At 43.4% G+C, this 72,089-nt stretch overlaps 3 protein-coding genes across 3 annotated transcripts in view; 2 read left to right on the top strand and 1 right to left on the bottom strand.

Annotated features, from left to right (window-relative positions):
• The window catches only part of LOC127581074 (pepsin A-like), a 12,508-nt gene extending 10,136 nt beyond the window's left edge, over positions 1-2,372 (bottom strand). Inside the window, exons 1-3 of the mRNA XM_052035144.1 lie at positions 2,349-2,372; positions 2,066-2,263; positions 369-486 (exon numbers count right to left, since the gene is read on the bottom strand). Of these exons, the coding sequence (XP_051891104.1) occupies positions 369-486; positions 2,066-2,263; positions 2,349-2,372 (340 nt within the window). The remainder of the gene's footprint in view (positions 1-368; positions 487-2,065; positions 2,264-2,348) is intronic.
• Positions 2,373-21,050: 18,678 nt separating this feature from the next.
• LOC127581069 (pepsin A-like) lies at positions 21,051-45,497 on the top strand. The gene is made up of 9 exons (XM_052035138.1): positions 21,051-21,106; positions 27,720-27,882; positions 31,637-31,754; positions 34,952-35,070; positions 37,796-37,995; positions 40,106-40,225; positions 41,485-41,629; positions 42,611-42,709; positions 45,339-45,497. The coding sequence occupies exons 1-9, from the start codon at positions 21,051-21,053 to the stop codon at positions 45,495-45,497; spliced, it is 1,179 nt and encodes a 392-aa protein (XP_051891098.1).
• An 11,298-nt stretch (positions 45,498-56,795) lies between these two features.
• LOC127581071 (gastricsin-like) lies at positions 56,796-69,333 on the top strand. Its single transcript, XM_052035140.1, has 8 exons — positions 56,796-57,131; positions 57,392-57,557; positions 58,999-59,116; positions 59,220-59,338; positions 60,468-60,669; positions 61,478-61,600; positions 68,598-68,742; positions 69,235-69,333. Exons 1-7 carry the CDS (start codon positions 57,076-57,078, stop codon positions 68,648-68,650), a joined length of 837 nt encoding a protein of 278 aa, XP_051891100.1. The 5' UTR covers positions 56,796-57,075; the 3' UTR covers positions 68,651-68,742; positions 69,235-69,333.
• Positions 69,334-72,089: the final 2,756 nt, after the last annotated feature.

Genomic DNA, 72,089 nt, shown 5'->3' with positions numbered 1-72,089 from the left:
GCCAAAAGCTTTCTTCACCACCCTGTCTGCCTGCGATGCCACTTTCAGGGAACCATGTACTTGTCTTTCTAGGTCCTTCTGTTTTACAACACTCCACAGGGCCCTACCATTCACAGTGAAAACAGGTGTATAGATTGATATCATCGTTTGATCTCATAGGATGACAGAAGAGATGAAGGGACTAAGTAACATCTTCTTGGTTCTTATCTCCTAAGGTAAAAGCAAATCTAGAATGTCATTCAATCTTCCAATCTCACTGTAACTCTTCTATAAATAACATTCTCTTCTAATGCTAGGTGCCGATCAGAATCTAACAAGAGACAATTGAGAGTCCAAGCGGACTTAACAGCAGGAGAATATTTACGTACTGCATGGCTTCTGGCTACAATAGATGGAGGGGACCCAGAGGTTGGATGAGCCGGTGTCAAAGATGACGGTGAAGCTCTGTGGAGGGTTGCCAAGGCTGATCGCTCCAAAGTATGACAGCTGTCAGCAAAAACAAATAGTCCTTGGTCAGTCCAGGGGAAATAAACCAATCCAACAAAAGCTCCAGCATTATTATCCTCTAAACCCAACATAAAAAGTAATCCTCCCTCTTGAAATGCCTTGATATTGAAGCAGAAATCCGCAACGTGATTACATGAAACAGTGGTACTGAGTCCCAACAAAAGACTGCTCTGCTCTGCCATGTTAATCCCCCTCCCCATTCCCACATGAACCTGTCTGTCCTCGGCCTCCTCCACTGTGAGGGTGAGGCTCAATGTGAACCAGAGGAACAGCACCCTTTTGTCCCTTTTCTCGCTCCTTCTGATCTCCCCAGTTCCTCCTACGCCCACCCCAGTCCCCATCACCCTGTTTGTTTCCCCATTTCCACCTAATCCATCGGCCCATCACCCCCACACTCCTTCCACCAAGTCCCCTCCCCCCACCGTTCCCATCCGCCCTCCCCACTCTCTTATTTGGCTCCACGCTCCACCTTCCCCTCCTATCAGACTCCATCATTTGCTGCCCATTGTTGCCTCCACCCGTCACCTCCCGGCCCCTGTCGCTGTCTCCACTCTCCCCTCCTCCATTTGCCTGTCACGCCTCCTCACCTGGATCCACCTATCACCTGCCAGCTCTTGCTCCGCTCTTTCCCCTCACCTCTTCACACTGGCTGTCCCCCCTCTATCCTTCAGCCCAGATGAAGGGTCTCGACCCAAAACATTGACTGTCCATTTCCCTCCACAGAATCTGCCTGATCCGCAGAGTCCCTCCATCTGTTTGTTATTTACTTCTCTGCTTCTAGGAAGAATAGAATTTAGGATTTTGAGATTTTTGTCCATTAGGTATCTGGATTTCAGATGTCATCTTAACTCCAGCTGTTGCTAATATCACTGCCAGAAATGTTGAAGGCCCATTCAACACCTGGTGTTGTAACGTAAAGCTATCGAGAAATGCCATCAGCCATGGTTAGGCCAACAACAGCAGGACATTGGGTTAAACCTGTTAACACCACCAACTTCGCAGTTCAAGCTGAAATGTTAACCCTGATTCTCTCTCCACAGATGCTGCCTGACCTGCTGAGTGCTTCCAGCATTTTCTATTTTTGTTTTATATTTATTAATAGCTTCTCAACCTGATCCAGACCTTCTACTTCCTGATGAAGAGTTTACCAGCCTTTGAGCAAATCATCAGCGTGGGTTACTGCAGTTCAATCTCATCTCTTGTGCTCTGCAAGCTGTATTGCAGTGGGTAATAGATATATAACCCTATTTTTGTAGCAATGTCCAGCTGCTCCTGAATTATCTGCTGCAGGAATTCAGCAAGTCGAGCAGCATCTGTGGGGGGGGAAAGGAATTCGGTACACTTTCCCCCCAACAGATGCTGCTCAACCCACTGATTTCCTCCAGCAGATTGTTTGTTGCTCCAGATTCCAATATCTGCAATCTCCTGTGTGTTCCTGAATTATTACTTTCAAATAAGAACTAGCTCAAAAAAAGAGATCAATTTCACTCTATCTTTATTAAGAATGTTAAGTATGTCTTTATGTCACACTTTAGTTTATAAAAGCCTGATTACTTACATCCAAGTAGTTGATCATTGGTTCTGTGGATTCCAGGGATCCAATCTGACAAGCTCCTTCAAACTTCATGCAGGGATCATATGGATGATCCTTCAGGAATTTTTCCAACAATCCCTTCTCCTGAAGAATGTCACGGGCAGATTTTCCATGAAACAAAGGAACCCTGTGAAGTGAGAAGCAGGTTAGAAATGACATCAACTTCGAGAAAAAATATTTGTTTCATCTCTTATTTTTGGTTAAGATGGTCCTACCTGATCAGGGCATCAGAGAGCTGAACACACACGAGAGCAAGGAGTAACCACTTCATGTTGAAATGATTCGACTCTGTTCAGAATCTGACATCTGGCTTCTGAGCCACAATATTTATACTCAAGGAATCGTTGTCACATGGGCACAGTTACAAATATTCAACATGAGAAGTAAATATTAAAGTACTCGTGATTAGTTTATCTCCAATATAACCCCTTCTATTAAGGACACTCTTCAACTTAAAAGTTAGTTTATAATAAAGTTGGTTAAGTGCTGTGGAATTAAAGATAAGCCTTATCACAGATAACACAATCAGAAATTAGATTAAAAACTGTTTTATCAAACAATTAAATGGATTTATTATATATGCATCAACAGATAAGTGAACGGCAATATTTTTGGATGTAATGGCCATTGTGGATGTTGAAATCTTTTCTTTAGAAGGTGACAGACCTAATGCAGGGAATTGGTAAATGGGATTAGTGTAGGTGATCCCAGGCCTGAAATGGTGGCCACAAGAGGGTACAGGTTTAAAGTATTGGGGAGTAGGTACAGAGGAGATGTCAGGGTTAAGTTTTTTACTCAGAGAGTGGTGAGTGCGTGGACTGGGCTGCCGGCAACGGTGGTGTAGGCGGATATGATAGGGTCTTCTAAGAGACTTTTGGATAGGTACATGGAGCTTAGGGCTATGGCTAAGCCTAGTAATTTCTAAGGTAGGGACATGTTTGGCACAACTTTGTGGACTGAAGGGCCTGTATTGTGCTGTAAGCTTTCTATGTTTCTATGTTTCTAGACAGGTAAAATAGGCAAGATGGACATGGCCATTTCTGAGCTGTAGGACTCTATGACTCTTCTCAATTTCCAGGGCTTTGCTGTATGATTGTACTAATTGAGGGTCTTCTATCATTGGGGACATTTAAAGAGGATTAATTCTTGAAAGATCAGGAAATTGAGGGTGATGGGGAACTGGCACAGAACAAGAGGCGAGGCCTGGGACAGAGCAGCCGTGATCATATTGAATGGTAGAACAGGTTTGACGGCTGAGTAGCTCTGTTCTCTTACGTTCTAATGTTCGATTGGATTTGGTACCGGTTTATTGTTACTGTCACATGTACCATGATACAGTGAAAAGCCTTTGTTTTGCATGCCATCCAGACAGATCATGCCAGACGTAATGACATACATGCCACTGAACAGCTCAGCCCCAAATGCATTGCCCTGTTCATTGGACCACAAGAGAATGACTTGTGGACCTGAAATCTGAAATAAAGCTTGGATTATTATTTGAAGTAAAAGTAAAGTCGTGACTTTAAATCCACCCCTAGCATTATACTCTCTCAGTGTCATGCCCTAACCTGGTTATGATGAAGGATCCCAGACTTGAAATGCTAACTGTTTCTGTCTTCACAGATGCTGCCTGACCTGTTGAGTGCATCCAGCAATTTCTGGTTTTGTTGTATTTCATATTCCTGGTAACTGCAGTTTTTTTTTCATTGGTCAATAAACTGTTCTGTTCTCCTCTGGTCTAGTTTCCTTTTTAGATCAGTTTCATTATAAAATTGTAACAAAGAAAAACAAGGTAACATGCCTCAATGATCGGTTTGTAAGACAAGCTTTTCACTGTACCTCGGTACAAGTGACAATAATAAACCAATACCAAGACCAATACCAATACCTACCAGTTCAATCAAAGTGGCAAATTCCTCAAAAAGTTCAATTAAATGAACCGAGCCCTTTGGAAATACAGGCTAAACCTCAGAAAAAATACAGGATATTTAAACCATTTTTTATAATAGTTTCAAGGATATTCAGGCCTGTGGAATTACTTAATCAAGTGGATGGATATCAAGTTTGTGAATGTAGGAATGCACAATCAGTCAACAAAAGAGAATCAGTAATCAGTGCATATTATCGACTATTTGACCTTCTCCGCTAACAAAAGTAAATCTTTCCTGTTTACCTCTACTCTTGCACCTGATCTGGCAATGGAAAAAAACAATTGCCAGCAAAAAGGACCTCAGTTCAGTTACACTTCTTGTTGCTTTCTGCATATTTTGCATCAACAAATTTACAAGAAAGAATTTGCATTTACTCATCACTTTCTAGTTAATTAAATTTTTCCTATAATTCTTCAGAATCATTGGCATCTTCTGAACTGCATTTAAATTAGTTTATTGGTTTATTATTGTCACATGTACCGAGGTGCAGTGAAAAACTTTGTTTTGCATTCCATCCATACAGATCGTTTTATCACACGTTGAGGTAGTCCAAAGGAAAAGCAATAACAGAATGCAGAATAAAGTGTTACAGTTACAGAGAATGTGCAGTGCAGGCAGACAATAAGGTGCAAGGCCATGACAAGGTAGATTGTGAGGTCAAAAGTCCACCTTATCGTACAAGAGTCTTATAACAGCGGGATAGAAGCTGTCCTTGAGCCTGGTAGTACGTGCTTTCAGGCTTTTGTATCTTCTGGCTGATGTGAGGGGGGAGAAGAGAGAATGTCCGGGGTGTTATAGTTCCTCTGTGTGTTATTTTCCTTGATTTAACAGTTCTGCGTGAAATCATGTGACATTCATGTTTTCTGGCAAAGATCTCAGTAATTATGCAAAATTCATCTAGTGGAACTGCTATTGGTGGCTGGTGGTTTGGAATTCTCCTGTCCATCTGACCCAAAGCTTGGAAAGATCCAATCAATGGTCTCCCTCTCCTTTTTGACCTACACGTTAATGGCTTGTCCATACCCAGCCCCCGTACATCTACTTCTGCTGAAGACACTACCCATGACTTTTCACATGTGGAACTCACACTTGATAGAGTCGTGAGGTTAAAGTCAGAGAACTGCCTAAAATGGACTCTAAAACCAAACATCTCAGAAAGGGTCTCAAGAGTTTCCTATTACATAATGTCATTGGTACTTTTGAACTCATTCTTTACTCAAGTGAACAGCCTATGAAACTCAAAACCCAATTACAATTATGATAAAGGGTCAACATCCCAGAATGTTAACTCTGGTTCTCTCTCTATCTCCACAGATGCTGCCTGATGTGTTGAGTATCTCCAGCATTCTCTGTGCATACATTGAATGATCATAGATGCACTCTTGATTGGACTTTAACTAATTACTGCTTAATGATCAATAAAAGATTACCTCAGATCTAAGCTTGCTAGCTCCACCTGGGATGCCAGTGTCCCAAAGCAGCACAATCTGCTTTCACACTTATTCAGCGGCAGAGCACCTTGGACCTGTCCATTGATCGATGAGCTCACGCACCACTGCATGCAGATTGCACCTCACTCTGCCAGCCCGCAATAACACTGTCGTCCCTCAAATCCTCCTCACAATTCCAGAAACAGACTGATAAACCAGACTCTGATCGCTTTGTGGTGCCAATGGTTTGGAATTATAATCCACACACCGACAGTTCAGCCCTTCTCAGGAGATCCAAACCCCATTGAAGCCCACTGAGTTTTCTTTCCCTTCGTCAATGGAACAAAGAAGGAGCACCACATCACCTCTGACCTTGCACTTAAGTTAATCAGGATTTAACTGGCCACACCATTAATGGGTATGTCCCAACCACTTTTGAACTGGACAGTAGTTATCCCTCAAACTTGAACAAAAGTGACTTTTACAATACCTTTGTCAACTTGTGTCAGGTGAAGATGCTGACTTAAAGTTTCCAGCTCTTCATACTTTGATGATATCACCCATAGGTGGATAAAGCAATATAGCAAAATGGCACACACTAAAGAAACAAACAAACTACTCTTAAACATGGAATGATGAGGAACACTGAGATAATCTACTTCAGTTACGTTAGCTCTGGTGTGAAGTTGGGCTAAGACTTTGGGAGATCTCAGAACAGGACAGGAACAGGCAATGTTTATGCTGACCTTGATGCCAAATGAAATCAATTCCATCTGCCTGCAAATGATCCATATCCCTCCAGTCACCTGTCTAAATGCCTCTTAACTGGGACTATTGTATCTCCTTTCATCACCACCCATTGCAGGGCATTCCAGGCACCCATCGCTCTCTGTGTAAAAAACTTGCCCCGCACATTTCCCTCAAACTTGCCCCTCCCCCTTTACCGACTTGTCTTCAGAATCTCCCAAAGAATAGTCTTTAAAAGAGGGGAAAGGCTAGCATTTATAGAGTGCCTTTTACACCAGAAAGTAGCTACAGAGCCCTAGTCTTGGGGAAGTGCACAACAGAAATGTGGAGGTTGTTCAGGGAGCACTTGCATGGTGTTCTGGATAGATAAGATCTTTATTAGTCACATGTACATCGAAACACAGTGAAATGTATCTTTTGCGTAGAGTGTTGTGGGGGCAGCCCGCAAGTGTCGCCACGCTTCCGGCGCAAGCATAACATGCCCACAACTTCGTAATCCGTACATCTTTAGTGCGTGGAACGCACTGCCGGCAGAGGTTGTGGGGGCAGATACATTAGGGACATTTAAGAGACTCTTAGATAGACACATGAATGATCGAGAAATGGGGGGCTATGTGGGAGGGAAGGGTTAGATAGATCTTAGAGCAGGATGAAATGTCGGCACAACATTGTGAGCCGAAGGGCCTGTACCGTTCTGTAATGTTCTATGTTCTACGTTATACGTTCTAGTGTAGTACCTTTAGAACAAATGTCAATCCAGGAAACAGAGCATCCAATTTTCACGTCCAAAAAGGATCGGATAAACTGGTTTATTCATGAATTCCCTCTCCACTTAGGAATTGGAGCGTGCAAGGAACTGTTTCTTCCTTTTACCCACGTTTACCTCACCGCTCACTTTTGGACCTCGGATGCATTCAAGCTGTGTCTCCGCTTGTGACCTTTTTGCCTGTGGATCGAGAGACCGAGTTCCAGAGGCCTGGGCATCAACAATTAAGCTGATACTTGGTGGAGTGCTGAAGGAATTCTAAACTATCTGCTGTCTTTCAGGTGAGACCTTCACTTGGGACACTGGCTATGACTTCCTGCACTGCTCATGGTTTGATTTTGAAGAACAGGAGAGATACCGCCAGTGTCCTGGACAATACTTATTCCCCAGTCAACATAGCTGCATTGCTCATGGTGGGAGCTTACTGTTCAGATAGCTTGCTGTATTCCCTCTGCTACACAGCAGTTACCTTGTCAGTTGCAAGTCACTTTGCATGAGATGACTTGAAGCTGTGAAAGGCTCTATGTAAACACAAGTTGATCTCCTTTCAGGTGAACAGTCTACATAGCAAAGAACAAGTTGAACACACACCTTCATTGCCTCAGACCTTCTCTGTCTTTGTTGAATGGTGAGGGAGTCCTTTATCTCTATTTATCGTCATCCCAAGAGATTGGAATTGCATTATTATTATCAAATGTACTGAGATACTTAGTTTTGCAAGCTATCCAGACAGGTCATTTCAAAACATAAGTATTTTGAGGTACTACAAGGCAAAAAGCAATAATAGAATGCAGATGAAAGTGCAGTGTAGGCAGACAATAAGGTGCAAGACCATGATGACATAGATTGTGAGGTCAGGAGTTCATCTTTATCATGCAAGAGGTCCATTCAAGAGTCTTATAACAGCGGGATAGAAGCTGTCCTTGACCTTGTTGGTATGTGTTTTCAAGCTTTTGTACCTTCTGCTTTATGGAAGGGAGGAGACAAGAGAATAACTGGGGTAGGTGGGATCTCTGACTGTGCTGGCCACTTTTCTGAAGCAGCAAGAAGTGTAGACAGAGTCCGTGGAGGGGAGCCTAGTGTCCGTGATGTGCTGGGCTGTGTCCACAACCCTCTGCAGTTTCTTGCGGTCCCGGGCAGAGCAGTTGCCGTACCAAGCCGTGATGCATCCGGATAGGATGCTTTCTATGACGTACCTATCAAAATTGATGAGGGTCTACAGGAACATGCCAAATTTCCTTCGCCTTCTGAAGAAGTAGAGGCACTCCACCATCAACATGTTGATAATTGGGTTCGATCACTTATATGTAAAGATACGTAAAGATCTGCCCAAAACACCACACTTGGGATCAACACCACCCTGTACTGGTTTGTGAACTGCTCAAGATGGCAAACGGAGCCCTTCTGTTAACAACACAACTGCTGTGAACAGAAGCACTGATATTCTGAAGATATACCGATGGTGTTGAGGGATTAAGTCAAAGGTGGGCGTGGGGAATCAGGTCACTGATCGCATGAGGTCATTGAGTGGTGAAACAACATGAAGGTGCAGAATCTTCCAGCTATCTACTTCCCTCTGTCCTTCACGCACCCATTTCCATTCCAGTACCACCTGTTATTGGCTAGGCCATTGAATAGAATTTGCCATCATAGACAACTACTACTCTTTGGGCTCACTGAGTCTCCCATTTGTGCTTCAGTTGACCATTAAGCAGGTTTGCACCCCAAACAAAATCTAGGATTTGGCCACGTCCATCTCTAGCTTCCAGGCTCTTTGGGCTGAAAGCTCGAAATAACTCAAATGAAAGATTCCATCAGGGAGCAATCAGTCACATGCTTCACTTATAGTTGACCAACTGTGTGCAAGTTCAGACCGCAATTAAATGTTTTATCTTGTTTTACAAATATGGTTTTCATATCAGTGCTGAGTGTGCAGTCTTTAAAACTGATATTTAATGTTTTTGGCTGTCAGAATCGTCAGCTGTCTATGGTTAAATAACATCGTTTGTCTGCGCCCTTCCACAAGGGCAGTCAAAACATGATAACCTTCATGATGTGACATTTCTGACAATGCAAGAAGCTTGTGTTGACCACTATAAAAGGAGCCAATTATAAGATAAGATTAGATAAGATAAGATATCTTTATTAGTTCACATGTACATTGAAACACACTGTGAAATGGAAACCGGAGCACCTGGAGGAAACCCACACGCACACATGGGGAGAACGTACAAACTCTTTACAGACAGTGGCCGGAATTGAACCTGGGTCGCTGGCGCTGTAAAACATTATGCTAACCGTTACACTACCGTGCCTGCCCTTTAGTAGGGTAACCAAATCTGTACGCAATACTCCAAGTGCAGCCTCACCAATGTCTTGTCCAACTGCTACATAACTTCCCACTCATATACTCAATGCCCTGACTGATGAAGACCAGCGTGCTAAATGCCTTCTTCACCACCTTGTCTACCTGTGCCACCAGTTACGTGGAACTATGTACTTGTACTCTGAGGTCACTCTGTTCTACAACACCCCCCAGGCCCCCACCATTGACTGTGAATGTCCTACCCTGATTCGACTGACCAAAATACAACACCTCGTACTTATCTGAATTGAAAGCCATTTGCCATTCAGTGTGTTTCTTTTGTTGCTGGTTCGTGACAAAATTGGGGGCTCATTTGTTGCTGGTTTGTGACAAAATTGGGGGCTCGTCCGGGATTTGAACCCAGAACCCGGGACCACTTACACAGCTGATTAAGATCCGCCTGTAATTTTTGATAAACCTCTTCACTGTCTAAAGTACCACCTATCTTAGTGTCATTTGCAAACTTACTAACCATGCCTTGTATATTCTTATCTAAATTGCTTATATAAATGATGAACAAAAAGATGTATAAAATCATGAGGGGCATAGGTAAGGTGAATGCACTCAGTCTTTTTCCCAGCACTGATCGCTGTGGTACGCCACTAGTCACAGGCCTCCAGTCCAAAAGACAACCTTCTAACGTCACTCTCTGCTGCTTACCATTACGCACCCATCTATCCGTGTGTAATCAGCAAATTTAGCAACAATAGTGAGGGATCTTTCATGAAAATCATTTATATAAATTGTAAAATGTTGAGGCCCTGTTAATGTCTGTGGAACACTACTTAATAAATCTTGCCAAATTTGAAAAGACCCGTTTTTACCTTCTAGAAAATAGAACTAGAACACCACAGCACAGTACAGACCCTTCAGCCCACAATGTTATGCCGTTATTTTATCCTGCTCTAAGATCTATCTAACCCTTCCCTCCCACATAGCCCTCCATTTCTCCATCATTCGTGTGTCTATCTAAGAGTCTCTTAAACGTCCCTAATGTATCTGCCCTCACAACCTCTGCCGGCAGTGCGTTCCACACACCCACTATTCTCTGTGTAAAAAAACTTATCCCTGACATCCCCCTTATAGCTTCCTCCAATCACCTTAAAGTTATGTCCCCTCGTGTTAGCCATTGTCGCCCTGGGAAAAAGTCTCTGACTGTCCACTCGATCTATGCCTCTTGTAGACCTCCATCACCTCTCATCCTCCTTCTCTCCCAAGAGATAAGCCCTAGCTCACTCAACCTATCTTCATAAGCAATGCTCTCCAGTCCAGGCAGCATCCTGGTAAATCTCCTCTGCACCCTCTCTAAAGCTTCCACACCCTTCCTATAATGAGGCGTCCAGAACTGAACATGCGTTTCCTGTTAGCCATCCAATCTTACATCCACTCCAATATGTTACCTTCCACACAATGACCTTTTATCTTCGGTAATGATCTTTGGTTCTTCACTTTACACTACAACAGTTGTACACAGTGTGTTAATTAATCTTCAGGTCTCCCCAAAGCAAGCTATAGAAAGTTTACACTGACCATTAATTTACTGAATTAATTGCACAAATTGAAATCAGACCAGGCACAGTTTCAGTCCTTTAATGCAGCTGTTACATTTTTCTCTGTAATGTGTTGGAAGGAGATTGGCAGGTGCCTGCGTACAGTAGCTTAAAGTACGTTGAATTATCTCACGGAACTTGACCACAAGGGAAGAAGTATTTCATGTGTAGATTTTTAAAAGAAAAGAGAAACCAAGGTTGGTTTAGTTTATTGTCATATACACCAGGGTGCAAGTAAATTCATTTTTCACTAAAAGCTCACAGAGTAAAGAGTGTACATGGTATATTTGTTATTGTCAAATGTACCAAGATACAGAAAAAAGCTTTCTTTTTCATGTGCCCTCCAGATAGAACATGTCATACATAATTACATCGAGGTAGTAACCAGAAAACGGAATGCAGAATAGAGTGTTACAGTTAAAAAGAAAGTGAAGTGCGGGTAGACGAACAAAGTGCAAGGGCCACGACAGATATTAGATAGATAGATATTCATTTATTAGTCACATGTACATCGAAACACACAGTGAAATGCATCTTTTTGCATTACTGAGAATGTGCTGGGGGCAGCCCGTAAGTGTTACCACACTTCTGGCGCCAACATAGCATGCCTACAACTTCCTAACATGTACGTCTTTGGAATGTGGGAGGAAACCGGAGCACCCGGAGGGAACCCACACAGAACATACAAACTCCTTGACAGCGGCGGGAATTGAACCCAGGTCGCTGGCACTGTAGTAGTAGGTTGGGAGATCAAGGGTTTAAGAGTTCACCTTTTAGCATAAGAGAGGTCTTTTCAAGAGCCTGATAACAGTGGAATAGAATTTGTCCTTCAGTCTGATGGTATGTGCCTTAAGCTTTTGTATCTTTTGTCCCACAGGAAGGGGGAGAAGAAAGAATGATCGGGGTGAGAAGGGTAATTCTTATTATGTTGGCTGATTTCCCGAGGCAGGGGGAAGTGTCGACGGAGTCAATGGAGGGGAGGCTGGTTTGCGTGATAATAAATACAACAACAAATACAGTGACAAGTGCAAAACAGCAAAGATTGTTGTGAGATCTGAAGTGATGCAAAAAGAAATGGTAAAGTGGCAATAACGGAATAACCAAGAGAAGTAGAATTAAGAGTTTGAGAATGTGTTGGTATTGGTATTGGTTTATTATTGTCATTTGTACCGAGGCACAGTGAAAAACTTGTCTTGCATAGTGTTCATACAGATCAATTCATTACACAGTGCATTGAGGTAGTACAGGGTAAAAACAATAACAGTACAGAGTAAAGTATCACAACTACAGGGAAGTGCATTGCACGTAGACAATAAAGTACAAGGTCAAACGAGGTAGATTGTGACGTCAAGAGTCCATCTCATCTTATAAGGGAACTGTTAAATAGTCCTATCGCAGTGGGGTAGAAGCTGTCCTTGAGCCTGGTGGTACGTGCCCTCAGGCTCCTGTATCTTCTACCCAATGGAAGAGGAGAGAAGAGAGAATGACCCGGGTGGGTGGGGTCTTTGATTATTCTGGCTGCTTCACCAAGGCAGCGAGAGAATATGGCAGCACTATTAGGAAGGAGGTATGGAAGAAGTCTGATAGCAGTGAGGAAGAAGCTGTTCTTGAGTCTTAAAACCAAAACTATCTTCTCGTGATACTGTGTGATTGAAAATGCAGTCCAGAGAAACAACAGATAAATATGGACATGCAGATACATGGATTGGAATTAATTGATAATTTCCTACCTGAGCCAACACTCAAAAGCTGAATGCAAGCAAGAATAATGGGCAGACATTTACTTTACCTTGTCTGGCATGTCTCAAAAGTGAGAGATATGGCAGGCACGGTAGTGTAGCAGTTAGCATAACGTGATTACAGAGCCAGTGACCCAGGTTCAATTCCGGACACTGTCTGTGAGGAGTTTGTACGTTCTCCCCGTGACTGCGTGTGTTTCCTCCGGGTGCTCCAGTTTCCTCCCACATTCCAAAGACATGCGGGTTAGGAAGTTGTGGGCATGCTATGTTGGCGCCAGAAGCGTGGCGACACTTGCTGGCTGCCCCCAGAGCACTCTATGCAAAAGATGCATTTCACTGTGTGTTTTGATGTACATGTGACTAATAAAGGTATCTTATCTTATCTTATAGGAAAGAAGTCATTAAGCTAGAAAGAGTACAAAAGAAGAGTTACGAAAAGGTTGCCAGGACTTGAAGGCCTGAGCTATAGGAAGAGGTTGGGCAGGCTAGACTTTTATTCTTTGGAGTGTAGGAGAATGAGGGGAGACCTTGTAGAGGTGTATAAAATCATGACGGGTATAGGCAGGGTGAATGAACACAGTCTTTTTCCCAGGGAACAGGAGTCTAAACCTAGAGGGTATAGGTTTAAGGTGAGAGGGGAATGATTTAAAAGGGACTTGAGGGGCAACTGGTTCACGCAGAGGGTGGTGCGTATATGGAACGAGCTGCCAGAGGAAGTGCTTGAGGCAGGTACAATAACAACATTTAAAAGACAGTTGGACAGGTACATGGATAGGAAGAGTTTAGGGGGATATGGACCAAATGCAAGCAAATGGGGATAGCTTAGATGGACATCTCCTTCAGCATGGATGTTGGGCACAAGAGTCATAGAGTCACTTCGGCCCAACTGGTCCATGCCGACCAAGATTCCAATCTAAGTTAGTCCCATTTGCTAGCATTTGACCCAGATCCTTCTAAGCTTTGTCTAACCATGTACCTGTCCAAATACCTTTTAGATATTGTTAATGTACCTGCCTCAACCACTTCCTCTGGCAGCTCATTCCGTATACTGACCACTCTCTAAGGGAAAAGGTTGCCCCTCAGGCTCCTATTAAATCCTTTCCCTCTCACCTTTGACCTATGCCCTCCAGCTCTTGATTCCCCAACCCTGGGAAAAAGACTGCGTGCATTCACCCTGTCTATGCTCCTCATCATTTTAAACACCTCTATAAGATCACCCCTCATTCTCCTACGCTCCAATGAAAAAGTTCCCACCCTGCTCAACCTCTCTCCAAAACTCAGTCTCTCGAGTCCCGGCAACATAAATCTCCTCTGCACTCTTTCCACCTTTACTCTCTGAGATAGGTAGGAAAGTAAGCTGTGAAGCAAACATAAACAGACTGCAAGGAGATATACATAAGTTAAATGTGTGGGCAATGATTTAGCAAACAAAGTACAATGTGGGAAAATGTGAAATTGTCGACATTGGCTGTAAAAATATAAAGAAGCATATCACCTAAATGTTGAGAGATTACCGAGCTCTGAGACACAGAGGGATTTCAATGGTATGTCACCAAAGAGTCTTACAAATTTCTATAGATGTACGATGGAGAGCATCCTAACTGGTTGCATCACAGCCTGGTAGGGAGGCTCCAATGCACAGGATCGCAGGAGGCTGCAGAGAGTTGTAGACTCAGTCAGCTCCATCACGGGCACAACCCTCTCCATCATCAAGGTCATCTTTAAGAAGTGGTGCCTCAAGAAGGTGGTATCCATCGTTAAGGACCCTCACCATCCGGGACATGCCCTCTTCTCGTTACTACCATCAGGGAGGAGGTACAGGAGCCTGAAGACTCACACTCAGTGATTCAGAAACAGCTTCTTCCCCTCCACCATCAGTTTTCTAAACGGTCCATGAACCCATGAACACTACCTTGTTATTCCTTCTTTTTGCACTATTTATTTATTTTTGTAATTTATAGATTTTTATGTCTTTGCACAGTACTGCTGCTGTAAAATACAAATTTCACATCATATGTCAGTGGTAATAAATCTGATTCTGATTCACTGTATGATTTACAAAAGACAAATATGGGGGAACAGTTAGTAACTAGAAAAAGTAACAGAATGTTCTTTCTTCATGGTAGGGGAATTGAATAGAAAAATAAGCAGGTCATTCTTCAGTTTCATGAGGGATTAGCGAGACCTCAACTGGAGTAGTGTGTACAGTATTAGTCTCCTCAAATTCAAATTTATTGTTGTCGTAAGCATACATACCCAGGGTATAAATGCCATGAACATTAGATTTTTGCAACAGCAGCACAGTACATTACAAACTTAAGTTAACATAAACTTAACATAAGTTACACATAACTTACATGTGCACAAAAATAAATGACAAAATCAACGTAACGACACTAGTGCAAGTTGAGAGAGAGGAAAAGAAGTATAGTCTGAGCTTACGTTAAGGACTTTCAGGTGGTTTCAAGAACCTGACAGCAGTGGGGAAGAAGCTGTTGTTGACTATTGAGGTATGGGTCTTCAGGGTCTTGTACCACCTGCCTACATTTCTGGTCACCACACTACAGGAAGGATATGGTCACACTGGAAACATTGCAGGGGAGATTCATCAGGATGTTGACTGAATTGGATGACTTTAATTATGGGGAGAGATTGGATAGGCTGTATTTGTTTTCCATGGAGTGAAGGAGGCTTGAGGAACCTTGTAGAGGTATATAAGATTATGAGAGGCATAGATTGAAGGGATAGGAAAAATACTATTTTCCCAGCATAAGGATATCAAAAACAAGAGGTTTTTAGAGTGAGAAGTTGTTTTCAAGGAGATTGGAGGGCTAAGTGTTTTACACAGAGTGGTTGATATCTGGAACGTGCTGCCAGAGGAGGTCATGGAATCTGATAGAATCACGACGTTTAAGAGGCATTCAGGCAGACACCTGAATTGGCAATGCGCAGAGGGATACGGTCCTGAAGAGGGAAAATGGGATTCGTGTAGAAGGGTAAAAAGGTCGGCATGGACATAGTGGTCTGAAGGGCCTCCGCTGTAACATCTCTACGACTCTATCAAGTAGTTCCCAACACAGCAAAATACTGCCACTACTCCTTCAGAGACAGATGGAACCTTGCAAATGACATTCATTGGACATCACAGCTCACTCTCAGTACCTTAGTGAAAGGCTGGATTCAAGAGTGTGTTTAAATTTGGACAGGTCAGGCCACCTGAAGTCTATGGTGGGAACTTAATGCAGAATCATGTTGAAATACCTTCAGAATAATTAGATCTGTGCTGCTCTTTCCCAACATCAATATCTTTTCAGGTGAGAAATCAACAAAACTGTAGATGCTGGAAACCTGAACTGAAATCCTCGACCTGAAATATTAACAAGTGCTTCTCTTTCCACAAATGCTGCCTGACCTGCTGGCTGTTTTTTTGTCTGTTGAGTCACACTGTACAGAAACCATTCTTCAGCCCACTGGAGACAGCAGCTCTACCAATTATGTAACTAAGCTGGATGTGAATTGTGGACACCATTAAAATAGAACCGAAGAAGGCTTGGCTTTAATCCAAAGTTGGAGGAAATCAAACCCAATGCAAAATCAATCAATGTCTGCTGAATTTGTATAGTTACCCATCCATTGCCAGAGTAGGAGCCCGTCTAATGGGTTATTGTTTACTATATTGTCACATGTATCTATATACAGTGAAAAACTTTGTTTTGCATGTCATCCAGATCATTCCAAAACATAAGGACATCGAGGTAGTACAAAGGGAAAAGCATTAACAGAATGCAGAATATAGTGTTGCAGTTACAGAGAAAGTTCAGTGCAGGTAAACAAAGTGCAAGGGCCACAACAAGGTAGACTGAGAGATCAAGAGCTTGGTAAGTTGATAAATTGAGAAATTGGTTTATTATTATCACATGTACCCAGGTACAATGAAAAACTTGTGTGCTGTTCATACAGATCAACTCATTACACAGTGCATTGAGGTCGTACAAGGGAAAACAATAACAGAATGCAGAATAAAGTGTCACAGTTACAGAGAAAGTGCAGTGTCAGCAGACAATAAGGTGCACGGTCATAACGAGGTAGATTGTGAGGTCAAGAGTCCATCTTATCGTACGAGGGGACCATTCAATCATCTTTATTGCAGAAGAAGTTTATTCAAGAGTCCCAATGGGGGGGCACAGCAGGTGCTGATTCCTCTGAACTGATTGTTCTTTAATTATTTCTATTGTGTGACTTCCTGGAGAGCCACTAGTTAGACGAAAGAAGTGAAGAAAAGGACAGCCCAGTGGCACAGCTGACTGAGCTGCTGCCTCACAGCTCCAGAGGCCCAGGTTCAATCCAGACCTCTGGTGCTGTCTGTGTGGAGTTTGTATGTTCTCCCTGTGAGTACACTTTCCCCCAGGCGCTCCAGTTTCCTCCCACATCCCAAAGACGTGCAGATCTGTAAGTTAATTGGATGCTGTAAATTGGCTGTAGTGTGTGGGTGAGGGGTAAAATCCGGGGGGAACTGATGAGAATGTGGGGAGAATAAAAAAATTGGGTTTAATGTAGGATTAGTGTAAATGGGTGGTTGATGGTTGGCATGGACTCAGTGGGCCGACGTGCCTGTAACTGCTGTATCCCTCTGTGACCCAATGATTCCAGTTATATTTCCAACCTCAAGAGAGCAGGAGCAATGACAGAACGACCTGGGCGATACCTGTTTGACAATCACTCCTGGCATTCACCGGGATTTTGGAACCTACATTGGAAAAGTAAAATGTGACCTAATTCTGAGAGTAAATACATTGTGCTCAATTCATCCCTGGTTTTCTTACCTCAATGTCACAGTCTATGAAAACAAAAAAAAAGTTTAATCAGTGAACTGGTGTGTTTGTTTAATTAAGGATATTAGATGTGTCTGGTGGAGTTCACTGTACAACACACCACTGCTAAACATTAACAACAGGCATCTCTCATATCCCGCAACCGAAATTTGGCATCTTCATCGTTACCTAAACCTTGATAGGCCTTTTCTGAAATGTAGCTAGAATCTGTTTCCCTCTGAAAAGATTATTGTTTAGAACATGGTGTTAAAAAAATGCTCTTATTTTTGCTTGTATTTGCTTGTATTTCTTTACAAAGAAGTAAGCAGCAAACAGACTAATATGGAACTGTGGGCATAACGCTGATGGAGTCAGGCACAGTAGTGTAGTGGTTAGTGTAGCGCTATTAGACCACCAGAGACCCAGGTTCAATTCCGGCCACCGTTTTTAAGGAATTTGTACGTTCTCCCCGTGTCTGCGTGGGTTTCCTCCGGGTGCTCCGGTTTCCTCCCACATTCCAAAGACGTACGGGTTAGGAAGTTGTGGGCATGCTATGTTGGCGCCGGAAGAGTGGCGACACTTGCGGGCTGCCCCCAGAACACTCTACACAAAAGGTGCATTTCACTGTGTGTTTCGATGTACATGTGACTAATAAAGAAATCTTACCTTATCTTACCTAGAAGAGAATCTGTGGTAAGGTAAGGATGTCAGATTGGAGATTGCAGTGAGCGGGACTCTGCCCCACTGATTAAAGGGAAGAATGAAGAGGCAGATTCAGCAGGCAGACTTTAGTTTTCATTCATTTGTGGGGTGAAGGTCTCACAGGTAATACCAACACTCATTACCCAACGCTACTTCTCTACTTCATCTGGTTCTGCTTCCATCTGCGATACATCTGTCCCCTAATGATTCCCATTCTGACCTTCCTTACTTATCAGAGCCCAGCACAGACAGCCCTTTGTGTTCCTGCTTATCTCCCTCCAGCAGCTGTCTCCAACCTTCACCCTGCGCTCCCCCCCCACCTTGCTCCAGCTGCCTCTCAATATATGTTTTTCTCTCTTCTTTTTTCTGCCTCCACCTGCCATTGTCTCCCAACACCAACCCCGCTCCCCTCCCCTACCAGGCGCAACCTTCCTATCATCTCTCACCGCTCCTCAGTCTACCAATCACCTTGGACTTCTGTCTCACGACTCCCCTTCCCCTCTCTATACTGGCTATCTGCCCTCTCCGCTCTCAGTCCTGAGGTAGGGTTTCAACTGGAAACATCGACAATTCTTTTCTTTTCACAGATGCTGCCTGACCCGCTGAGTTCCTTCAGCAGATTGTTTATTGCTCCAGATTTCCAGCATCTTGCGCCTTCTATTTCTCGAAGCACTGCAGATCCTCTGGCAAAGGTGCTTCCAAGCACCATTTGGAACAGAGTTTCAGGATTTGGCCCAGTTTACGGTGAAGGAACAACAGTATAACTTGGAGAAGACCTGACAGAGGTGATGTCTCATGTACCTGCTACACTTGCCTTCCCCAGCTGTAACTTACTGGACCAGAAGATGGAACTCAGTTTCTCTGTGATGATGCACAATACAGATCCTCCCCATGTTACAGACACTCAACACATGGACAACCCTGTACACATGAACAAGACTGGTGGAATGGATGGGGATGGATTTGACAATTGCTGAGGGGATGCAGGCATCTTCTGCTGGGTGGGAATGGGGCATTTACCCGTGTCTTCTCTCCCTACCCCAAGCCGCAACAATCAGGGGCTATGTGGAACTGAGCAGAGCTGAGAGCACTGGGGGGATCAGACTCACTGAGTCAGTGAGGCCGTCTGGCGTCCGCTCTTCCATGTGCCCCCTCACTCTCCCATCACCATTGTTTCCGTGACCCTCTCCCATGCACTGTTTCCGACTTACAAACAGTTCGGGTTCCAAACAATTCTCAGGAACAGAATCCTGTCGTAACTCGGGAACTGCCTGTATTCCCTTCTGGAAACCCTGCACTGTCACCCAGTACTGATGTGGATCTTCACAAGAGTTTCTAGGAGAAATATCTATTTCCGTTGCAAGTATCCATTTGAGTTGATATTTTATCACTTCTAACATCTTATAGGTCTTGGAACAAAACACTTTATTCTGCATTCTGTTATTGTTTTCCCTTGTACTACCTCAATGCACTGATGTGATGAAATGATCTGTATGGATGGCAAGTTTTTCACTGTACCTCGGTACATGTGACAATAATAAACCAATTTACCAAATTACCAATTACCAATCAGTGAGTATCTACTGACCATGTACAAATGATGAAGCTTTTGAAGTTCTGACAAAGGGTCTTCAACCTGAGGGTTAACTCTACATCTTTCCATAGATGCTGCCTGATCTGCTGAGTGCTTCCAGCATTTTCTGTTTTTTTTTTAAGTGGGAAGGACACAGTTCAGGAAGACAGAGGATATCTCAGAATCACGTGTGGGAAGTCTTATCATCAATACAGATACAACAGGAACAGAGGAACTGGGAGAACGGAATGGAGTCCTTACAAGATGCAGTATGGCAGGTAATAGAATCAAGAAAGTTGTGGGAGTCTGTGGGCTTGTAATAGAAAGACAAGAGACTGCAGATGTTGGTACCTGGAGCGAGAAACAAACTGTTGGAGTAACTCAGTGAGTCAGCCAGCATCTGTGGAGGGAAATGAACAGTCGACGTTTTGGGTCGAGACCCTTCATCTGGACTGAAAGATAGAGGGGAGGTAGCCAGTATAAAAGGGTGGGGGGGAAGGGGTGGCAGGTGATAGGTGGATCCAGGTGAGGAGGGGGTGATAGGCAGATGGACGAGGGAAAAGTGGAAATAGTGACAGGGGCTGGGAGGTGAGAGGTGGAGGCAATATAGGGCTGCCGATGATGGAATGTTATAGGAAAGGAAGGTGGGGCATGGAGCCAAATGAAGGTGGGGTGGGAAGATAGGAAAGTAATAGATGTTTGTCACTATTCACTAGATGGAGAAAAATCCACAAGGAAAGGAATAAGTCAGAGATCGGTCACATGAAAACCAAGGCCAGGGTAGAAATGAGCAGCAAAGTAAATGAAATTTTGTGTTCTGTATGACTTCTGACGAAGGACCTTGAATCTGAATCTTATCTCTGTTTCTCTTTCCACAAATGCTTCCAGACCTGCTAAGTGTTTCTAAGTTTATTTGAGATTTCCAGAAACTTCTTTGATTCACATGACCTCAATTAATTAATTGCTTATCATTTATTATCAGTGTTCATTTGTACCACCCAAATTAATTTTAAATAGGACAGTAATAGGCTTATGATTACTATCACTTATAAACACACTAATTTTTGGTGTTGGAATTTAAATATGTGACAAACTGTAATTCCAATATTTGTCATTGCTTAATTGGAGGCAATTTGTTGCTTTTTCTGACTGGGTCATTATACTTGATATTTACTGATAATGAAAGAGCTCACATTTCCTTACGTGCTATCCGAATCTGCAGATATCAATAAGGATTGTTCCTGACCACTATAAAAGCAGAAACTTAGACCACATTCTTCACATCAAGTCATACAAGTATCCAACACTTGCACTTCTGTTGAACTGAGGAGCAAGATGAAGTGGTTGCTCATTGCACTTGCCTGCATTCAGCTCTCTGAGTGTTTAGTCAGGTAAGAACTAAAACATTTATCTTTACTTCTGAAATGTAGATATCTTTGACTGCTTTTTCTTTTGGATAGAAGATCAAAGTCAAAGTCGAGTTTATTATGGAACAAAGGAAATTACAGTGGTATGAGAGAGGAGCTGGCCCAAATTGATTGGAAGAGTAAGCTGGCTGGAGGGATGGCGGAGCAGAAATGGAAGAAATTTCTACAAGTAATAAGGAAGATGCAGGATAGATATATTCCAAGAAAAAAAGGTTTTGAATGGAAAAAAGGCACAAATGTGGATAACAAGAGAGGTGAAGGCTAAAATAAAAGCAAAAGGGAGGGCATACAAGGAAGCAAAAATTAGTGGGAAAACAGAAGACTGGGAAACTTTTAAAAACCTGCAGAAAGAAACTAAGAAGGTCGTTAGGAAAGAAAAGCTGAATTATGAAAGGAAGTTGGCAGATAACATTCTAAAGGATACTAAGAGTTTTATTAAATATATAGAGGAGTAAAAGAGAGACACAGGTTGATATAGGAACCAGGTCGATAATGGTGCGGGAGAGATTATATGGATGATAAAGAGATGGGAGGAAAACTAAATGAGTATCTTGCATCGGTCTTCACTGTGGAGGACGTCAGCAATATACCAGTTAGTTAGGGGTCTCACGGAATGGAACTGAGTTCAGTTAAGATTACTAGAGAGAAGGTGATAGGAAAACTAAATGGGCTAAAGACTGATAAGTCTCCCGGACCGGATGAGGTGCATCCCTGGGTTCTGAAGGAGGTGGCTTTAGAGATGGCGGAGGCATTGGTGATAATTTTCCAGGAATCGACAGACTCCGGCATGGTTCCGGAGGACTATAGGGTCGCAAATGTAGTTCCACTGTATAAGAAATGGTGGGAGGCAGCATAAAGGAAATTACAGACCTATGTCTGACGTCAGTGGTGGGAAAGTTATTGGAATCGATCCTCAAGGATGGAGGTTATGGAATACCTAGAGGTGCAAGGCAAGATAGGTCCTAGCCAACATGGTTTTGTGAAAGGAAGATCCTGCCTGACCTACTTATTGGAGTTTTTTGAAGAAATCACAGGTAGGGTGGATAAGGGGAGAGGCAGTAGATGTTGTGTATTTAGACTTTCAAAAGGCCTTCGACAAGGTTGCCGCGTAAGAGACTGATTAATAAGATGAGAGGTCATGGTATTACAGGTAGGATAACAGAATGGGGTTGGAGCATTGGCTGGTTGGCAGGAAGCAAAGGGTGGGAATAAAAGGATCTTGTTCTGGGTGGCTACCGGTTACTAGTGGTGTTCCGCAGGGGTCGGTGTTGGGGGCCGCTTCTTTTTACCTTGTACATTAACGATATTGGATGATGGAGTAAATGGTTTTGTGGCTAAGTTTGCGGATGACACCAAGATAGGTGGAGGAGTAGGGAGTATTGAGGAGACAGGAAGGTTGCAGAGAGATCTAGATAGTTTAGGAGAATGGGCAAGGAAATGGCAGATGAGATTCAATGTTGAGAAATGTGCAGTTGTACACTTTGGAAACAGAAATAAACGGGCAGATTATTATCCAGAAGGGGGAGAAAATTCAAAGTACAGAAGTACAAAAGGGACTTGGGGGTACTCGTTGCAGGATACCTTAAAGGTTAACCACCAGGTCGGATTGGTGAGTAAAGAAAGCGAATGCTATGTTGGCATTCATTTCAAGAGGTATAGTGTATAAAAGTAAGGAAGTGTTGATGAGGCTCTACGGGGCACTAGTAAGGCCTCATTTGGAAACACTGTGCACGGTTTTGGGCCCCATATCTTAGGAAAGGTGTGTTGATGTTGGAGAGGGTTCAGAGGAGATTTACGAGGATGATTCCTGGAATGAAAGGGCTTACGTATGATGAGCGTTTGTCAGCTCTTGGACTGTACTCACTGGAGTATAGAAGAATGAGAGGGGACCTCATAGAGACATTTAAAATGTTGAAAGGACTGGACAGAGTAGATGTGGTCACGCTGTTTTCCTTGGTGGGTGAGTCCAGGACCAGAGGGCACAATCCTAGAATTAGAGGGTACAGGTTTAAAACAGAGATGAGGAGAAATTTCTTTAGCCAGAGAGTGGTGAATTTGTGGAATTCCTTGCTACGTACAGCAGTGGAGGCCAGATCATTGGAGGCGTTTAAGGAAGAGATAGATAGATATCTAAGTAGTCGGGATATCAAGGGATATGGGGTTAAGGCCAGAAATTGGGGTTAGAATAGTGTGGGTTTTTTTGCCCCCCCCCCCCCCAATTTTTCATTTCTTTTTCTTTTTTCCCTTCTCTTTGGAGCAAACTTGATGGGCCAAATGGCCTACTTCTGCTCCCTTGTCTTGTGATCTTGTGATCTTGTCATATGCACAAGTCCATGTGTGCACAGGTGCAATGAAAAACTTACTTGCAGCAGCATCACAGGCACATGGCATCAGATAAGCAGCATTCACAAGAAAAACATGAACTACACACAATTTTTATGAGAAAGAACACAAATAGAAAAAATTACTGCAAAGTGATCGTGGTCATGGTGTTACTAAACTGTAGTGATTAAGGTTGTGCCGGTTGGTTCAAGAACCGAATGGTTGAAGGGAAGTAGCTGTTCCTGAGCCTGGTGGTGTGGGACTTTAGGCTTCTGTACCTCCTGCTCGATGGGATCTGTGAGAAGATGGCACGGCCCGGATGGTGGGGATCTTTGATGATAGATGTTGCCTTCATGAGATTACCAAAATATTTTGTATTAAAGGTTTCATTTGTGAAATACTCTTCCGTCAGTTGCAACATCCAGATGTTTGCTCATCATTAGAGTTTAATTTCATGGTCAGTCTTGCATTGGTAATTGGTTTATTATTGTCACGTACTGAGATACAGTGAAAAGCTTTTGTTTGCGTGCCATCCAGACGGATCACTCCATACATAAGTACATTGAGGTAGTACAAAAGGGAAAAACAGAATGCAGCATATAGTGTTACAGTTACAGAGAAAGTGCAGTGTGGATAGACAAATAAAGCGCAAGGGCACAATGAGATAGACTAGCAATGAGTAGATGAAGGAAAGCAAAAATAGAACAGTCTTTCTGTACAGTTCGTGCCTAGGACTTGAAATAAAACATCATATTTATTGTAGCCTTGTTAGGATCTTAAATTACCACCACAAAATTGTGTGTCAAATTAGCTACTACAAAGTGCTAGCTTTTAAACTGCAAGCATTCCTTCAGAGGCAGTAAGAAGCACTAGTTCTGGGTTTACTATGCAATATTAGAACATAAAACATGGAAAAGTACAGCCCATGATGTTGTGCCAAACTATCTAAATTAGTAATCAAATGCCCAACTAAACTAATCCCTTCTGCTTACTCAATGTCCATATCCCTCCATTCTCTGCACGTTCATGTGCCTATAAGCCTCTTGAACATCTCTATCGTATCTGCCTCCACCCCCACCCCTGGCAATGCATTCCAGGCACCCACCACTCTCTGTGTAAAAAACTAGCCCTGCACATCTCCTTTGAACTTACGCCCGCTCATCTTAAATGCACGCCCTCTAGTTTAGATATTTCCACCCTGGGAAAAAGATACCAGCTGTCTACTCTATCTATGCTTCTCATAATCTTATAAACCTCAATCAGATCTCCCCTCAGCCTCCGCTGCTCCAGAGAAAACAACCCAAGTTTGGTCAACCTCTCCTTAAAACACATGTCCTCTAATCCAGGCAGCATCCTGGTGAACCTCTTCTGCACCCTCTCCAAAGCCTCCATGTCCTTCCTGTAATGGGATGACCAGAACTGAAAGCAATACTCCAGATGGGGCCTTACTAGAGTTTTATAAAGCTGCAGCGTAACTTCCCAACTCTTGAACTCACTTCCTCAATAAATAAAAGCAAGCATGCCATATGCCTTCTTTACCACCCTATCGACATGTAGCCACTTTCAGGGAGCTAAGAACTTGGACTACAAGGTCCTTCTGCACCATCAACGTTGTTAAGTGTCTTGCCATTAACAGTGTAGTGTCCCTTTACATTTGATCTCCCAAGGTGCAACACTTCACATTTGGCTGGATTAAACCCCATCTGCCATTTCTCCGCCCATATCTACAACTGACCTATATCCCGCTGTATCCTTCGGCAGTCTTCTACACTATTCACAACGCCATCAATGTACATATCATCTGCAAACTTACTAACCCACCCATCTACATTTTCATCCAAGTCATTTATATATATCACAAACAGCAGAGGTCCCAGTACGGATCCCTGTGGAAAACCACTGTCATAGATCTCCAGCCAGAATAAATCCTATTGACCACTACCCTCTGATTTCTACGGGCAAGCCAGTTCTGAATCCAAACAGCCAATTCACCGTGGATCCCATGCATCTTAATCTTCTGAATGAGCCTCCCATGAGGGACCTTGTCAAACGCCTTACTAAAATCCACGTAGACAATATCCACAGCTCTACCTTCATCAATCACCCTCGTCACCTCCTCGAAAAACTCAGTCAAGTTAGTGAGACACGGCTTACCTTACACAAAGCCATGCTGACTGTCCCTAATTAGGCCATGGTTTCCCACTGCTCATAAATCCTATCCATAAGAATCCTCTCCAGTAATTTCCCTACCACTGATGTGAAATTCATTGGTCTATAGTTTCCAGGATTATCCCTATTTCCCTTCTTGAATAATGGAACAACATTAACTACTCCCCAGTCCTCCGGGACCTCGCCTATGGCTAGAGAGGACACGAAGATATTGGTCAAGGCCCCAGCAATCTTGTCTCTTGCCTCTCTCAATAACCTGGCATATATCCCATCAGGCCCTGGGGCATCCACCTTAATGTTCTTTAGGAGACCCAACATTACCTCCATCTTTATCTCAAAATGCCCCATATTAGAGTGCTCCACACTGATCTCCCTATCCTCCATGTCTTTCTCCTTGGTAAATACTGATGCAAAGTACTTATTTAGGACTTCTCCAATATCTTCTGTCTCCAAGTGCATCTTCCCTCCTTTATCCCTGAGTGCTCCTACCTGCTCGCTAGTTATCTACTTGCTCTTGATGTATGTATAGAATGCCCTGGGATTCTCTTCAATCCTACTTGCCAAGGACTTTTCATGGCCCTCCTGGCTCTCCTAATACCCTCAAGCTTTTTTCTGTCTTCTTTATAATTCTCAAGGGGTCTGTTTGATTTTAGCTTCTTAAGCCTTATATACGCTTCCTTTTTCTTCTTGACTACATTCACCACTTCTCTTTACACCTAAGGTTCCCTTACCCTGTCATCCTTGTCCTACCTTCTTACTGGAACACACCTGTCATGTACTCTGTGGAGTTGGTCCTTAAGCACCCTCCATGTGTCAGATGTGGACTTGCCCAGAAACAATTGTTCCCAATTAACTCTCCCTCGTTCCTGCTTAATACTCTCATAATTTGCCCTGCTCCAAGTTAATACTCTCCCACAAGGTCCATACTTATCCTTATCTATAGCTATCTTAAACTTTAAGGAGTTGGGGTCACTGTTCTATCACTGTTCTCCTACTGAAAGGCCAGTCACCTGACCGGGCTCGTTACCCAACACCAGGTCCAGTACAGCCCCTCCTCTTGTTGGACTATCTACATATTGATTTAAGAAACCCTCCTGGATGCACCTAACAAATTCTGCCTCATCTAAACCTCTTGCACTAAGGAGGAGGTCCCAGTCTATATTAGGGAAGTTGAAGTCACCCACTAGAACAACCATGTTGTTTTTACAACTTTCCCTAATCCGCCTGCATATCTGTTCTTCAATGTCCTGGTATCTTTTGGGAGGTCTGTCGTATAATCCTATCAGAGTGATTGCACCTTTCTTATTTTTGAGTTCTACCCATATAGACTCAGTGGACGAGCCCTCCATTATGTCCCCTTTGTGATATTGTCCCTGATTAGTAGCACAATTCCCTTCTCCCCTCATACTTACCTCCCTCTTTTCTAAAACATCAAGACCCTGGAACATTAAGCACCCATTCCTGTCCCCCTCTCAACCAAGTCTCTGTTATGGCCACAACATCATTGTTCCATGTACTCCTCCATGCTCTAAGCTCATCACCCTTAACCTTAATACTCCTTATTTGTTATAAGGATACAATATTGGTTTTACCTTCTTTGCTTTAAACATCTATTTATGACATTTGTAATGTGAATGGATTTAGATACGGGGCAAGGCAAACTACTGATTTATTTGTGATGGTGAGTTTGTTTTTCCAAATGCCAAAGAGCAGTCCCATAATGTACATTGTGACCCTGAAAGTCAAGCCTAATGAAGTTTTCAGTGGATTATAACTGAACATGTTGCAACAGAAAAGGGATTAAAGTTGCATTCTTGGAAGGTAGAAAACCAGTAGTCATTTTAATCCAAGAGAAATAAAATTCAAATTGTAGAACTTCGATAATCTCTCCTTCTCCAATCCTGAAATCATCACACTCATATCAATACACAGCAATCCATGCTTTACTACGTACTGTAGTAATTAGTACATAGCTTGTGTATAAGATACTAAATTGTTCATGACAATTATCTGGATATATTTAGAAAGAAATATTTTCTGGCATCCTGGCAAAAATTGTGATCCACCTTCATGCCTATTTTTGCAGAGTGAGCCTTCGTCGGGATAAATCTGTTCGTGATGTGCTCCAGGAACGTGGATTACTCAAAGACTTTCTGAGGAGACATTCAACCGATATGAGTTCAAAGTACAGGGGACCAGCCCAGAGAGATTCCTTTGCTTCTCCAGAGCCTCTTATCAACTACCTGGATGTGAGTATCGTCTAACTCCTTAGTCAGGTAGATAGTCACATTCCCACTGTTTTACTCCATTTGTTTCTTTAAATGTATTCACTTGTCAGCTCTGGCGGCATTGTTAGCAAGGCAGCATTTACTGCCCACTCCTGAATGCCCTTGGGTAGGTGACGGTGAGTGACCTTTTTGAATCATGGCAGTCCTTCTGGTGAAGGAACAATTCAAAGTTTGACTGGGGAGGGAGTTCCAAGTTTTAGACCCATTGACCTACTTTCATCCTTTACTCCCCTTGAGTCATTGGGTCATCTCACTGGAGTAGTTTGGAAGTCACCACATTTGACCATAAGATATAGGAGCAGAATTAGGCCATTCAGCCCAGCAAGTTTGCTCCGCCATTCAATCATGGTTCATTTTGTTAACCCCACTCTCCCGCCTTCTCCCCATAACCTTTAACCCCCTTACCAATCAAGAGCCTATCGATCTCTGCCTTAAATACACCCAATGACTTGGCCTCCACCGCCCTCTGTGGCAACGAATTCCACAGATTCACCACCCTCTGGCTGAAGAAGTTCCACCTCATCTCAGTTCTAAAGGGATGTCCCTTTATTCCGAGGCTGTGCCCTCGGATCCTAGACTCTCCCACTAATGGAAACATCTTGTCCATGTCCACTCTATCCAGACCATTCAGTATCCAGTAGGTTTCACTGAGATCCTCCCCTCATCCTTCTGAGCTCCATCAAGTACAAGCCCAGAGACATCAAACACTCCTCATATGTTAAGCTTTTCATTCCTGGGATCATTCTTGTGAAACTTCCTCTGGACTCTCTCCAGGGCCAGCACATCCTTCCTAAAATATAGAGATTACTGTGGTTTGGGGGCTGTATATCAGCCAAGATGGGAGAAGGGAACAGACTCTCTCTCTTTAAAGACAATGATGAATCATGCAGGTTTCTGTGACTTGGAGGGGAACCTTCAAGGGGTGGTGTTCTTATGCACCTAGTGCCCTTGTCCTTCTTGGGGTCTGAGACCCTGGTAGAGGTGACAGGTTTGGAAGGTGCAGTCAGAGGAGCCTGGGCCAACAATTGCATGTGACAGTGGCAGAGGGAGACAATGTTTAGGGTGGTGCATGGGCTGTTTTGTCTTGGATGGTGTCAAGCTTCTTGGTGTTAGAGCTGCACTCATTCAGACAGGGGCCAACGTTTGATCACATTCCTGGCTCTTGTCTGGGGGAATGATGGAATGTTCTTGGGCTGTCAGGAGGTGAGTCACTCACCAAAGGATACCCAGACTCTGACCTGCTCCTGTAGGCACATGTGGCTGGTCCAGTTGAGTTTCTGGTCAATGGTGACCTCCATGTTCTCTGCTGTGGGGACATTTGCAATTTATTAATCCCAAAAGACAAAAGGATAGCAAGTATTACAGGTGGTCACCTGGTAGCCAGTAAGGGTCAGGACATTAATAACACACACTCAGCAGGTCAGGCAGCATCTATGGAGGAAAATAAACCTTCGACGTTTTGGGTCGAGACCCTCCATCTGGATTGACATCCATAGTAAAAATGAGGTGGTCAGGGCCGGGGAACTGGACAGTAATATGGAAGGTTTGTAAAAGCTGACTGGCCAATTATGGTCCACCTGCAGGATAACACTTCGGACCCAGTGGCAGCAGCATTCTTGTCTGTATGTTGCAAGGTTCCACATTCAAGTCCCATTTCAGGGAGTTGAACACTCTCCAATTCAGAACTAAGGGATGTTTTGCTGGTAGAGGTGCCATCTCTCAGATAATGTTTCTGTCTACACTCCCAGATGGACATCACTGGTAAAGTCAACCTTTATTACCCTTCCCTCATTACCCTTGACTTGTTAGGTCATTTCAGAGGACCATGTTGAAAGCCACTACATTCCTGTTGTGTTTGGGATTGTACATAGGCCAGGTTGGGTAAAGGTAACAGACTTCCTGTCTTAAAAAGACATTGATGAATCATGCAGGTTTTTATGACAATCCACTCATTCAAAGTCAAAAAGTCAAAGTCAAAGTCAAAGTCGAGTTTATTGCCATATGCTCAAGCACATTTGTGCACAGGTACAATGAAAAACTTACTTTGCAGCAGCATCACAGGCACATAGCATCAGATAAGCAGCATTCTCAAGAAAAAACATAAATTAAACATAAATTATACACAATTTTTACAAGAAAGAACACAATTTGAATGAAAGAAAAGTCCATTTTAGTGCAAAGTGGTCATAGTGTTGTTATACTGAGGTAATGGTTAGGATTGTGGAGGTTGGTTCAAGAACCAAATGGTTGAAGGGAAGTAGCTGTTCCTGAACCTGGTGGCATGGGGACTTCAGGCTTCTGTACCTCCTGCCCGATGGTAGCTGCGAGAAGATGGCATGGCCAGGATGGTGGATGGCGGTCTCCTTTACTGAGGCATGTTACTCATTTCAGATTGTAGTTAATTAATTAACTGAATCTAAAGTCAATGTGGTGGCATCTGAACTCTGATCTCTGAGCCCTTAGTCCAGGCCCATCTGCACTATGCATCCAGAGATGTAATTACTTCACCAATTACCCTTCTGTCAAATGGAGCAGGGAAGTCCTCCACATATCCTGAAACACAATTATCTCTCAAATGACTCCACTAAAAATAAACAGATGATTTCACTCACAGGACCACAGAAGGAGGCCATTCACTCCGTGCTGGGCCTATATAAAAGCAATAGAGCTAGTCCTCTCCTCTGCACTTTCCCCGTAGCCTGGTAAATGTTTCCCTTTCAAGTCGTATCCACAATTGATTTTGCCTCTGCTAACTCCCTGTTCACCACTCACTGCCTATTACCTTTGAGTTTTTCGTCAATCACTTTCTTTCTACGTTCTCTGGCTTCTAACTCTTTCACCTCTATGCCTCAGGGTTTTAACTACTGATTTCAGATGCCCTCTCAGCTTCCACTGTACCAAGGAAAATGTCATCGGCTTTCCCAATCTATCCATGAATCTAAAGTCTCTCACCTCCAGAATCGTTCCAATATATCACTTCTGCATCCTCTCGAATGCCTTTAAATCTCTCACATGGGACAAAGTGCTCTAGCTTTGGCTGAATCTATGGTTTTGTCCTCAATATGAAGGCCATGCCATCTTCTCGCAGCTACCATCGAGTAGGAGGTACAGAAGCCTGAAGTCCCGCACCACCAGGTTCAGGAACAGCTACTTCCCTTCAGCCGTTCAGTTCTTCAACCAACCGGCACAACCCGAATCACTCCCTCAGTACAGCAAAACCGTGACCATTCTGCTTTACAAAGGACTTTGTTTTTTGTTCTAATTGTGTTCTTTCTTGTATAATCTTGTTTAATTTATGTTTTTCTTGTGAATGTTGTGTATCTGATGCTATGTGCCTGTGATGCTGCTGCAAGTAAGTTTTTCATTGCACCTGTGCACACATGGACTTGCGCACATGACAATAAATTTGACTTTGACTTTGACTTTGAAAGATTTTTCAATTGTGTTCTCAACCACATTATTGCTGTATGTGGGAGCGTGGCATGCACAGATTAGAGCAAAGCTTCCAGCATCACAGCAGAGACTATACTTAAAATATGTTTCATTGCTGTCAGGGTATCCTGAAGTCATGAAAGATACAAGTCTTTCCCATACGCTTAACCTCAAATGATGTGTGACACATGGAGAGATATCTTTCTCCGATTACACCAGTCCTCTGCTGTCTGAGAACCAGATATATTTCTAATTTGATGTCTTTTGTTTAATACCCTGACAGCTGTGCTACTTTGGAACAATCAGCATTGGCACCCCACCACAGAGTTTCACAGTCGTCTTTGACACCGGCTCATCCAACCTCTGGGTGCCCTCAGATTACTGCTCCAGTCCTGCCTGCAGTAAGTAGATTCCATTATGGACAATGTTAGAGATTTTAGTCGTAGACCACTGACTTTAAGATAAGATCTCTTTATTAGTCACATGTACATCCAAACACACAGTGAAATACATTTCTTGTGTAGAGTGTTCTGGGGGCAGCCCGCAAGTGTCGCCACGCTTCCGGCGCCAACATAGCATGCCCACGACTTCCTAACCCGTACATCTTTGGAATGTGGAAGGAAACCAGAGCACCCGGAGGAAACCCACCCAGACACGGGGAGAACGTACAAACTCCTTACAGGCAGTGGCTGGAATTGAATCTGGGTCGCTGGCGCTGTGATAGCGTTACGCTAACCGCTAGACTGCCGTGCCTGATTACGTGGAAGTTCACAGAAGTTTGCGGAATTACAGACATCCCTCTGAACTCAAAATTCTTTCTCCACTCAATTGACCTTCATTATTAAATTTGCACTGGACTATGCAATATAATATTGCTTCAATAAGCAATAACAGGCAATTAAAGAAGTATTTTGAAATTTTCAATGGTGTTCATGCAAGAATAGGGACACGTCCATGGTAAATTAACGAGGCCAAGGATAGTATTAGATAATGGGTGGTAGGGATTCAGTGGGCTGAAGGGCCTGTTTCCATGCTGTATGATTCTATGACTCTAGGACTCAATGAGATAAAGGGAGGAGGCTCATACTGTAGCCAATTAGACAGTGAGCTGGAGTATTGGGAGATTTCAGGTCTGAGATTTCAGGTCTGAGATTTCAGGTTTGAGATTTCAGGTTTGTGATTTGAGATTTGAGATTTCAGATTTCAGATTTGTTTATTATCATATACACCAAGGTGCCATGAAATTCCTTGCTCACATGAAGCTCACAGAGTAAATAATACACTGTAATAATAAATACAATAGTAAATATAGTGACTAGTGCAAAACAGCAGAAAGGTACAAAGATTGTAAAAGATTGTAGTTGCAGGAAGCAGCAATGATGAATCACAAAACTGATCTGTTTTGACTTCCATACCTAAGGGGAGATATACTGATCTTGGAGTCATTATAGTGTCGATTTTAGTGCTTCCTGAAGCCAGAAGCGTGGCGACACTTGTGGGCTACCCCCAGAACACTCTACGCAAGAAATGCATCTCACTATGTGTTTCGATGTACATGTGACTAATAAAGAAATCTTATCTATCTTATAAAATTGCAGGTCACAGTCAGGGTCTCAGGATTAGATCTGGGGCAGAGAAATCCCTGTACTTGGGGCATAGATAGGATGAATGCGCACAGTCTTTTACCAGGGTTCCAAGAACTAGAGGGCAGGTGTTTAAGGTGAGAGAGGAGAGATTTAATAAGAACCCAGAGGGTGGTCCATATATGGAACAAGCTGCCAGAGGAAGTGGTTGAGGCAGGTACATTAACAACATTTGAAAGACATTTGGACAGTTACATGGATAGGAAAGGTTTAGAGGGATATGGGCCAAACACAGGCAAATGGGACTAACTTAGATGGGAATCTTGGTCAGCAGGGACCAGTTGGGCTGAAGGGCCTGTTTCCGAGCCCTATGACTCTGTGATTCTATGACACTGTAAATCCTTGCAACTGTCTCCCCCAGAGAGCTGTGGGTGCCCACTAACTATTGATAACTGCCTTGAGTTTTTTAGCATTTGAGTTATCAGGAAGAGAGTATATGGGGCCACAATGTCAACTGATGAATATTTCAACAGTGTTACATTATACCTTGGGTCCTGCGGTTAATAATTTGAAGAAAAAAGTCTTGCACCCCAGGGAGACAACAACATCACAGTTAACCAGAGAGATATAGAGACATATTGGAAGAAGACTACAAACAATCTGCTGGAGGAACTCAAAGGTCGAGCAGCATCTGTGGGAGGAAAGGAATTGTCGACGGTCCGGGTCAAGGTCCTGCATTAGCACAGGCGTCAACCCATCCTGATGCAGGGTTTTGACCTGAATCATCGACAATTCCTCACCCCTCCACAGATGCTCTTTGACCCACTGAGTTCCTCCAGCAGATTATTGGTTGCTCCAGATTCCAGCATCTGCAGTCTCTTGCGTCTCCACTGAGAGAAAGCAAATACATTTTTACAGATGTTCAGGGGTTTTTTTTCATATCAATAGAAATGGACAACACCAAAAAAAATTGCCAAATGATAACTACTTAAGGAACTCACCTGGAGATCAGTTAAATTATCCGGCCCCAACCTCACAATGGGAAAAGACTGTTCGTAAATGCATGAACTTCACTTTAAAATGATTGCAGTTCTCAGCAATGGTTAGTGAAGCTCAGCTCCTGGAGAAAGTTTCATACCCTCGTTGATTTTGCCCAAAAGCAGTGAGGTATAATTCAGCCACAGAGTCTGTGGCACTGAGAACAAAGTGACCTGACTTGTGCCTGTAAGCTTATCATCCAGCTGTACAGCAAACTGCAGGAAGAAAACTCCCCCATGCTCTTTCATCGTTCTGCACACAGGATCATAGAATCAGACAGGATATGTGAAGGCCATTCAGCCCATCAGTCCAGTGTGGTTTCTCAGAATTCCATTCCCTTGCTCTTTCCTCAGAACACTGTAATTATTCCCTTTTTTAAGAATATATCCAATTCTGGTTTTCATCTGATTTACCTCCACAACTTGATGGGTTTAAAGAATAGCTTCCCTTAAACCCTCACTTAATTTTACCGATTATCTTAAAACTTTGATCTCCTGTGTCTCAGTGTCAGAATTTATCTGATAATGCTCCTGTTATGTTTGTTCTTCATCAAGAGGCAAACTTCGCGTGTGTTTAACATCTGAACATTTTATTAACCAACGACAGACAGCGTGCTTTCCCTCTCTTTTTACGGCCACTTCCTTTTCTCCCATGTGACCCCTTGCATTGCCTACTGGGAACTGTAGTTCTTTATTATAACTACAAAATAACACAGCTCCCTCAAGGAGTCTTAGGATGTTTGATTGGTTAACACCATAATAAATATTATCTTTCTTATATTGAAATATGATCTTTGATCTAATATTATTTGGACATAATTTGTGTAATTCATGTTTTTTTGTGAATGCTGCTTGTCTGATGCTCTGTGCCTGTGATGCTGCTGCAAGTAAGCTTTTCATTGCACCTGTGCACACATGGACTTGTGCATATTGACAATAAACTCGACCTTGACTTTGACTTTGACTTTCTCTTTGCAGAAGATCATCGCACCTTTGATCCAAGTGCTTCCTCGACCTTTCAAATGTCAGACAAATATGTTGCAATACAATATGGCACAGGCAGTATGGTTGGAATCCTCGGATATGACACTGTCCAGGTAAGTCCAACCCCAAACCAACCAAGCTCCCAAAGCATGGAGCCCAGAGTGGTCCTATGCCTCAGACAGAGCTGAACAAAGCTCTGTATAACTGAACCACTAGTTCCTTCCTTTTGTACTTCACCAGCCTCCAGATAAGGGTCAATAGAGTTTTTTTGTCTATTGGTTAACAACAGTTCCCCAGTCACTTGATGGGCAGCATTTGCCCAATTGTCCAATCATTTGAAGAAACGTTTGATGGCTCTGGGCCTGTACTCAATGGAGTTCAGAAGGATGAAGGTGGATCTCATTGAACCCTACCGAATATTGAAAGGCTTGGATAGAGGAGACATAGAGAGGATGTTTCCATTAGCAGGAGAGTCTAGGATCTGAGGGCACAACCTCAGAATAAAGGGACGTCCCTTTAGAACTGAGATGAGGAGGAATTTCTTCAGCCAGAGGGTGGTGAATCTGTGGAATTCGTTGCCACAGAGGGCGGTGGAGGCCAAGTCATTGGATGTATTTAAGGCAGGGATTGATAGGTTCTTGATTGGTAAGGGGGTTAAGGGTTACAGGGAGAAGGTGGGAGAATGGGGTTGAGAGAAAAAACGAGTCATGATTGAATGGTGGAGCAGACTCAAGGTGCTGAATGGCCTAATTCTGTTCCTGTGCCTTATGGTCTATCATTTAACCTGGATGTGGCTTTAAGAATGTAAGCAATAGGAGCAAGAGTTGGCCATCTAGCCTTTTGAACATTATCCACTATTTACCAAGATCGTGCTGTCGATACTCTGAATGTATTATAGGAAGGATGTGGAAGCTTTAGAGAGGGTGCAGAGGAGATTTACCAGGATGCTGCTTGGATTGGAGATCATGAGGATAGGTTGAGCGAGCTAGGGCTTTTCTCTTTGGAGCAAAGGAGGATGAGAGGTGACTTGATAGAGGTGTACAAGATGATAAGAGGCATAGATTGAGTGGACAGTCAGAGACTTTTTCCCAGGGCTACAATGGCTAACACGAGGGGGCATAATTTTAAGGTGATTAGAGGAAGATATAAGGGGGACATCAGGGGTAAGTTTTTTACACAGAGTGGTGGGTGCGTGGAACGTACTGCTGGCAGAGGTTATGGGGGCAGATACATCAGGGACTTTTAAGAGACTCTTAGATAGACACATGAATGATAGAGGAATGGAGGGCTATGTGGGAGGGAAGGGTTAGATAGATCTTAGAGCAGGATAAAATGTCGGCACAACATCGTGGACCGAAGGGCCTGTACTGTGCTGTAATGTTCTATGTACAGAAATTTATTGACCTCTGTTTTGAATGAACACATCAAGTGAGCTCCACATACCTCCAGAGAAGGGATTCTGAAGTCTCACCATCTTTGTGTGAAGAAATTTTTCCTCGTCTCAGTCCTACATAAGCCTACCTCTTACTCTCCAATTGTGCCCCCTGGTCCTAGACTCTTTGGCTAGGGGAAACATCCTTCCTGCGCCCAACCCTCTAAGGACCACCAGTTTGGGCACTGTTCTGACACAGATACAGGAGCCTGAGGGCACATACCACCATGCTTAAAGACAGCTTCTATCCCACTGTGATAAGACTATTGAACGGTTCCCTTATACGATGAGATGGACTATGACCTCACGATCTACCTTGTTGTGACCTTGCACCTTATTGCACTGCACTTTCTCTGTAGCTGTGGCTCTTTACTCTGTACTGTTATTGTTTTTACCTGTACTACCTCAATGCACTCTGTACTAACTCAACGTAACTGCACTGTGTAATGAATTGACCTGTACGATCAGTATGCAAGACAAGTTTTTCACTGTACCTCAGTACAAGTGACAATAATAAACCAATACCAATACTAATACCAATACCTCTCTGACTGACCCACCATGTGGCCACTTTATAAGCGTGTGTGAGAAGCTTTCCACCAGTGCCCACTTTATGTCTTCCTCAGAAGAGTCACAGAGCTATAGAGAGATACAGCATGGAAACAGGCCCTTTGGCCCATTGAGTCCATGCCAATCATCAACCACCCATTTACACAACCCTACATTAATCCCATTTTTTTCATCATTATCAACTCCCCCCAGATTCTACCACTCACCTACACATTAGGGCCAGCTTACAGCAGCCAATTAACCCACCAACCTGCACATCTTTGGGACGTGGGAGGAAACCGGAGCACCCGGGGGGAAACCCACACAGTCACAGGGAGAACGTGCAAACTCCACACAGTCAGCACCAGAGGTCAGGATTGAACCCAGGTCTCTGGCGCTGTGAGGCAGTGGCTCTACTCGCTGTGAGGCAGTGGCTCTACTCGCTGTGCCACTGTGCCACCCTGAAGTGTTGATTAAGAAATTCGCTTGGGAATTCATTTTGTCAGTGGCCTTAACCAATGAGATGCCAGTTTGGATCTCACTGGTCATCAGCTCATGAGATGTGTTGGTCTCCAGAGAAACGTCAGGGTGTTGGAGCAGGGTCCTTACACCTAACTGCACAGCCTATTATGGGCATTTGTTTGAGATACATACCAAGCAAGGAGAAGTGAGGAAGGTGGAACTGCGTGTAAGTGTTGCTTCTTAGACGGGATCTCCTTGCCTCAGAATCAGAGTCAGGTTTATTATCACTGACATATGATGTGAAATTTGTTGTTTTGCGGCAGCAGCACAGTGTTCTCATACTCTTGTCAATACAACCAGCAAGAAATATTTAAACAGTTTCCTTTCTCAATTAGGTTTCCTCCATTGATATCACTCACCAGGAGTTTGGTCTAAGTATACGCGAACCTGGCAGCTTCCTCTACTATTCCAAATTTGATGGAATTTTGGGCTTAGCCTATCCAAATATTGCATCATCTCAAGCCACGACTGTCTTTGATAACATGATGGCTGAGCATCTAGTGGAGAAACCCATGTTTGCCTTTTACTTGACCAGGTGAAGCATGTTTAACATTCGTTACAACCCAATCAATAATTCCTTAACACAGGGACACAAGAGGTTGCAGATGCTGGAATCTGGAAGACTGCTTCAGGAACTCAGCGGGTTCACGCAATATCTGTGGAGGGAGAAGGATGGTCAATGTTTCAGCTCGAGGCTGATGCGAGATCTCAGTCTGACTTGTCGACCATCCCTTTGCTGCTTGACCCACTGAATTCCACCCAGCAGTTTTGTATTTTGGGAAAGATCAGGGTTATTTTCCAAAAGGCTGCAAGATTTATTTGATGCATTTAGTTATGAAGGATCTATATAGAGTGAAGAGGAAGGAACAATTTCCCTTAACAGAGAGATGAATAACCAGCAAGTATCAGTATATCGCAACTGGAAAAAGAATTTTTCATCTAAAAGTTATTTGGGCCTTGAACTCTTAAAGTAATACAGCACAGAAACAGGCCCTTCAGCCCAACTCGTCCATGCCGACCAAGGTACCCACCTAAGCTAGTCCCATATGAATCATAGAATCATAGAACAGTACAGCACAATACAGGCTCTTCGGCCCACAATGTTGTGCCAACCTTTAAAACCTTGCCTAAGACTATCTACCCCTTCCTCCCACATATCCCTCTATTTTAAATTCCTCCATATGCTTATCTAGCAATCTCTTGAATTTGATCAATGTACCTGCCTCCACCACCGCCCCAGACAGCGCATTCCATGCCCCAACCACTCTCTGGGTAAAAAACCTCCCTCTGATATCTCCCTTGAACTTCCCACCCATTACTTTAAAGCCATGCCCTCTTGTATTAAGCATTGGTGCCCTGGGAAAGAGGTGCTGGCTGTCCACTCTATCTATTCCCCTTAATATTTGCCCACATTTGGCCCGTATCCCTCTAAGCCATTCCTATCCATAGATCTTTTAAATGTTGTTATTGTACCTCAACTACTTTCTCTTGGCATGAAAGGCTGGTAGATGTAGGACTTTCAACACTTTTAAAAACAGCTTGGAAGTCTACAATTCCATAACCTACTAAACTATGGATTCAGGAGCTGAAAGTGGGATTACACTGGATAGTTCTTCTTCCTCAAAGCATATCCATGGTGCGCTACATTGCTTTTCCCTGTGCCATAAATATTAATAGTCCAGTCATTCATCAATGGTGATGCAAACATTATTGACAAAACCAAGTATTTAAGTATTAACCTGTTGTTATTTGTGGAATTGTGCAAATTAAAATAGTAACTATTAGACTCCAATGGTTATTCAGAGGGTCATCATGAAAGAATTGCAGCTCTTGCTTTTGTTATGTTTTACTACATTTTACTTCTCTATGATTACACTGTGATATTATCTATATCACCATTATCTGCAGCACTAAGTCTATCCTCTTGTAGCAAGAATATTCCTAGATGCCCAATTTTATTTTAATGTCCCAGGAAAATCAAGCAGTGAATCCCTCCTGTTGTAGAATTCAGTCCTAATGTATGGTCTCGAGCCAAAACAATTCCTTCCCCCAACAGATGCTGCTCGACCTTCTTGAGTTCCTCCAGCAAATTATTTGTTGCTCCAGATTCCAGCATCCACAGTCTCTTGTGTCTCCTGTAGTTTACACTACCTGATTACTTAGTAACATTCCTCTAATGAGCCAGCTATTAAACTAGAATCTTAGAATGATACAGCACAGAAGAAAGCTATTCAGCCCATTGTGCCTGAGTGCCAACTGTTTGACAATACTCTCCAGTTAGTCAACTGCTTTCTATACCTAGTTCTGTTATTGCTTTTGGAATATGTGCAATCCCCTTTTTTGGAATTACCATTGAACCTGGTTTGTTTAGTGCATTCTAAATCATAATAAGAAATAACTAAACATGGTGAGATCGCAATATTATCTTTTTAAAATGTGTAGAATTACTTTATCCTGTTGTAAGATTTGGTAGGGCCCTTCTCCCTGTTTACTGAGAGTAACACAGCACACACTGACAATTGGTTAAGAACCCACATTTGGCAAAGAAGTCCACAAGGATATGATTTTTGACAGACTAGGATGTGACTAAAAGCCTGAACCTGCACAGGAATGGTTTTAACTCATTTCCAACCTTTCATTTACAGAGAAAATGGTATGTCCGGGAGTGAAGTTGTCTTTGGTGGATTTGACCCAAACCATTTCACTGGACAAATTAACTGGGTTCCCGTCACCACTGAAGGATACTGGCAAATCGGCTTGGACAGGTATGGAAGTGCCCACTAATTCATCTTCTGGAAAAGAGTTCATCAACAAAAGTGTGTTTTGTGAATAATCCATCACAAAAAAATAACAGATTAAGCCTGTTTTCTCCCGAGCTATTTAACAAGGCAGCAGTTATAAACAGAATGGGTTTAGGCTGGGAAATGTATAGTTTGGAGATGTGCCCAGATATAACATAATGGACATTACAGGAGAGAGTCACCAGGTCCACTTCACCCATGTTTGACTGTACTCTCATGGATATCTATCCGACATCTGCTTAGAGCCATTTACATCTTCCCAACCTCTATTGAAAGAGATATCAATCAGCAGAACCAAAATCCCTCAAAGTACCAATGAATAGAGGCAGCTCCCTTTGAAAGAAGCCACCCCCTTTTTAATCTTGGTCTTGCTTCAATTCAGGGCCCATAGCAACAGACTGGTTGGAAAGGATCAGGGAACAATGAAAGCAAGGTTAAGGGGAGGTGATGAAAGATATTACTAAGGGGATGAGTGGAAGGCGAAAACAGTTTTGAAAATGAATTCTTAGCAAAAATTTAAGGTCTAAACTTCCTAGCAGCAGCAGATAGGGTGGCGCAGTAGGACAAGAGTTAGTGTTGCAAATACAGCTCCAGTGACTCAGTTTGATCTCGGTCTGGGGTGCTGTCTGTGTAGAGTCTGCACGTTCTACCTGTAAACAAGAGGCAGCAGTGGTGAGGGTGCTCACTGCTGTGCTGAAGAAGATTACAAAGGATGGGTAGGACAAAGACCCCAAGTAACTTGAAGATTATACAGAAGAATTTGAGGGTAGTTCACTGGCTGATAGATTGGCGATGGCAAACCAGAAAGCCAAGGATAAGTATTCAACTGATCACACTTGACAAGACATTACAGGAGCATAAATGTACGAATGAAAGAACTCTGAAAATCCTGAGCCATGGAAGCTCAGTTGTTGGGGGTGAGCGCAATAAATTTTAGCCATAGGCGGGAGTGAATGGAATGAGGAAGTTGGACAACAACTGAGCAAGCTCAGAGCTTTCCCCTTCCATTGGTGGTTGTCTTAGTAGAACAAGGAATTCAATACATAGGAACAAGGTGTTCAATTGTAAATTTAGTAAAAGTATTATGGTTGAATAAAATTTGGAATCTATATTGATATATGAATCAGACATTAATCTCCAGAAACATTTGTCCACTTTTATGAAGTGGTTTCTGGTTCCCAGAACACATCATGTAACCATCAATATGCTTGTCTTCTCCTCAGTGTGAAGATCAACGGACAGGTTGTGGGTTGCGAACGTGGTTGCCAGGCAATCGTTGATACCGGCACTTCTCTGATCGTGGGCACAACCAACGCCATCAACACAATTCAGCGCCTTATTGGAGCACGTGTACAATCTAGTACATTGGTAAGCCTGCATTCTGTTATTTCATTGCAAGGAAATGCTTTCACCATAAACCTTAAATGACACAGGAATCGTAGCCCTAACATAGATAAAAGAACATAGAACAGCACAGCACAGGAACATGTCCTTTGGCCCACAAAGTCTGTGCCGAACATGATGCCAAAATAAACTAATCCCTTCTGCCTGCACGTGGTCCGTCCATTCCCTGCATATTCATGTGCCTATCTAAGAGCATCTTGAATGTCACTAGTTACTTCCACTACCATCCCTGACAGTGCATTCCAGGCACCTACCACTCTCTGTTTAATATACTTGGACACACATCCCCTTTAAACATTCCCCCTTGCACCTTAAGTGCATGCCCTCTAGTATTCGATATTTCTACCCTGGGAAAAAGATTCTGACTGTCTACCCTATCTATGCCTCTCATAATTTTATCTATCAGGTCTCCCCTCAGCCTCCGACACTCCAGAGAAAACAACCCAAGTTTGTCCAACCTCTCCTTATAGCTCATACCTTCTAATCCAGGCGGCATTCTGGTAAACCTCTTCTGAACCCTCTCCAAAGACTCCACATCCTTCCTGTAATGGGGCGACCAGAACTGCACGCAATACTTCAAGTACGGCCTAACCAAAGTTCTATACAACTGCAACTTGACTTCCTAACTCTTATACTCTTTGCCTCTGGCGATGAAGGCAAGCACACCATCTTTACCATCCTATCTACTTGTGTGGCCACTTTCAGAGAAATATGGACTCCAAGTTCCCTCTGTACGTCAGTGATGTTTTGGGTCCTGCCATTTAACTGTATACTTTCTGCTTACATTTGACTTCGTAATTAAAAAGGATTCAGATGCACTAATAACAATAGTTTACACTCAAATTGAAAGTAATGTGTGATTTGAAAATTCACTTGTAACAAAGTTGTAACCATTTTCTGGCAAGATGATGCTACTGTTGAACCATGTATGTTTTTGTTCCACAGGCTTTTGTGGATTGTAGATATCTATCCAGCATGCCTTATGTGACCTTCACCATCAACGGAATCGACTACCCAGTTCCTCCTACTGCCTACGTGCTCCAGGTATGCCCTAAGCAAGAGTAATGGCTTGCTGGTATTTGGAGAGAGGCCAACATGGTTATGGTTGTGACAAACAATCTGTCGCAGGGACTCAGCAGGTCGAGCAGCGTCTGTGGGAAGGAAGGAATTGTTGATGCTCCAAATTCCAGTACCTGCAGTCTCTTGTGTTTTCACGGTGTGGCTGTCCTACTTATGCAGGACACTTTCACCCCAAAAGCTTATCTTATTAGGAAGTTGCAAGGTTTTGTTTTGAGCACTGAATGCTTAATCTGTCCATAACCAAAACGCAAGCTTTTTTGAAAGCCTAATTGTTATTTGTAATTTTGATTTGGTTGGAGAATCAAGAACCAGAGGGCATAGGTTTAAGGTGAGAGGGGAAAGATAGGAACTTGAGGAGCAGCCTTTTTACACAAAGGGTGGTATCCATGTGGAACGAGCTGCCGGAGGAAGTGGTTGAGGCAGGTACAATAACAATTTGGACAGGTACGTGGATTGGAAAGGTTTAGAAGGTTACGCGCCAAACAAGAGCAAATGGGACTAGCTTGGATGGGGCATCTTGGTTGACATGGACCAGCTGGGCCGAAGGGCCTGTTTCCATGCTGTATAATTCTATGAATCTATGACTCTATGACTAATTGTAATTTTGTCAAGACTTAGGAAGCCATTCAAGCCACTCAGTCTATCCCACCAATCCCATTCTCCCTCACGTATTTCCCCGCAACCTATTCTCTCTTACGTACCCACTGACACCCCTCTGATTCTCCTGCATTCGCCCACCTACATTCTGGGCAATTTACAGTAACCGACCAATCTATGGGATGTGGAAGGAAATGGAGCACTCAGGAGAAAGCCACTTGTTCACAGGGAGAACATGCATACTTCATAAAGACATCACCCAAGGTCAGGACTGAGCCCAGATCCCTGCAGGGTGAGGCAGCAGCACTAACTGCTGCACAACTGCGCTCGCACAGTAATAATCCAGATTTACTTCATTAATTGAACTTAAATTCTGCAGCTACCATGGTGGGACTTGAACATGTCTACAGATCAATGGCAAGCACTCTATCAGTAACTTATGCATTTCACTACATTTCAAATCTCCATTGACTCCATGCTATTGGTTTAAGCTATAGCATGAAATTGCATTTATTCGGAACTATAATTAAGTATTTATTCCAACGCAGTTTTCATCCTTTCAACAATTCTTGTTGGAGCCCAAGATGTAGTGCAGGAACAATGGGCCAAGTGGCCTCCTCGAACACAGAACAGTACAACACAGAACAGGCCCTTCGGCCCACAATGTTGTGCTGACATAGCTATTCCCTCCTACCTACAGAATGCCCATATCCCTCTATTTTCCTCTCATTCATGTGCCCATCCAAGCCCCTCTTAAAAGCCCCCAATGAGTTTGCGTCCACCACCCTATCAGGCAACGCATTCCAGGCATCCGCCACTCTCTGAGTAAAAAACCTACCCCTCACGTCTGTTCTGAACCTAGCCCCTCTCACCTTAAATGCATTCCCTCTGGTATTGGATTGCTCAATAATGGGAAAAAGATATTGCTTGTCCACCCAATCTATGCCCCTCAGAGTAATTCCATGGATATCTTGCTGCAAGTCCACACACACATGGTGGGAGACAGACAGCAATTCTTGCCAGGTTACTCAATAGCGGAGATCACCTCAGCCAGGGTCCAAACCTGCCTTCAACAGAAGTTCATTTTCCAGCTCAATAACACTCAGGAGTGAAAGCTCTTGCTGATCTTTTTCTCCTTGTTACCCATATGTGATTCCCTCTTCACCCTACATTGCCCTTTGTCCTTCTTCAAATAACATCTGAGACAATGTCCTTCTCTCAGACAGCACTGCCAAAGCACTTAATGACCTGCCAGTTCATCCAATTTCTGAATGTGGCATTTTGATGCCTGAGCATTCTCCGTTGTGTTTTCCATATTAATGGAATCACTTTGCTTCAAATTCATGTACAAAGTTTTTTCACCTGACAGTTGGTATCATGGTGTTCTGGTCATTGTGAAGTGTGAGATACCTTTGGTTCAACACAAGGGTGTTGACGGGACTGAAGGGCTTGAGTTATAAGGGGAGGATGGATAGGCTGGGACTTTTTTTCCCTGGAGCATAGAAAACTCAGAGGTGATGTTATCGAAGTATATAAAATCATAAAGAGTGTAGATAAGGTGAGGGGACTCCCAGGTTAGGGGAGTCTAAAACTGGAGGGCATAGATGTGAGGTGAGAGGGGAAAGATTTAAAGGGGATCTGAGGGGCAGCTTTTTCACACAGAGGGTGGTGGGATATAGAACGAGCTGCTAAAAGGAAAGGTAAGAGGCAGGTATAACTAAAACGTTTAAAAGACATTTCGACAGGTACATGGATAGGAAAGGTTCAGAGGGACATAGCTTAACGCAGGCAAATGGGACTAGCTCAGATAGACAACTTGGTTGGCATGGAAGAGTTGGGCTGAAGGGCTCTGTGATTCTATCAGTTGGTTTTTATGCTGGCTTGTTAGTTTCATACACCTGTGTGTAACATAGCATGGAATAATAGATACCTTAGTGTTAAGAATGAACAAATGCATGAAAGAATGTTGATTAATCCTTTATTTCTTTTTTTGCAGAACGAATACAATGGACAGAAATATTGTACCAGTGGGTTTGATAGTATGTTTGTTGCAAATGAAGAACAACTCTGGATTCTAGGAGACGTCTTCATTGGAGTATACTATTCCATCTTTGACCGAGGAAACAATCAAGTGGGCTTAGCAAGGGCTGTTTAATGTCTCTGCCTTTCCTTTGCCTAAATTGCTTCCTCTACCCCTCCCCAGTTCACAGATCTCTCCAGCATTTCTCACACTTCCCCAATTCAATGGCCAATGATTAAAGTCATTATCAGTAATAATTTACACATGGATAATGTTCTTAATTAAGTCTGGCTGATTGATGGTGAAATCCTTTTAGAAATGAACTTTGTAGAAGGTTATCACAAAGAGGTAATGGAGAATATTTGGAAATAAATATTGAAGTATCATAAAAATGTTTTAGTAGCTCTCTGTTGTCTTATTTCAGTTCAGGTATTGGAACTGGATGGGAAACTCCGCTGTTTCTCTTCCCACCAGACACTAACAGCTATGACTGTCTGTTACACAGTATGGTGACACTGTGGTTTACTTACTCAATTCGTATTATGTCTTCTGGACCATTGATCCAGTGGGATGCATTCAATTCCTGTCTCAACAGCTGATGAGTTTAAACTGTAGGTGTTTACTTGGAATTTTAGTGAGCTTAGTCCTGATCACAGAGGACATGAAACTGCAGGACTGTTGTGAAATTCCAGAGTCCTGATGCAGGGTCTCGGCCCGAAACATCAACAATTCCTTTTCCCCCACAGATGCTGCTCGACCCGCTGAGTTCCTCCAGCAGCTTGTTATAAAATCCCATCTGGTTTACTGATGTCCTTCCAGGGAGAGAATAGAACTTAAAACATCGAACAGTACAGAACAGGCCCTTCGGCCCACAACATCTGTGCTGCACATGATGCCAAATTAAACTAAATCTCTTCTGCCTGTACATAGAACATAGAACCTTACAGCACAGTACAGGCCCTTTGGCCCACAATGTTGTGCCAACATCTTATCCTGCTCTAAGATCTATCTAACCCTTCCCTCCCACATAGCCCCCTATTTTTCTATCATTCGTGTGTCTAAGAGTCTCTTAAATGTCCCTAATGTATCTGCCCCCACAACCTCTGCCGGCAGTGCGTTCCACACACCCACCACTCTCTGTGTAAAAAACTTACCCCGACATCCCCCTTATACCTTCCTCCAATCACCTTCAGGTTATGTCCCCTCGTGTTAGCCATTGTCGCCCTAGGAAAAAGTCTCTGATCTATATCCCTACATTCCCTGCATATCCATGTGTCCATCTAAAAGTCTCTTAAATGCCTCTATCGTATCTGCTTCCACCACTCCCCCAGGCAGCCCGTTCCAGGCACACACCTCTCTACATAAAAAAAATGTGCCCTGCACACCTCCTTTAAACGTTCCCGTCTCACCTTAAGTACATGTTCTTTAGTATTTGACATTTCGACCCTGGGAAAAAGATTTTGATTGTCTACCCTATCTATGCCTCTCATTATTTTATAAACTTCTATCAGGTCTCCCCTCAGCCTCTGCTGCTCCAGAGAAAACAACCCAAGTTTGTCCAATCTCTTCTTATAGCTCATACGCTCTAATCCAGGCAGCATCCTGGTGAACCTCTTCTGCACCCTCTCCAAAGCCTCCACATCCTTTAATGGGGCAACCAGATTTGCACATTATACCCCAAGTGGGACCTAACCAAAGTTTTATACAGCTGCAACATGACTTACTGACTCAGTGCCCCATCCAATGAAGGCAAGCATACCATATGCCTTCTTTACCACCCCTGCTACTTGCATGGCCACATTCAGGGAGAGAAATCTGCCCTCCTTACCCAGGCTACTCTACGTATGGCCCCAGGTCTACCATTGGGTTGACTCTCCAACTGCCTCATTAGTTCCTGAACTATCAGAGATGGACAACAAACGATCACCCTGTCAGTGGTGCCCAGATCTTGAAAACTGGATAAATCAATAAAACAATCACCCATATTAAATAAGTACACACTTGCCCAGGGGACGGGCAACTGGGAAATAGACCCTCCCAATAATACTCATCCAGAAAGAAATGGGTATCACGTGAGATTATGATGTCTATACACATGTTCAGTCATGTCATGAAACACATGTGCACAGGTTCTCTGAAAGCTAAGACATTAGAAGCCCTTTGTATGCCTCGGAATCTGTTGCATCAAGTTGCTTCTTTATTGATTTTAAAGTCAAAGTCGAGTTTATTGTCATATGCACAAGTACATGTGTGCACAGGAGCAATGAAAAACTTACTTGCAGCAGCTCCACAGGCGTATAACATTAGAGACACAACATTCACAAGAAAAGCTTATTAAAGTATAAATTACACAAAATTATACATGAAAGAACACAGAACAAAAAAAAACAAAAGTCCATTGTTCATCGTGTTGCTATACTGTAGTGATGAGGGCTGTGCCGGTTGGTTCAAGAACCGAATGGTTGAAGGAAAGTAGCTGTTCTTGAACCTGGTGGTGTGGGACTTCAGGCTTCTGTACCTCCTGCCCATTGGTAGCTGCGAGAAGATGGCATGGCCTGGATGGTGGGAATCTTTGATGATGGATGCTGCCTTCTTGAGGCAGTGACTTATGTAGATACTACCGATGGTGGGGAAGGATGTGCCCGTGATGTATTGGGCTGAGTCCATTACTCTCTGCAGTTCTTATGTTCCTGCTCATTTGAACTGCCATACCAGACCATGATGTAACCCCTGATGCAGACCATGATTTTGACCCAATGTTCTGCCTGGTAGTCTATCCCAAGCTGCAATCGCTCTCAACATAGAACATAGAACAGCACAGCACAATACAGGCCCTTCGACCCGCAATGTTGTGCCGACATTTTATCCTGCTCTAAGATCTATCTAACCCTTCCCTCCCACATAGCTCCCTATTTCTCTATCATTCATGTGTCTATCTAAGAGTCTCTTGAATGTCCCTAATGTATCTGCCCCCACAACCTCTGCAGGCAGTGCGTTCCACGCACCCACCACTCTCTGTGTAAAAAACCTACCCCTGACATCCCCCTGAAGAGCTTTCTGATTTCAGTTCTACATCTGCCTTGAAACCATGTCACACTTCCCTTGTTTAATGTAAAGTATATCAATTTTCTTTTCTCTGTTCTCTTATACACCTCTATAATGTTGACTTCTCAAATGTCAAGAGCTAACATTTGGTCTTCACAATGAGAACAGGACACCCTCCTGTTGCAGGGCTGGTTTCTTCACCCTGAGCATGATACTTCCAATTGCACCTCTCTGAACTCCCTTCACCCCCGAGCAGGGTATCCCAGACATCTCCCATGAGCTATTGGGCATGGTGGTTGTTTATATACTTTCATGATCTTCACCTCACCCCACTGAAATCTGGGATAAATGTCGGAAATGTTCAGCAGGTCAGGCAGTATGGATAGAGAGGGAAACAGAGTTAACATTTCAGATTGAAGCAATAAAATGTCTGTGAGCTGAAAATCTGGCTGGAACAATCTTGGAGATGCTGGAAGTTCCAAGTGGAACCGTCAGCACATGCCACCTAAATCCAGCAGTTTCAGAATTCCCAAACACTAAAGATCCAAACATGTTGACAGCAAATTCAGGTGCACCAACTCTGTCCCTCTCTCCACCAACACTGTCTGAGCTTCTAAATATTTCAAGCACTCTCATGGAAAAATATTGAACACATTGAATGGTGCAGCACAGGAACAGACCCTTCTGCGTACGACGTCTGTGCCAACCATGAATCCAATTTAAACTAATCCCATCTGCCTGCACATGGCCTGTATCCCTCCATTCCCTGCCTCTTCATGTGTCTATCTAACAGCCTCTTAAACACTGCTGTCATACCGGCTTCCACCACCTCCCCTAGTAGTGCGTTCCAGGAACCTACCACTCCCTGTGTAAAAAACTTGCCCCACACATTTCCTTTAAACTTTCTCTCTCTCTCAACTTAAAGCTATGCCCTCTAGTATTTGATATTTCCACCCCGGGAAAAAGATTCTGACTGTCTACCCTCTCTATGCCTCTCATAATATTATAAACTTCTCTCAGGTCACCCCTCAGCCTCTGATGTTTCAGGAAAAGCAACCCAAGTTTGTCCATCCTCTCCTACAGCTAATACCCTCTAATCCAGGCAAAATCCTGGTGAACCTCTTCTGCACCCTCTCCAAAGCCTCCACATGCGGTGACCAGAACTGCACACAATACTCCAAATGTGGCCTAATCAAAGTTATATTCAGCTGCAATATGACTTGTCAGCTTTTGTAATCAATATCTCAACCGATGAAGGCAAGAATGCTGTATGCTTTCTTTGTCACCCTTTACACCATGTTGCCACTTTTAGGGAGCTATGGACTTCCACACCAAGACCCCTCTATATATCAATGCCCCCATGGGTCCCGCCATTTACCGTATACTTTCCTCTTACATTCGACCTCCAAAATTGCACCACCTCACACTTACCTGGATTAAACTCCATCTGCCATTTCTCCGCCCATATTTCCAATTGATCTATATCTGATTTTATTTCTGATTTCCGGCATCTGCCGTACCTTGGTGGAGGTCATTCTAATGTTAAGTTGCCAGGCAAATAACCTGCTCTTTTTATAACCCAGACAGCATTTCTTTTCAAGGATATCTGACAAGACTTGTCTGCTGATAACCTAGTTTTCACCTTGTATTAGGGCTTAAACTGACCTCCAGAAGGTTTAATGCATGATCTAGGAAGTCAATTTAACTCTCTTGTATTTTCTGATGGAAGAACAACAATATAGTTCTCCGTCGGGAAGGGCTGTGACGTGGAGAAGAAAGCAACAGAGGAAAATGTTCCTGTGGACTTAGTGCCTGTTTTTGTGGTAAAGATGAAATCTTTAGTAGGTGCTGTCAAGGAATCAGAATCAGAATCACAAACAGAATTAGATTTATGATCACTGACTTATATAAAATGTGTTGTTTTGTGGCAGCAGTACAGTGCAAAGACATAAAGTTACAATAAATTACAAAGCTAAATAAATAGTGCAATAAAAAAAGGAATAACGAGGTAGATTTCATGGGTTCATGGACCATTCAGAAATCTGATGGCGGAGGGGAAGAAGCTGTTCCTGAATCATTGAGTGTGGGTCTTCAGGCTCCTGTACCTCCTCCCTGATGGTAGTAACGAGAAGAGGGTGTGACTCAGATGGTGAGTGGCCTTAGTGATGGATGCCGCCTTCTTGGGGCACCACCTCTTGAAGATGTCCTCGATGGTGGGGAGGGTTGTGCCCATGATGGAGCTGGCTGAGTCTACAACCCTCTGCCGCCTCTTATGATCCTGTGCATTGGAGCCTCTGTACCAGGCGGTGATGCAACCAGTCAAATTGCTCTCTGTCGTACATCTATAGAAATTTGTAAGAGTCCTTGGTGACAGACCGAATCTCTTCTTTGTGTCTTCTTTGTGATTGCATCAATGTGTTGGGCACAGGATAGATCCTCCAAGCTGTTGACACCCAGGAACTTGAAGCTGCTCACCCTTTCCACCGCTGACCCCTCAATGAGGACTGCTGGAGGAACTCAGCAGGTCAGGCAGCATCTATGGAGGGAAATAAACAAGTCGGACGTTTCGGGTCGAGACCCTTCATCACGACTGGAAAGGAAGAGGGCAGAAGCCAGAATAAAAAGGTAGGAGGAGGGGGAGGAACACAGGCCAGCAGGTGATAGGTGAGTCCAGGTGAGGGGGGCAGGTAGGTGTATGGGGGAGGTAGGATGAGAGGGTGATGTAAGGTGATAGGTAGAAGAAGCAAAAGGGCTGAAGAAGAAGGAATCCAGTAGTAAAGGGCAATGGACCATGGAACAAAGGGAAGGAGGTGGAGAATAGATCGGTAGATCATGAGGGCAAGGGAGGAGAAAGGGAAGGGACAAAACGTCGACTGTCTATTTCCCTCCATAGATGCTGCCTGACCTGTTGAGGTCCTCCAGCATTTTGTGTGTTGCTCCAGATTCCAACGTCTGCAGAATCTCTTGTGTCTCCTCAATGAGGACTGGTGCGTGTTCTCCCAACCTTCCCCTCCTGAAGTCCACAATCAATTCCTTGGTCTTGGTGTGTTGCTACAAGGCATCATACAAAGGGCACATCTTGCAACACTGTTTTAAGAGCTAATAGCAAAGTATTTTCAAGGGCAGACAAGAAATTTGATTGTACAAAAATGTGGTGCTGAGAACAATGAAATGCACCCTAATGTGGGCATCTTAGTCAAAGCTTGTGGCTTAAACAAGAGAGTTCCTCCAAGCAAAGTTACACCAACTAGAAGTTAACATGCCTCTGTGCAATGCATAGAATATTATTTTTTTCAGTCCTATACAAACTCCCCTTCACTCTTTCTCCAGTACATTCATAAATATTTGTGTTGCTCTCTGTTCTCGAACAAGATTTGAAAACTTCATTACCTTTGCTGCCAATTTCCACCTTGCTCCCATTGTCAATGGTCCACATCTGTCCCTTCACATTCGTAGTGTTCATAGAGTTACACAGCATGGAAACAGGCCTTTCAGCCCAACTGGTCCATGCCGACCACGATACCCCGTCAAAACTAGTCCCACTTGCCCGCGTTTGGCCCAAATCCCTCTCAACCTTTCCTATCCATGTACCTGTCCAAGTGCCTTTTCAATGTTGTTAATGCACCTGCCTCAACCACTTCCTTTGGCAGCTCATTCCATATATGGACCACCTTCTGGGTGAAAAAGTTGCCCCTCAGGTTCCTATTAAACCTTTCCCCTCTCACCTAAACCTATGTATTTATTGGAGGAACTTAGCAGGACAGTTCCTGCAGCATCATAGTGTTTTTCATCTAGATTTCAGCATCTGCAGTCCTTTGTTTCCCTATGTATTTGTTGTGTTATTTATTACTACCAGCATACTGTTCACTCTGTGAGCTTCACCCTAGCATTCCCTTTCTCTCAGATGACAGGTTAGTGACCAATCTCCAGTAGAAGCCCACAGACCCCACCTCCCCAATAACTATCCTGACTACACCTCCTGAAAGCTGCTTTCAGGAAAGACCCCAAGTTGTTCTCCCAGTTTCTTCAATTCTGACGTCGGCACCCACCACTACAGTGCTTCCAAGGTGTCTGCATTTCAGCTCCCACCCCCTCTCCTTCCAGCTAGAGTTAGGATAGGGTTCCCCTGGCCCTCACCTTCCACCCCACCATCCTCACCATCCGTCAGTTCCACCACATTCCACCACCAGACTCATTTTCCCACCCCCTCCCTTTCCAGAATTCCAAAGGGAATCTTCCTTCCATGACTCTCTCTTTCACTTTTCAATCTCCACCCCTTCTCATTACACTTTCCCGCACAACCACAGCAGATACAACACCGCCTATCCCACCATCCAGAGACCCAAACTCTCCTTCCATGTGAAGCAGTCTATCTGACTCTACCAACTCCTCTGGCAGTGTGTTCCAGACATCAACCACTCTCTGTGTGAAAAAAACTTCCCCCTCAGTTCTCCACCCCTTCTTCTCACCTTAAACCTTTGCCCTCTTGTTTTTGATAGCCCTACCACAGGTAAAAGATTCTATCTCCATCAGGTCACCCCTCAGCCTTCTTTGCCCCAGAGAAAACAAGCCCAGCCTGTCCAATCTCTGCCCATAACTAAAGTCCAGGAACATCTTGGTGAATCTCCTCTGCACTCTCTTCAGTGCAACCAGCTAAATTAAGAGCTTTTAATGTTGATTCAAGTACTTCACAACAGATGAATGACTTTGAAAGTCATAAAAGCAGGGTAGTTGGTGTTGAATTGTGGGTACTATGTTTTATAGGCAGAGGACTGTCCTCAGATGTGACTATCAGTCTTTAAACGTAACCTCAACTATCCATTACTTGTGACCTTTGACTTGCTTTTCTCTTGGTTGAGCCTTTTTGACATCAAAGCCAAAATGAAAACTAGACCATTGAAGAAATGACACGTAACATACATTCCAAATTCTTTCCTCCAATTAAGTTACCATTCTTTTCATGTTCTCAAGGTTGTCATCGCTGTAAATTATCTTTCCAGTGTAAATATGTCATCAATTAGGGTTCCAAGTTCAATTAAGAAAGCAAACATGTTGAGTTGCAATCAGAAGGCCACCTATTCTTAATTCTGTGAAGGTCAACTTATAAATTCTTTAACATTAAGAAATAAATAGCTTCTATCCCGGTGTTATAAGACTATTGAACGGTCTACTAAGATGGACTCTTGACCTTACAATCTACCCTCGTTATGACCTTGCACCTTACTGTCTACCTGCACTGCACTTTCTCTGCAACTGTAACACTTTATTCTGCATTCTGTTATTGTTTTACCTTGTACTACCTCAATGTACTGTTGTAATGAATTGATCTGTACAATTGGTATGCAAGACAAGTTTTTCGCTGTACCTTGGTACAAGTGACAATAATAAACCAAATCCAATTCCAAATAGGAAGAATTTCTATTTGTACAGTGACTTTTCTAACCTCAGTTTTTAGCCATCTGCTCTTACAGTCACAAAGCCACAGAGAGATACAGCATGGAATCAGGCCCTTCAGCCCATTAAATCCATGCCAACCATCAACCATCCATTTCCACTAACGTTATGTTACCCCATTTTATCCTCCCACATTCTCATCAACTCCCATAAGACCATAAGACAAAGGAGCAGAAGTCGGCCATTCAGCCCATCAAGTCTGCTCCGCCATTCTATCATGAGCTGATCCATCCTCCTATTTTGCCCCACTCCCCTGCCTTCTCACGAGAACCTTTGATGCCCTGGCTACTCAGATACTTATCAATCTCTGCCTTAAATACAGCGAATGACTTTGCCTCCACAGCCACCCGTGGCAACAAATTCCACAGATTCACCACTCTCTGGCTAAAGAAATTTCTCTGCATCTCTGTTCTGAATAGGCGCCCTTCAATCCTGAAGTCGTGCCCTCTTGTACTAGACTCCCCTACCATGGGAAACAACTTTGCCACATCTACTCTGTCCAGACCTTTTAACATTCAAAATGTTTTGATGAGGGTCGCCGTCATTCTTCTGAACTCCAAGGAGTACAGCCCAAGAGCGGCCAAAGGGTCCTCATATGTTAACCCTCTCATTCCTGGAATCATTCTAGTGAATCTTCTCTGAACCCTCTCCAACGTCAGCTCATCCTTTCTTAAATAAGGAGCCCAAAACTGCACACAGTTGATTCTTCCTCTCTTGATTCTCCCATTCATCTATAAGCTAGGGGCCATTTAACCGATCAATCCACACTTTCTGGATGTGGGACGAAACCAGAGCACCTGGAGGAAACCTGTGCAGTCACAGGGAGAACCTGCAAACTCCACATAGAAAGCACCAGAGGTCAGGATTGAGCCCAGGTCTCTGGTGTTGTGAGACAGTGGCTCTACTAGCTGTGCTACTGTGAACTTGCTCCTTTAAAGCGGTGCAAACGACCTTCTATATCTACTTAAGCCAGGAGGCAGTTCTTCAGTTTAGAGTCTAATTCAAAGGCAGCGCTTCCAACATCGCAGCACTGGGGAGTACTGCACTGGAGTGAGATTTTAACACATAACTTACATGCTCACAGTTGTGAACAATGCCCACCGAAAGTTACAGGGAATGTAGGAACACATTCTCAAAGGACATGTTGACAGAGTTGTCAACAAAGCATTTGGAATCATTGTCTTTATTAATATAGAGTCAGAAAATTGTGCAGCACGGAGACAGGCCCTTCATACCACCTGCTGTAACTTCCTGCACTAATCCCACAGCCGTGTTCAGTCCACAGAATTCGATGCCTTGATAATTCAAGGGCTTGTCCCGATGCTTCTCAAATGGTATTTCAAAGTCAAAATGAAAATTAGACCACTGAAAAGACATGTAAAGTACACTCCAATTACTTCTTGTGAAATAATTCCCCCTCAGATCCCCTCTAAATTTCCTCCCTGTCACCTTACACCTATGCCCTCTTATCTTTGACACTCCCCCCACGGGAAAACAATTGACTATCTACCCTATCTATGCCTCTCATAATCCTATACACCTCTGTCAGGTCTGCCCTCAGCCTCCTCTCCTCCAGGAAAAACAAACACAGCCTCCCCAATCTCTCCTCATAACTGAAATGATCCAATCCAGGCCACGTCCTGGGGAATCTCCTCTGCACTCTCTCCAGTGCAATCACATCCTTCCTATAGTGCGGCGACTAGAACTACACACAATATTCCTGGAGTGGCCTAACCAATGCTTTTTTAAGTTGTAGCACGGATGGCATCCACAAAAACAGAAAATAAAAACTTGTGCTAAACTAATAAGAGACTGTTTGGGGGCTCAGTTAGAAAAATGGACTTTAAAAGGGATATTGAGGTCTCAAAAGGGAAGAGGAAGAGACTGCCAGGAATGAGCATGTGGATTGGTTACAAGGAGACTAGTTACAGAGATTGAGCAGAGGTCTAACAGGCTGTGCAAAATTATCGGACGGTTTGATGGAATAACGTTTTTTTTCCGCAGAGGCAGTGGGCATTGCAAGCAAGGGCCACAGATTATTCATAATCATGCAGTACAGCAGAGGGTGGGCAACAGAGCCACTGCCTCACAGCTCCAGAGACCCAGGTTCAATCCTGGCTGCGGGCGCTGTCTGTGCGTTGTTTGCACGTTCTCCCCGTGACCACATGGGTTTCCTCCGGGTGCTCCGATTTCTTCCCACATCCCAAAGATGTGCCGGTTGGTAGGTTGATTAGCCACTGAAAATCATTTGGGGGAAGTTAATGGGGAATGTGTGGAGAATGACAAAAAGATGAGATTAAGATAGGATTAGTGTAAATGGGTGGTTTATGGTCAGCACAGACTCAGTGGGCCGAAGGGCCTGTTTAGCACCATAGAGTCATAGAACAATACAGCACAGGAACAGGCCCTCAGCCCAACTTGTCCTTCCGACCACGATCCCATCTAGACTAGTCCCCTTTGCCTGCATTTGGCCCATATTCCTTGAAACCTTTCCTATCCATATTTTTCTGTGCTATATCTCTCTATAACTCTAAAAGCATTATGGAGCACTGCCTGAAAGCATGATGGCAGGTAGAGTCAATAACAACATTGAAAAGAGAACTGGATTAACCCCTGAAAAGAAAAGAAAATTACTGGTGTATGAATGTGGGAGGTTGGGTATGAGTTTCAGGCAGGAATGCAGATAAGGTACAGGATCAGTTGAGCCCAGTCCCTACTGAGAGAAACAAGATATTTCCAGTAATAACGGGTAAATCACCACTTTCGTTAGACATTAGTCACGGATTATCATGCTACCCTGGAGATTCTGAGCTTATGCAGGAGAACCAAAGGAATTTCCCAGAATGTTTCCTGAACTGGCTGTTAAAGTGAATTTACCATTATCGTATTCACATAATCAACTTGCACTGCTGAATGGACTCCGTCTGTTCATAACTGATTGTTCTGTTGTTACTTAGTCTATCTTATATTGTTGCTTTTACTTGATCTTTGTCTTGTGTTTGACGTGAATGACTGTTTAAATATTTTGCTGCCGTTCTGTTTGTCTAAAAACATAACAGTTTAATTTTCAGTCTGAGATTCCGTGACCTTCATTCGAGAAGGTGAAAAGTGATCACTTATAAAACCCCAGACAGGTGTCCAGCAGATGTGAGGGCATTGTGCAAATCTCTTCTATTCTCAACAGCTTCCCACAGCATCATTTCAGGGAACAAAGATGAAGTGGTTAATCGTCTCCCTCATCTGCATTCAACTGTCTGAAGGTCTTTACAGGTTAGTCATTAACCCATTGAATTCACTGATTTCTTTCAATTTCAACATTGTGTAGACCAGGCTGTCGTTATTTCCTGATGTGCTTTATAGAGACTGCTCATTTAGTAATTGGTTTAAAGATGCTCCCATATGTTATACATAAGGAATTTAGTTAAACCCTGAACAGCTTATCTAAACAGTATTTTAAGCTGCATTTGGTTGAGAGTCTCATAGCCCAGAGGGGCAGTGGGAATTTCACACTACTGTTGTTATCATTTCAGAATGCCTTTGCATAAGGGCAAGTCTGTCAGACAGATCCTGAAGGAACAAGGGAAGCTGAAGGATTTCCTGAACACTCACAAGTATGATCCTGCGTTGAAGTACAAAGCTTTGTACCCAGACTACCAAGGTGAACAAGGGTATGAACCACTTCTCAACTCTGGGAACGTAAGTGTACAAGGAAAATCCACTTCTGAAAGAATTGAACTGAGCTCCAAAGGGGGTCAGTCAGAATCTTTATCCCAGAGTAGAAATGTCAAATACTGGAAGAGATGCCTTTAAGGTGGGGAAGGGGTGGAGTTTAAGGGAGATGGGCAGGGGAATTTCTTTTACATGGAGGGTGGTGGGTGACTAGAACAGGCTTCTGGGATTGTGGTGGAGGCTGATACGATAGTGGCATTTAAGAAGCTTGCAGATAGACACGTGAATATGCAGAGAATAGAGGGATGTGGATCATGTGCAGGCAGAAGGGATTTAGTTTAAATTGATGACACAGGAGACTGGAAATCTGTACCAACACTCAAAGGAGCTGGAGGAGCTCAGCGAGTCAGGCAGCATCTATGCAGGGAAATGGCGTCCTGATGAAGGGTCTCAACCTGAAATATCGACTGACCATTTCCCTCCATAGAGTTCCTCCAGCTCCTTTGTGTGTTGCTCTAGTTTAATTTGACATTGTGTTTGGCACAGACATCGTGAGCTGAAGGGCCTGTCCTTGTGCTGCGCTGTTCTACGTTCTATGTTCAAAGAGCCAAATGCCACAGGATAACAGGGCTGAGGAACTTGGACTAGATTTTCAATTAACAACACACTAATCTATTTTCAAAAGGTTTCTTCTTGTCAAGCACCCACCCAATGTATCTTAGCATCAGAAATCCCAAATAACATAGAGTATATAGTAAAATAATTTGTGAATATAGCGCAGTCCAACACGCAAACCAGCCTCCGCTCCACTGACTCTGTCTACACTTCCCACTGCCCCGGGAAAGCAGCCAACATAATCAAAGACCCCTCCCACCTTTCTCTTCTTCCCTCTCCCTTTGGGCAGAAGATACAAAAGCTTGAGAACACCAAGATCAAGGACACCTTCTATCTTGCTATAATAAGACTCTTGAATGAACCTCTTGTAGGCTAAAGATGAATTCTTGATTTCTCAATCTATCTCTTCATGGACCTTATTGTCTGCCTGCACTGCACTTTCTCTGTAGCTGTAACACTTTCTTTTGTCTTTTTTTTCCTCTTATACTACCTTGACGTACTTATGTATGGGATGATCTGTCTGGATGGCACACAAACAAAAGCTTTTCACTTTGTCTCAGCACATGTGACAATAATTAACAAATTCTAATTCCAACTATTTCGCTTGACAAACTTCAGGAAATTAATCTTTGTTCAATAGCACCAATTCAATGGAACTCCTGACTGATATTCAGTGATTTCAATAGGACCAAATATTGGGATGTGTAGTTTAATGGAGAGCCAATATTTGTTGCACTCACTTAGTATCAGTGACCACAGACAAATTTCCAGCTGTTTTCTTATCAATTGCAGTTTTATAATCTTAAAATGGGAGAAACTATTGTCTGATTCTTATGTTTTATTGGTTGTTTAGAGTTTCTACTATGGATCCATTACTGTGGGTACCCCTCCCCAGAGTTTCACAGTGCTGTTTGACACTGGTTCATCCAATCTTTGGGTCCCATCTATCTACTGCAGCAGTGCTCCATGCGGTAAGCAAGTATGATTGATTGAGTCATTATGCCTTTCAAACTTTTTTGATCTTCTGGATATCTTGAATTTTGACATTGATGATTCAATTTTCTTTCCTTTCAGACAACCATGCCAGATTTAATCCAACTCAGTCCTCAACATATAGATCCAGTCAACAAACCTTCTATATGTCATATGGCTCTGGGAGTCTATCTGGATTTTTTGGATATGATACAGTGAATGTAAGTATTGAACAGCTCTCTGAAAGTGACCGCACAAGTCGACAGGGTGGTAAAGAAAGTGTATGGCATGCTTGCTGTTATTAGTCAAGGCAGTGAGTTCAAGAGTCAGGAAGTTATGTTGAAACTTTATAAAACTCTGGTTAGGCTGCACCTGGAGTATTGCATTCAGTTCTGGTCGCCTCATTATGTGGAGGCTTTGGAGAGGGTGTAGAAGAGGTTTACCTGGATGCTCAAGGCATGTGCTACAAGGAGAGGTTGGCCAAACTTGTGTTGTTCTCTCTGGACAGTCAGAGGCTGAGAGGAGACCTGATAGAAGTTTTAAAATTAAGAGAGGCATAGATAGAGTAGACAGCCAATATCTTTTTCCCAGAGTTGAAATGTCTAATACTAGGAGGCATGCATTTAAGATGAGAGGGGAAAGTTCATAGGAGATGTGCAGATAAAGTGGTTAGTGTCTGAAATGCACTGCCAGAGGTGGTGGTGGAGGCAGATACAATAGATGCATTTCAGAGGCTCTTAGATAGGCACATGAATGTGCAGAGAATGGAGGGAGGTGGACATTGTGTAGGCAGAAGGGATTAGTTTAGTTAGGCTTTTAATTAGTTTGGAACAACATCGTGGGCAATAGTTTTACAAAGCAAAATGACTCAAGGGACTGAGTTAGAGAGATTGGGAAGGCTAGGACGTTATTCATTGGAGCGTAGGAGAATGAGGGGTGATCTTATAGAGGTGTATAAAATTACGGGGGACATAGATAGGGTCAATGTGCACAGTCTGTTTCCCATGGTTGGGGAATCAAGAACTAGAGGGCACAGGTTTAAGGAGAGACTTAATAGGAACCTGAGGGGCAACTTCTTCACCCAGAGGGTGGTCAGTATATGGAATGAGCTGTCAGAGGAAGTGGTTGAGGCAGGTACATTAACAACATTTAAAAGGTACTTGGACAGGTACATGGATAGGAAAGGTTTAGCGGGATATGAGCCAAATGCAGGCAAATCGGACTAGCTTGGGTGGGAATCTTGGTCGGCATGGACGAGTTGGGCCGAAGGGCCTGTTTCTGTGCTCTATAACTCAGAAAAGTTATTAACATGCTAGAAATCAAACAGTTTGCTCACCATTAATTTTCAAGGTTGCCGGCATATCAATTCCCAACCAGGAGGTGGGTCTGAGTGAGAACGAACCAGGCAGCAACTTTTACTACGCTCCATTCGATGGAATCCTGGGCCTGGCCTATCCAGCGCTCTCAGTAGGAGGTGCCATGCCCGTGTTTGACAGTATGCTGAGGGACAGGCTGGTTGCCAGAGTCTCTGTTTTTCTGTCTATTTGGGCAGGTAATGTCAGCATGTTCGGGAACCGCGGACCTTGGTGGGTCTAACCAACTAATGAAAGCCTTATTGATTGGTGAGGGGGTTAAGGATTACGGGAAGAATGGGGTTGAGAAAAAAAATCAGCCATGATTGAATGATAGGAGCAGAACAGAGAACATAGAACAGTACAGCACAGGAATAGGCCCTTCGGCCCACAATGTTGTACCAAATTAAACGCCAAACTAAACTAATCCTTTCTGCCTGCACAATGTCCATATGCCTCCAATCGCAACACTTTCATGTACCTAAGAGCCTCTTAAACGCCTCTATCGTATCTGCCTCCACCACCACCCCTAGCAGCACATTCCAGGCACCCACCACTCTCTGTGTAACTACTTACCCTGCACGTCTCCTTTAAACTTATCCCCTCTCACCTTAAATGCATGCCTTCTAAAATTAGACATTTTGACCCTGGGAAAAAGATACCAGCTGTCTATTCTATCTGTGTCTGTCATAATTTTAAAAACTTCTATCAGGTCTCCCCTCAGCCTCCACCGCTCCAAAAGAAAACAACCCAAGTTTGTCCAACCTCTCCTTATAGCTCATGCCCTCTAATCCAGGTAGCATCCTGGTGAACCTCTTTGGTATCCTCTCCACATCCTTCCTAAAATATATATTATCTCTATTACTACATTGTGCACAGGCTTTTCTCGAGGTCGGCAAGCTGCTGCACACGATTTCTGGGGTAAAAGGGAGATCAGCAGCCAGCGGGAAGAGTTACTCCACACTGTGAAATGCAATGACTCATCTCAAAATATCTTATTTGTTCCAGGAATCCAAATAGTAATGACGGAGGCGAAGTGCTATTTGGAGGAATCGACAGCAGTCTGTACTCAGGTCAAATTTTCTGGGCTCCAGTCATTCAGGAACTGTACTGGACCGTTGCTATCGACAGGTAAACAAACAGCAGCACTGCAGTTAAGTGAGCACTGGGTAGATCGGGTACTGATGGATGGTCAACAGGCAAAATCAAACAGCCTTGCCATTGTTCTGTCTGTCTGTCCAGCTCTTTTCTCCTTCCATTTTTTTCTTCCTTTCTCCCTCCAAAATAAAACTATGGCACAAACATCAGCCAGGACTAGAGGGCCTGAGTTATGGGGAGAGGTTGGCCAGGCTAGGTCTTTATTCCTTGGGACGTAGGAGAATGAGGGGCGACCTAATAGAAATGTTTAAGATTATGAGGGGCATATAGGGTGGATGGTAACTGTCTTTATCCCAGGGTAGGGGAATCCTAAACTAGGGGGCGTAAGTTTAGGGTGAGATTTAATAGGAACCTGAGGGGCAACTTCTTCACCCAGAGGGTGGTGAGTAGATGGAACGAGCTGTCAGACGAAGTGTGTGAGGCAGGTACAACAGTATCATTTAAGAAGCACTTGGACAGGTACATGGAGGGGCGGGGCTTGGAGGGATATGGGCCGAATGCAGGAAATTGAGAATAACTGGGTGGGCACCGTGGTCGGCATGGACTGGTTGGGTCGAAGGGCCTGTATCCGTGCTGTATTGCTCTATGACTCTATGCGCATTAAGCATACATCTTAAATTGGTTTCAATGCAGAAAACCAAAGATGGTCATTCAATCGCTCAAGATTCATTCAATAAGACCGTGCCTGATCTTTTACCCTCAACGTCACTTTCCTATATTCCCTGTTTCCTGATCTCTGTCTTGGATAGGTGGAGGGATGGGTAACGTGGTGGAGGCAGGGACAGGTTGGGAAAGAAGTGTCAGATGAAACACTGCATAGGGAAGTGTGGGGCTATGCACTTTGGTAGGAAGAATAAAGGGGTAGACTATTTTCTTAATGGGGAGCGAATTCAGAAGTCAGAGGTGCAAAGGGACTTGAGAGTCCTAGTGCAGGATTCCCTGAAGGTTAACTTGCAGGTTGAGTTGGTAGTAAAGAAGGCAAATGCAATGTTAGTGTTTACCTCCAGAGAACTAGAATATAAAAGGATATACTGCTGAGGTTTTATAAGGCGTTGGTCAGACTGCATTTGGAACATTGTGAGCAACTTTTGGCCCCGTATCTAAGGAAGGATGTGTTAGCCCAGAGGAAGTCCACAAAAATGATCCTGGGAATGAAAAGCTTAACGTATGAGGAGCATTTGATGTCTCTGGGCCTGTACTCGATGGAGTTCAGAAGGATAAGGGGGGGGGAATCTCATTGACATCTACCAGATACTGAAAGGCCTGGACAGAGTGGACATGAAGAGGATGTTTCCATCAGTAAGAGAGTCTAGGATCCAAGGGCACAACCCTAGATTAAAGGAACATCCCTTTAGAAATGAGGTGAGGAGGAATTCCTTCAGCCAGAGGGTGGTGAATCTGTGGAATTCGTTGCCACAGAGGACTGTGGAGGCCAAGTCATTGGATGTATTTAAGGCAGAGATTTGTAAGGGGGGGTGAAGGGTTGCAGAGAGAAGGAGGGAGAATGGAGTTGAAGGAAAATAAAATCAGCCATGATTGAATGTTGGAGAATAGAACCATAGAACATAGAACCATAGAACACTACAACACAGGAAACAGGCCATTCGGCCCTTCTAGTCTGCGCCGAAACATTATTCTGTTAGTCCCATTTACCTGCACCCAGTCCATAACCGTCCAGACCACCCCCGTCCATGTATCTATCCAATTTATTCTTAAAACTCAAGAGTGAGCCCACATTTACTACATCAGATGGCAGCCCATTCCACACTCCCACCACTCTTTGAGTGAAGAAGTTCCCCCTAATGTTCCCCCTAAACTTTTCCCCTTTCACCCTAAAGCCGTGTCCTCTCGTACTTATCTCTCCTAATCTATGGAAAGAGCCTACTCGCATTAACTCTGTCTATACCCCTCATAATTTTGTAAACCTCTATCAAATCTCTCCTCATTCTTCTGCGCTCCAAGGAATAAAGTCCTAACCTGTTCAATCTTTCCCTGTAACTCAACTCCTGAAGACCCGGCAACATTCTAGTAAATCTCCTCTGCACTCTTTCAATCTTACAAATATCCTTCCTATAGTTAGGTGACCAGAACTGCACACAATACTCCAAACTTGGCCTCACCAATGTCTTATACAACCTCACCATAACATCCCAACTCCTATACTCAATACTTTGATTTATGAATGCCAGGATGCCAAAAGACTTCTTTACAACCCTGTCTACCTGCAACGCCACTTTCAGAGAATTATGCATCTGAATTCCCAGATCCCTTTGTTCCTCCGCACTCCTCAGTGCCCTACAATTTACGGTGTATGTCCTACCTTGATTTGTCCTTCCAAAATGCAACACCTCACACTTGTCTGCATTAAATTCCATCTGCCATTTTCTGGCCCATTCTTCCATTTGGTTCAGATCCCTCTGCAAGCTTTGAAAGCCTTCCTCGCTGTCCACTATGCCTCCAATCTTAGTATCATCAGCAAACTTGCTGATCCAATTTACCACATTATCATCTAGATCATTGATATAGACAACAAACAACAATGGCCCCAGCACAGATCCCTGAGGCACACCACTAGTCACAGGCCTCCAGTCTGAGAAACAATCATCCACTACCTCTCTGTCTTCTCCCACACAGCCAATTTCAAATCCAGTTTACAACCTTTCCATGGATACCTAGTGACTGAACCTTCTGAACTAACCTCCCATGTGGGACCTTGTCAAAGGCCTTACTAAAGTCCCCATGTAGACAACATCCACAGCCTTTCCTTCATTTACTTTCTTGGTAACCTCCTCGAAAAACTCTACAAGATTCGTTAAACACGATCTACCACGCACAAAGCCATGCTGACTATCCTTAATAAGCCCTTGGCTGTCCAAAGACTTGTACATCCAATCTCTCAGAACACCTTCCAATAATTTACCCACTACTGATATTAGGCTCACTGGCCTGTAATTACCTGGTTTACTTCTAGATCCTTTTTTAAACAACGGAACAACATGAGCTACCCTCCAGTCCTCCGGCACCGCACCCGTGGCTAAGGACATTTTAAATATATCTGCCAGGGTCCCTGCAATTTCTACACCAGTCTCTCTCAATGTCCGAAGAAATATCTTATCAGGCCCGGGGGATTTATCCACCTTTATTCACTGTAAGGCAGCAAGCACCTCCTCCTCTTTAATTTCTATATGTTCCATGACACTACTGCTTGTTTTCCTTCCTTCCATATCCACTATGCCAGTTTCCTGAGTAACTACTGATGCAAAAAAACTGTTTAAGATCTCCCCCATCTCCTGAGGCTCCACACGTAGACGACCACTCCGATCTTCTAAGGGACCAATTTTGTCCCTTACTATCCTTTTACTCTTAATATACTTGTTTACCTTCACATTATCTGCCAAAGCAACCTCATGTCTTTTTTTTTGCCTTCCTGATTTCCTTTTTTAGTATTTTCTTACTTTTTCTATACTCTTCAAGTACCTCATTTGTTCCTAGTTGCCTATACCTGCTATACACCTCTCTCTTTTTCTTAACCAGATCGCCAATATCCCTTGAAAACCAAGGTTCCCTTTGCCTGTTAACTTTGCCTTTAACCCTGGCAGGAACGTGCAAACTCTGCACTCCCAAAATTTAGCCTTTGAAGGCCTTCCACTTACTGAGCACATCCTTGCCAGAAAACAACTTATTCCAATCCACTCTTCCTAGATCCTTTCTCATTTCCACAAAATTGGCCTTTCTCCAATTTAGAACCTCAACTCGAGGACCAGACCTGTCCTTATCCATAATTAACTTGAAACTAATGACATTATGGTCACTGGACCCAAAATGCTCACCTACACGTATTTCTGTCACCTGACCTGTCTGGTTCCCTAATAGGAGATCAAGTATTGCATTCTCTCTCGTTGGTACCTCTATATATTGATTTGGAAAACTTTCCTGAATGCATTTGACAAATTCCAAGCCATCCAGCCCTTTCACAGCGTGGGAGTCCCAGTCAATACGTGGAAAGTTAAAATCCCCTACTATTACAACTTTCTGTTTCTTACGTCGGTCTGCTATCTCACTACAGATTTGTTCCTCCAATTCTCTCTGACTATTGGGCGGTCTATAATACAACCCTATTAGTGTGGTCACACCTTTCCTGTTCCTCAGCTCCACCCGTATGGCCTCTGTAGACGAGCCCTCCGGGCTGAATGGCCTAATTCTGCTCCAACATCTTATGGTCTTAAGGATATACTCAGCAAGTGAGCCTCCACCTCCCTCTTGGGCAGGCAATTCCAAAGATTCACTGCCCTCTCAGTGATGCAGTTAATCTCCATCTTTATCCTGAATGGTTTACCCCTCTCAAATCCTGGAAGAACTGTTGAGTGTTTCAACGAGGTCTCCTCCCCTTCTGAATTCTAGATAGCATTGGCCCAGTCTGCTTAATATCTCCGCATGGGACATGTAAATCCTGTTCCCAAGTTCGTTGGTGAGAAGTCATCTGTTAACATTAGTAGGTTGCTGGTTATGGAGAATTTGGATAAAAATCTGATTCCCTCATAACTTCCCACATTGCAATTTGTGTTTCTTAATATTTTGGCTCTTTAATAAACAATTTGCTCAAACAAACTTAGTGCATTACCACCAAAGGCAAACTCATTCTCTAATAGTCATTAACAGCCTAGAGAATAATTTTTGCAGACACTGCGTCTGTATAATTTGATGATAAAGATTTTTTTTATGTTTAAAGTGTGATGAACCACTTTGGATGTCTCTTAGATCTTAATTTTATGTCCTATTAGAAAGATCATGTTGTACATTTTAATAGGTTCACTGAAAGTTTTAGTGCGTGTGTGGGTTGTTGCAATTTTGTTGGGAATTGTAATTTTTCTGAAGTTTAAATCAAGAAGAAAAATGCAAAGAGCACTCCAAGCAGGTTATCAGGATTGTGAGGAATTAATTTCTTCGCTTGGGACTCCTAAATCCTTTTCCTTGCTTTGTTAGTGAGAATGTATCATAGAATCATAGAGTTATACAGCACAGAGACAGGCCCTTCAGCCCAACTCATTCATGCTGACTATGATGCCCACTTAACCTAGTCCCATTTGCCCGCATTTGGCCCATATCCCTCTAAACCTTTCCTATCCATGTACCTGTCCAAATGTCTTTTCAGCATTGCAATTGTACCTGCCTCAACCACTTCCTCTGGCATCTCATTCCATATACTGACCACCCTCTGGGTGAAGAAGTTGCCCCTCAGGTCCCTTTTAAATATTTCCCCTTTCACCTTAAACCTATGCCCCCTAGTTTTTGGTTCCCTTTCCCTGGGAAAAAGACTGTGTGCGTTCACCCCATCAATGCCCCTCATGATTTTATACATCTCTATAAGGTCACTCCTCAGTCTCCTATGCTCCAAAGAGAAAAGTTCTGGGCTGTCCAACCTCTTCCTATAACTCAGTCCCTCAAGTCCTGGTGACATTCTCATAAATCTTTGCACCCTTTCCAGCTTAATGACGTCTTTCATTTAAGATAAGTGAGTTGTTGATTATGGAGAGCCTCGATTCACAGATAATAACCTAGATTTACCTCAAAACTTCCCAAATTTTAACTTTGCATTCAGATCTGGTGAAATGTTACTTTGGATAATGGGAGAGCAGAGCTGAGATCTCATTGAATGGGGAAGCAGGAATGAGGGGCCGACTGGCCTTCTCCCGCTCCCAATTCCTAGGCTTGTAAGTCAGGGAATTCTCAGACAGCAACAAATGATCTGCTGGAGGAACTCAGTGGGTCGGGCATCATCTGTTGGGGGGAAAGGAATTGTCGATGTTTTGGATCGAAACTCTGCATCAGGACTGAGAGTGGAGAGGGGAGGTGGCCGGTATGGAGGATGGGAGGAGTGCTGAGACAGGGGCCATTAGGTAAGTCAGTAACTACAATGCATTTTGTAGACAATGCACTCTGCAGCCTCTGGGTGCCTTCAGTGGAGGAAATGTAAGTTTAGGAGGATGGATGTGGTTCACTGAGAGAAGGCTAAGGCAAAATAGAAACACTTGAAGGGGTGCTCAAAATTATGAGGAAATGGGAAATCTTTATGAAGATACCTTTTGAAGCCTGTGATATCTTTGAAGTTATCTTTCCAGGACTTGAGAGACTTGAGTTAGAGGGAGCGATTGGGCAGGCTAGGAATTTTTTCCTTGGAGCGTAGGAGACTGAGAGGTGATTTTGTAAAGGTGTAGAACATCATGGGGGGTATAGAACATAGAACACTACAGCAAAGTACAGGACCTACGACCCACAATGTTGTTCCAACATTTTATCCTGCTCTTAGATCTACCTAACCCCACATAGCCCCCTATTTCTCTATCATTCATGTGTCTATCTAGGAGTCGCTTAAATGTCCTTAATGTATCTGTCCCCACAAGCTCTGCCGGCAGTGCGTTCCACGCACCCACCACTCTCTGCATAAAAAACTTACCCCTGACTTCCCCCTTATACCTTCCTCCAATCACCTTAAAATTATGTCCCGTCATGTTAGCCATTCATGTACAGGTAGGGTGAATGTACACAGTTTTTTTTCCCAGGGTTGGGGAATCAAGAACTAGGGGGAAAAGGCTTAAGATGAGAGGGGGAGGATTTAATAGAAACTTGAGCGCCAACCTTTTTCACACAGAGGGTGGTGCGTATATGGAATGAGCTGCCTGAGTAAGTGGTACAATTACAGCTCATAAAAGGCAGTTGGATGGGTACATTGATAAGAAAGATCTAGAGGGATAGGGGCCAAATGGGACAAGCTTCGATGGGCATCTTGGTCGGCATGGACCTGTTGGGCCGAAGGGTCTGTTTCTGTGTTCATGACTCTATGACTCTATATCTGGGACTAATAGATAGTTTTTCCAAAGAATTAGAAGAAGCAACACTGGTGAAATACTCTTCAGTCCCGAGTGACTACTTTCGTTGCAGGAATGATTATGAATATGATTCTTTTTCCTAGTGTGCTTATCAACGGGCGGTCTGCCTTCTGTTACAATGGATGCCAAGCCGTAGTCGACACAGGGACCTCCCAAATCACTGTTCCAAATGAATACTTGAGGCCATTTTTGGAGGAAATCGGTGCCTCTGAGAATGAATACGGAGAGGTAAGTTGTGGATCACACATCTTCCACTATCTTATAGATTGATTGAAAACAAAGTGGCTTGAATGATATCACATTAGTCGGTGTGGAAAAATAGTCCAATATCTCCACCTAGTTAAACTAAATAGAATTTCCTTGGAACAAACTTAGACCCAGCAATGATAAAGGATCAGTAATATATTTCTAGGCTAGGATGGGGTGTGGTTTGGATAGGAATTTGCCAGTGTTCTGTGTCCTACTCTACGGTAGAGATCGTGGGCTTGGGAGGTGCTGCTGGTGCAGCCTGAGTGAATAACTACAGTGCATTTTGTAGACAATGCATTCTGCAGCCACTGGGTGCTGTTGGGAGGGGAAGTGTATGTTTAGGATGTTGGATGTGGTGCCAATCAAGCATGTTTGTCCTTGATCGTGTCAAGTTTCTTGAATCATGTCTATTGAACTTCTGTTTGCCTTAATTATGCATAACTCCTGAATGTGATGTGCTCTGTTTAACAGTTCATTGTCAACTGCAACAACATTGAAAATATGCCTCCTTTGACCTTTGTAATCAATGGAGCTCGTTTCACAATTCCTCCATCTGTATATGTCCTTCAGGTAAGCAAGTCCTCATTGACAGCCTCAGCTGGGGGCTGTTATTCGCTGTGAGATATTAACTGTGGTCCCTCTTTGTCCCAGAGCAGAACTTTGTACAACATTATAAGGAAGGAGAAGGGGTTTTGTTTTACTGATCTGCTTTTCTATTTTTCAATCACATTCATTTATTATGCTCCATTTACATAATTTCTTCAGCCAAGCAGGGGAGGAGAGCTGAGACACTGCCATTCATAAAGTGCCCTGCATTGTTTCTTTGGAATGGATAAAATAATACTTCTTGAGCTTTCAAGCATTGATAACTAGGATCTTGGAGTCCAAGTCCATAGCTACCTGAAAGTGGCCACCCAAGTAGATAGGGCGGTAAAGAAGGCATACGGCATGCTTGCCTTCATTGGCCGGGAAATTGAGTATAAGAAGGAAGTCATGTTGCAGTTGTATAAAACTTTGGTTAAGCCACATTTCGAGTATTGTGTGCAGTCCTGGTCACCCATGACAGAAAGGATGTGGAGGCTTTGGAAAGGGTACAGAAGAGGTTCACCAGGATGCTGCCTGGGTTGGAAGGTAGGATCTATAAGGAGAGGATGGACAAACTTGGGCTATTTTCACTGGAGCCTCAGAGACTGAGGGGAGACCTGATTAACTGTTATACCATTATGAGAGGCATAGAAAGGGTAGATATTCAAAATCTTTTTCCCAGGGTTAGAATATCAAATACTAGAGGATATGTATTTAAAGGGAGATGTGCAGGGCAAGATTTTTTGTGCAGAGAGCAGTGGGTGCCTGGAACGGGCTGCCAGGGGTGGTGGAAGCAGATGCAACAGTGATGTTTAAGAGGCTGTTAGAGAGACACATGGATCTGCAGGAAATGGAGGGATATGGATCATGGTTCATGTTCAGGCAGAGATTTAGTTTAATTTAGGCATTGTGTTTGACACAGCCTTTTCCTGTGCTACACTGTTCCATATTCTATTTGAACTGTTATTTATAATTATCAGATAATCTGGGGGTTTTTTTAGGGCTTTCAATTAAGTGGTGAACATCGACCACAACACTGAAGAGAAGTTTCCTTTTGTTCTTTGAAATAGTCCCCATGGGGACCTTTCTATTTGCAAGAGAGAGCATACGAGAATCCAATTTCACATTGCCTGTTATAAAGGCAATCCAACCAAACACTCCCACAGAACAGGCAGTCTAGACTTATAGACTGAAAGAGTTATGCAGCATGAAAACGGGCCCTTTGGCCCAACTATCCAAGCTGAGCAAGGTGTCTCCCTGAGCTTGTCCCATTTGCCTGTATTTGGCTCATATCCCTCTAAACCTTTCCCTTCCATGTACCAATTCTCACCCCTGCCACTTCCTCAGGCAGATTGTTTCATATACCCACCCTCTGTGTGAAAAGCTTGCCCTTTAATCTTTCCCCTTTCACGTTAAACCCATGCCATCTCGTCTTAGATTCCCCTACCCCCAGGAAAGAGACTGTGACCATCCACCCTATCTGTGCCCCTCAAGGATTTTGTAAACCTTTGTAATGTCACCCCTCAGCCTCCTTCACTCCAGGGAGAACAGTCCCAGTCTATCCAGTCTCTTCATAGCTCAAGCCTTCCAGTCCAGGCAACACCTCTGCAAATCTCTTCTGCACCCTTTCCGTCTTAATTACATCTTTCCTCTAGTATGGTTGACCAGAACAATATTCAGGTGGTAGTCTTGTCAACGTCCTCAACAGTTGTAACATGACGTCCCAACTCTTGTACTCAATACCCTGTCCGATGAAGGCAAGCCTTGTTCACCACCTTGTCTACCTGTCTCCCCAGTTGTTAAGTGGGACCTGAACTCAGATCCTTCTCCTCAGGAACAGGAGTGTTATCCACTAAACCACAGACGACATGGAATTACTCCCAGACAATCTAATGCAATAATTATCTTCTGCATTCCAACCACCGTTTGGGTTAAAAATCAGTGACATTTTTTGTGGGTAATTAGATTGAAATTCAATTAAGCCGATACATAGGAGCCACATTGTCCGTTGAAACTGTACCCATCAGAAACAATTGCACTGGGATAACATAATGGATTCTGGTAATGTTGATTCCAGAATGAATTCTTATCAGAGGGCCAATGTGGTATGCAATGTTCATTTCTCAGAGTTGTAGCCTGATCAGATGCTAACTGATATTATGAAAAGACTACAAAGATCTCACCAGCTAATGGAGAATCTTTGCCTTACAGAACAATGGATACTGTACTGCTGGCTTCGAGCCCACCTATTGTCAGTCCCCCACCCAGGATGGACCGCTGTGGATTCTGGGCGATGTTTTCCTGGCGAGCATTCTATTCGATTTTCGACAGGGGGAACAATAGAATGGGTTTGCCCAGGTTTGCTTAAGGAATGTTCTTTCCATGTTAGATTGTCACTTCAACAATTAAAAGTGTGATTTTTATATCCTGCCTTTCTTCCCTGTAAAGCGTTGTCTACCCTGACACACTGATTTAAATGTAGATAGAAATCTGCCAAAGTGTCGAGGGCTCTAGGGGCTACAGATCTGCAATATTACATCTCCAAGATGGTGATATAACATTTTCTGGTGGATAAATTGCAATTCTACTCTGAAGTCTTCAACTTTACTCTGAATGAGCTAGAAAATGCTGGAAACACTCAGCGGATCAGGCAGCATATGTAGAAGGAGAAGCAAACGTTTTGGGCCAAAGACACTTTATCAACCTGAAACGTTATCTCTGTTTCTCTCTCCACAGACACT

The sequence above is a fragment of the Pristis pectinata genome, chromosome 20, assembly GCF_009764475.1.
Source record: "Pristis pectinata isolate sPriPec2 chromosome 20, sPriPec2.1.pri, whole genome shotgun sequence".
NCBI classification, from domain to species: domain Eukaryota; kingdom Metazoa; phylum Chordata; class Chondrichthyes; order Rhinopristiformes; family Pristidae; genus Pristis; species Pristis pectinata.
The sequence above is the reverse complement of the archived record's forward strand: the minus strand, read 5'-3'. Positions and strand labels throughout refer to the sequence as shown.

Excerpts from the sequence above, each read along its gene's own strand:
- LOC127581069 (XM_052035138.1), top strand. The coding sequence starts at position 21,051 with ATGAAGTGGTTGCTCATTGCACTTGCCTGCATTCAGCTCTCTGAGTGT. Across the intron at positions 31,755-34,951 it reads CTGCTCCAGTCCTGCCTGCA|AAGATCATCGCACCTTTGAT; the intron begins GTAAGTAGATTC and ends TTCTCTTTGCAG. Across the intron at positions 35,071-37,795 it reads TCGGATATGACACTGTCCAG|GTTTCCTCCATTGATATCAC; the intron begins GTAAGTCCAACC and ends TTTCTCAATTAG.
- LOC127581071 (XM_052035140.1), top strand. The coding sequence starts at position 57,076 with ATGAAGTGGTTAATCGTCTCCCTCATCTGCATTCAACTGTCTGAAGGT. Across the intron at positions 57,558-58,998 it reads CACTTCTCAACTCTGGGAAC|AGTTTCTACTATGGATCCAT; the intron begins GTAAGTGTACAA and ends TTGGTTGTTTAG. Across the intron at positions 60,670-61,477 it reads TTTTCTGTCTATTTGGGCAG|GAATCCAAATAGTAATGACG; the intron begins GTAATGTCAGCA and ends TATTTGTTCCAG.